The following is a 72,089-nucleotide window of genomic DNA, read 5'->3' as shown; positions in this document are numbered from 1 at the left end:
CCTTAATGTCTGCCAATCAATTTTACCAGTCAGTGCAGTTAAGGAGAGTCCATCTCCCTCTGAAAGTGACCAATCATTCTGTTCATCTTTGGAAGGCTTCCTTTCCATAGAAGTAGAATCAAAATAGTGTAAATTTTTGCTTCTGTCTTAATAGATAGAAAAGCACGACAGGTATGCATGAATTCCCAATATTTGCTCCCGTGGTGATGGGATTGCTGAAGACAAAAATGTACCTCAATATTATCACTGAGAACAGTCTCAGCAGTGACTGGATAATTTGTTTACTGATGTTTGTTGAGGGATAAATATTGGCCAGGTCACCTGGGATAACTCCCCTGCTTTTCTTCAAAATAGTGACTTGAGACCTTTTACATACACCATAAAGGGCAGACCTAGCCTAGGTTTAATGTCTTATGTAAAAGATGGCACCTCCGACAGTGCAGCACTCCCTTAGTACTACGCTGGAGTGTCAGCCTAGATTTTGTGCTCTAGATTTCCACTACCCACTATGTGAAAAAGTGCTTCCTGATTGCACTCCTAAATGGCCTAGCTCTAATTTTAATATTATGCCCCCTTGTTCTGGATTCCCCATCAAAGGAAATAGTTTCTCTGTATCTATCCTATTGAATCCCTTAATGAATTTAAATCCCTCAATTAGATCACCTCTCAATCTTCTAAACTCAAGGCAAGTTTATGCAACCCGGCCTCATAATTTAACTCTTTAAGCCCTGGTATCTGCTCTGTACTCCTTCCAAAGCCAACATATCTTTCCTGCGGTTTGGTGCCCAAAACTGAACACAGTATTCCAGATGGGGTCTGACTAAGGTTGTGTAAAACTAGAGCATCACTTCTTCACTTTTGAGTTCTAATCCCCTTGAAATAAAGGCCAACATTCCATTTGATTTTGAGTACTTTTTCTACCTGTGCAATAGCTTTTAATGATTTATATACATGGACACCTAAATTCCTTTGCTCCTCCACATCTCCTAGTCTCTCATTATTAAAAAAAATTCTGATTTGTCTTTCTCGGATCCATAGTGGATGACCTCACATTTTCCCACATATATTTCACTGGAATTAGCAACTAGGTGAAATCTACCCTAGTCTCAACTGTCTGCGTACCTTTGCAAATTTTTGGTCTCATCCAAACAACTTGATGTACCTTCTAACAGTGTTATCTGCAAACTTAGATATATAACTCTATTCCTTCATCCGTCATAAATATATATGGTGAAAAGCTGAGGCCTCAGTGCAGATCGCCGGGGAGCACCACTCGTCACATACCACCAATCAGAGTACGAACTCTTTGTCCCTAAACTCTGTCTCCTATCTCCCAACCAATTAGCAGCCTATGTCACAAGGTTCCCTCCAATTCTCATTTTAGCTAATAATCTCTTGTGCGGAACGTTGTCAAATACCTGGAAGAACTAATCCTAGCCATAGTGGGCCAGCATTCTACGTCCCCCAATGGACAGAAGCTTCCGTGTGGCACAACTGTATAAAACTCCTCTTAATACTCCATCTACCAGAGGGGCGGAGGAACTCCCAAGAAGAATGTCCATGCTATTCATGGGTGTTTCAGCCTATTTGAGGGAAACAATATTCAATGGTAGTTGAGCGGTATAGTGAATGAGTGGGAGAACCCTTTCTGAAATTCACTCCCTCTGGCTGTAACTAGCTTTTTAAACCAGTAATGACTGGTGACTGAATTAAAGAAACCTTTACAAAGCTAACACAAGACAGAACTGCTTCATTTTCATCACTGTCTCTGTCAGGGTGTAATTAATTATTTCAAGACAGAAGCACTATCTTAGATTCTTTACTGCTTCTGAATTCTTGTTTCTCCTCTTATTCAAGTGCATTAGCACAGATTTCCAATATTGGCTCCAGATCACATTCTTTGAACATGATAGGGGTTAAATTGGTTAACTCCCAAATCTGGGCACCGGCATCGCGGTGCATGATTAGCCCATGCCCGGTGGTTCTGACGCAGGCAGCACATTAGATTTGTGCTGCCTCCTTATTTACCTGATGGTAGCACTGAGGCCTAGCTGTGATATTCTCTCCAGCTTCAGCACTTCTCACCAGCAGGGGGGACCAAATCTCACGTGAATTGCTTGCACCTCTTAAAGGCAACCTGCACCTCTTAAAGGCAGCCTGCACCATATATATAAGTGCAAAATATAAGATACAGGTCCGCATGGAGTCTGAATGGATCTCAGACATTGCACATGTAAAACACAGATGCAGGTCCGGTCCCTTTGTTTACAAATTGGTGAGTTATGTTGAAACGTTGGATAAAAGTTGCGCACTACTAAATCCCACATCCTCCAATCTGCACGCCAGACCTCACCAATCTGCCGATCTGAGTTTGTACCAGGCTTGCAAGAGAGTGTGCACCAAGGTTCTCTGCTGATGCACTGGAGACCTTGATGCAAGAGGTGGATAGAAGGAGAGGCAGCCTATAGCTGAAAGGGGGCAGGAGGCCCTCCAGACACATGCTCAAGAGGCATTGGGAGGCATTAGGGGACGAAGTCAATGCCGCGCGCGTAGTACCACGAACATGGATGCAGTGTAGGAAGAAGTTCAATGCTTTGACATGAGTGGTCAAGGTGAGTGAGGTCAACTGTCAAATAGCATCTCCTACCAACTGCACCATTAGCTGCATCCACTGCTCCACACACTACACCCCCATCACCCACCTACCAACAAATTCTTTTAATCAGTACTCAACTCTTCCAATCAAATGCTTCCTCTCACCCTTACCCATTACCACTGCTTCAAGCTGCACGCCCACAACTCACAGTCACACACACTGACAGCTATTCAACCATGACAGGTACTTCACCCAAACATCCTTCAGGACACTCACCGACGCACGTCCCGCTTTCTTGCAGGAGAAGGTGGCGCATAACAGGAGGCAGCAAGTGGCAGTGGCATTTATCCCCTCGAGCCTATTCTGCCATTCAATGAGATCATGATTGATCTGTGACCTAACTCCATATACCCGCCTTAGCCCCATATCCCTTAATACCCCTGGTTAACGAAAATCTTTCAATCTCAGACTTAAACTTAACAATTGAGCTAGCACCAACTACCGTTTGCAGAAAAGCGTTCCAAACTTCTTCCACCCTTTGCATGTAGAAGCGTTTCTTAACTTCACTCCTGGCTCTAAATGTTAGGCTATGTCCCCTAGTCCTAGTATTCAAGTATAGGAGACCTCCAAAAACAGGTACAAATGCATCAGCAGCCTGAAGCAATAATCCAGCAACTAACTTTTAAATCCTGCATGATCCCTTTAAATAGCGTTGGTGAGGGGTCTACCAGGCAATCTACGACTTGTTTAGCTGTTCGTGGTTAAGACAGTGCTTTGGCTGCAGCATTAAGTGCCAAAATGGTGTCTATCCCTTTAAATCAGCATTGCACACTGATCTAATGCATATTCTCCTTACTTTACACGCACCTGGTGTCCGTTATCTGCACCTGCGCGAACCCCTTACCAAGATGGCATCCGGTGCATGTCACGCTAGAAGCATGCACGCACATTTTGGACGCTATTTTGGAACTTCATGAGGCCACTAGCACCCACAAAATGGGCACTACATGGCTGAATTTCTAGTCCGATGAGCGCTCCTGCTATCCTCAACCTGGCTATGATTTGAGATAACCTGTTCCAATGAAGAACACTTCCACAACTGGTGCTAGGTCAAGAGAGAGTGGTAAAGATGAACATACTCCGTCCATTGCTGTATCTTTTCTAGCTGCGTCTATTTTTGTGCCTGGTGCCACCGTGAAGAAACTTCTTTTTTATTGGAATTGTAAGCAGCCTGAGTGTAATGAGGTTCAAAAGGGCATGTGCCTAGAATTTGCTGGAGTAGGGCATCTCGTGACATGTGCTGTTAGACTTTTTCTTGCACGTTTAATCCCCCAAAACAATTTGCGTCGGAACTTGCTGGATGTTCGAGTTAAAAATGGGCAACGGGGGCACCTAAACGATGGGACCAATCGTCTATGCAAAAGTCTAACCACATGGCACTAGAAATAGCTGAAGACAGACCCAATCAACTTAGTTAAGGAGTGGCACTGAGAGCTGAGTGACCTGTATCTTTTGAAATTACCCAAAACTAACTTCAAAAAGTTACTAAAATGTAAAAAAAAACTTTTTAAAAAAGTAGTAGAAAGTAATTAACAATTTTTAAAAAGCAGTGGAAAATAATTAACAGCATACATTTCTTCACAGATAAACCAAAGATCTCTCAAGAAAAGTTAGATGAAAGGAAGAAGGCACACAAATTTGCAGAAAAAGACGTGTGAGCATTCCTGGATGAGGTGGAGTTGAGGCGTCAGCGGCTTCTGGGGAGTGAGTGGTCCAGGGCACCACGCAAGGTGAAAGGAGCTGGCACAGGCCCTCACCATGAATTAGACAGTCCCACGGACAGCAGAGCAGTGTGAAAAAAAATGTAATGAACTAACCAGAACTGCGAAGGTTTGTTCAGATTATTAAAGATTTTCACGTTTAGATTTTTTAAAATGCCAACAATTTCTGATTCACTCAATGTACTAGTCAGAGCTTATTTATGAGTAGTCAGGATTCAATCGAATTTCAATTGGTCGTAAAACTCAGTTGCCATGGGAGACAGCCCTTACTAAGTGGTTTTAACCATCTCTTACCTCTACTACAGAGATTTGAGGTGTAAAAAAATGAGTGAAGTAGTTATTTAAAATGCATGTCCCTGACCCTACCTACTTCTCCCAGCAACAGCCACAAACTAATTTTTAATTTTCTGTCTGTAATGGGTAAGATGGCTCAAAATGCTCATGAGTGGTGTATGACTGGTGTGGGTGTTCCCATCCTGAGGGAGATAACCCACCATCAGCTGTAGGGTTACATGAGTTTACCGTCTGATGCCAAATCAGGCACTGGATTGAGCCAAGGTGAGTGTCACATTTCTCACTTTGGCCAAGAGACAGAGACGGTTTGTAAATGGGCTGCATGTTTAAAACCTCTTTCTTGGCTGCAGGGTGGGAGAAGGAGGTTAGAGTGGAGGATGCACGTGCAGCATGTGAGTATTGGCACTGGCATATACCGCTTGGGGTGAATCATCTTTTCCTGTGTCATGCATTGAATGTGAAGATAAAACTTACATGATGTGGCAGATGAACACGCTGCACCATTGCAACATTTTGTTCTTCCTTCCCACAGGTCCACAGCAACCTGAGGTGGAGGGGGCTACTGAGAGGGGGAGGGGTGCTGTCTAGGATGCTGAGAGGGGGCTTCAAAGGACACAGAGGGGGGCTGCAGAGGGCACTGAGGGGGGTGCAGCAAAGAACACTGCGGGGAGGCTGCAGATAGCATGAAATGCGGGGAGGGGTGCTGAAGGTGGCGCTGAGGGAGGGCTGCAGAGAGCGCTGAGGGTGCCTGCGGGGGCAACTGAGGTTGCAGAGGCCATTGAGGCTACAGAGAGCATGGTGGGGGTGGGGGGTTGCTATAGAGGGCCCTGAGACAGTGACTGAAAGGGAGGAGCAGGAAGGAGAGGGTCAGCAGGAGGAAGAAGAGGCTGCGCGCCCCGGGGAGAGGGCAGATGAAGTGGTGTCGTCACCCCTGTCCCCATGCTGCACCTTGAAGGTGCTGATGTGGGGGGAACGCTTGACGAACCTCATCTGACCTCCCACCCCCACCCCGGGAGCACATCCCCCTCTCCAAGTCTTGGCCCCTCTGGCTCTGCGTGAGACACACTCGACTCCCCTCTCACAGGCAGCTGCCAGGGCCTTTGAGACAGGGCTCACAGTCTGAGTCCGATCTTTTGGGAGGGACAGTGAGTAGACATCATGTCTAGCATGAGGACAGCAGGGAGGAGAACTTCAGGAGTCCAGAAATGAGAAGGAGGTTGATTCTGGAGAATGACAAGTATCTGGAATTTCTTGGCTCCATGATACTGGAGATTAAAGTCTCCTTGGACAGAACCTTGGGCAGGATTTGGGTAACATTGGGCAGAAGCTCAACCACATTGAGCAGAATGTGGGAAATCTTTACCGAGTTATTTCAGGTGCAGTTGGACTGTACTGAAGCTGGCGCAGTTGCCTCCCTCCCATCCCCGTACGGCTCGCACCACGATCACAGTCCAGGGCCACACTTACTCGGCTGCTGAGGATGTCAGCAATTGCTCTTTGACAGGACGCACCTGCCCCTCCACAGGACGCACCGGCCCCTACACAGGACGCACCTGCCCCTCCACAGGACGCACCGGCCCCTACACAGGACGCATCGGCCCCTCCACAGGACGCAGATGTTAGTACTCGCAGGGCAACTTCTCCCCATGTTCCCTCGGAGCACCATCAGCAACCCAGCTCCAAACTCACTGATCCCGACCCACAGGCCAGACATAGTGGTCATGCCCTTGGCACAAGAGGGATTCGTTCATGGGGAGGGGTGAGGGGTGAGGGGTTGAAGGCAATAGGATGCCCCTCTCATGCAAAATCTACCTTCCCTGCTTAGTCTGACTCACAGCGACCCTCAGGCACAGCCCGTGAGGGGACAAGTCTGTTAAATTTGTTACTATTGTTCTTGTTCTATTGTTGATGTTGTGCTATTTATTGATATTTATATTTCTCTTTTAATTGTAACTATTATAATTGTTGTTGAAGCTGTTCTTAAATGATTCAGTCAGAAGTCATTTGCAACCGTCTGAACGACTGAAAAATGTTAATAATTTCACCATGTTTACAATACAATACAATAAAGGTGAAACAGCAATTCACTTGTTCTTTCAATTTACTATACTGTATTCACTGCTCACGATGCGGTCTCCTCTACATTGGGGAGACCAAACGCAGACTGGGTGATCGCTTTGCTGAACACCTCCGTTCTGTCCACAAGCGTGACCCTGACTTGCCAGTCGTTTGCCATTTTAATTCCCTGTCCCACTCCTACACTGACCTCTCTGTCCTCGGCCTCTTACACTGTTCCAATGAAGCTCAACGTAAGCTCGAGGAACAGCACCTCATTTTATGCACTTTACAACCTTTTGGACTCAACATTGATTTCAATAACTTCAAATCATAACCACTGCTCCCATTTTTTCAGACAGCAAGCGCTGGTAATGGTTCTGCTGCTGCCATTTACAGCTACTCCTGATCAATCTTTTGTTTCATAACATGCCCCATTACCACCTTCCTTGCCTTGTACCATCATCACTTTTGTCATTTAATCACTCCTGCCCTTTCTCTTTTGTTCTTTCCTCCCCTCCCTCCTCTCCCCTTTTCCCTGGCTCTGTACTTGATTAAAAACTTTAACTCTTTAACATCTTCCAGTTCTGATGAAAGGTCTTTGACCTGAAACATTGACTCTCTTTCTTTCTCCACAGATGTTGCCTCACTTGCTGAGCTTCTCCAGCATTTTGTGTTTTTATTACGATACAACTATTGTCAAAGGAGAAAATGACCAACTTCCTCGATTGTTGTTTAAAACGTTACACTAAATTCTTCGATTGTTGTTTTTACTGTTGCACTAACTACCTCGATTGCTGTTTAAACTGTTGCACTACCTCGATTGCTGTTTAAACTGTTGCACTAACTACCTCGATTGCTGTTTAAACTTTTGCACTAACTACCTCGATTGCTGTTTAAACTTTTGCACTAACTACCTCGATTGCTGTTTAAACTGTTGCACTAACTACCTCGATTGCTGTTTAAACTGTTGCACTAACTACCTCCATTACTGTTTAAACTGTTGCACTAACTACCTCGATTGTTGTTTAAACTCTTGCACTAACTACCTCGATTGTTGTTTAAACTGTTGCACTAATTACCTCCATTGTTTAAACTGTTGTAATAAAAATTCCACTGTTTGACTTTCAATCTTGCCTATCTTGTGTGCTGTCCTGTGGATGGGGTAGGGTCTGGGGGGAAGTTGCCACTTTTATTATTATCCAAATGACTGAGCTACCAGCTGCTCTCTCGCTGCCCTGCGCACTGCAGCCCTGGCTTCTTCGGGGAGGGGTTCACGACCCATGACCCCAGCGACATCTGGGTTGGCATCTTCCAGAGCGTCCATTTCCCACCGGCATCACATCTGCCGGGTTAAGGGTCAATCCTTCCCGCAGGGCAAAGTTGTGCAATGCACAGCATACCACCAAACCCTCGCCGCTCTGCTAGGCGAGTACTGTAGATTCCCCCCGATCTGTCCAGCCATCAGAAGTGTGATTTCAGAACCTCGATTGTCCTCTCCATCACTTGGCATGTGCACATGTGTGCACGGTTGTACGAATCCTGTGCTGCACTATTGGTCCTGCAGCGGGGTGTCATCAGCCATGGCTTTAGAGGGTAGGCCTTGGCACCTAAGATCCATCCAGATCCTCGCTGCGCTCTGGTGAAGGTGTCATGCAAGTTTGAGTGCCGAAGGACGAAAGCTTCATGAGCAATTCCCCGGTGATCTTCATTGACATTCATGATCTGCAGTTGTGCATCGCAAAGGATCATTACATTTCCTGTTGATGTATGTGATAGGTGCGTGACGGGGTGCCTTCAATGGCACATGGGACCACTGATGACACCCTGCACTCTGGGGAAGCCACTGATCCTGTGGAATGTGATAGACCTCTCCATTTGCTGCACTGAGGACAGGTCACAGCTGATGAAGTCAAATGCCCTGCAGAATATGGCATCCGTGGCCAGCTGAAAGAAAGCCCTCGCAATGCTCTGGGTGATGTTGCACATGCCCGCAGGCATAATATTTGAGGTCTGTAGTTACCTTCATGGCCACTGACAAGGCCCTGTGGGAGTTAGAACGTGGTTGAAGGTCCTCTTTTACTATCTCACAGAGGTGGCCAATAGCTTCTTTACTGAAGCATTGCCTTCTCACACACAACTCCTCCAAAATCATCTCGAAAGACATCCTCTCCCCGTAGGCTCTCTGGGGTGGGTAATAGTTCCTCCTGGTGAGCCTCTGACCATGGTGCCTGACTCTCCATCATTGTTCCCTGTGTTCCCCTTCCATGCCCAGGAAAAGAAGAAGCACTGGGATGCTGAGTGGATAAGGCATTTTTATCTCTCTGCTGTGCCTCACAGGTCTCTTTAAGCACTTGCAGGACTGTTGATAGCACATAAATTTGAAAAAATCTGATACCCAGGTCTAACCGATCTTTCTGCAAAGAAACCCACAGCTGAAATGCTCCCTTTGTGTGAATCCAGGCTCAAGTAACATGTGGGACCAAAAATCACACCCTTGACAGGATATTTGTGTCACTTCAGACCAGCCCTAAATATCTGCGGTAGGTTCAATTCGTATTTACAGGGCAAATTCAGCAACTTCTAACGAATGTCAAATGGTGAGGCTGAGGGCGAGCTGCTGTTTTCATGAAGCTAATGGCGGAATGGTGCAAATCGTCCAGCAACTTATGGCGATTCGCAATTCACGGGGTACCTCTTCCTTCCCACAAGTTGCTGGATAATTTACATATTAATAACGGTGTTCACATTAAACTCACCATTATTTTGGCAGCAAATTCTGGCCCAATATCCTCTTCTGGTCCCCATCTTTGTAATTGTGTAAACTCACTTCCAGCAAAACTTTTAGTCCTTCATCAATCATTCCTTCCCAGTACCACACATATAAACTACAGGTGACTCCCCGAGAGGCATTAGAGGATAGGATATTTTGTTTGTTAATTATCTTATTTATCTTATTATTAGTTAAATTCATCGCCTCTGCTATTACTTTAAATGATAAGATGCTTTCCATCTGTTCATTTATTAGTCACTTTTCTCTTTTATTTTCTTTAGTTAACAATTTATTCAACTGTGTTGTGAATTTGACCTGATCATAGTATTGATTTTCTATGTCTAATCTATTAAAGACCGCTCCTGCGGCTGCCCCTCCCGCTATCCAATCGGTTATTGATCTTGGGAGGAAGTCTGCTTATCATCATTGTCTTGATCTTCACTCAACACTTCCCATTTCCTTCCCCCGCCCCCACCCCATCCCCGTCTATTGTCTAAAGTGGTGCAATTAGTGATCTAACACCGTTTGTAGCCATGTTTCATAGTGTCCATCACATAAATCTTTTGGTAACGTTACATTGGTCATATCTGGTACAACCGTTACAATTTCATATCTCATTTTTGAATACCCCAACTGGCTAGGCGACCAAGCCATTCATTGGAGCCGTCGTTACCTCGGGACATGTATCACTCTTATCCATCCAGTGTCCTTTCCTCACTCTTATGTTTACCCCAGTGGTGTTCATGTTGCAGTGATTCAGACCTTGACACTGGTATCATCCTTCACGGCCTTGGTGTACATAGGGGAACCTCAATTACCATCTGGGGCCCTCCGGATCCCATAGAATCATAGAATCATAGAAATTTTACGGCACAGAAGGAGGCCATTCGACCCATTGTGTTCGCGCCGGCTGAGAAACGAGCCTCCCAACCTAATCCCACTTTCCCACATTTGGTCCGTGGTCCTGCAGGTCACGGCTCTTCAGGTGCACATCCAGATACTTTTTAAATGAGTTGAGGGTTTCTGCCTCTACCACCCTCTCAGGCAATGAGTTCCAGACCCCCCCCACCCTCTGGGTGAAATTTTTTTTCCTCATTTCTGCTCTAATCCTTCTACCAATCACTTTAAATCTATGCCCCCTAGCTATTGACCCCTCTGTTAAGGGAAATAGGTCTTTCCTAGCCACTCTATCTAGGCCCCTCATAATTTTGTACACCTCAATTAAATCACCCCTCAGCCTCCTCTGTTCCAAAGAAAACAACCCCAACCTATCCAATCTGTCATTATAGCTAAAATTCTCCAGTCCTGGCAACATCCTCGTAAATCTCCTCTGCACCCTCTCTAGTGCAATTACATCCTTCCTGTAATGTGGTGACCAGAACTGTATGCAGTACTCAAGCTGTGGCCCAACTAGTGCTTTATACAATTCCAGCATAACATCCCTGCTTTTATTTTCTATGCTTCAGCTAATAAAGGAAAGCATTCCATATGCCTACTTATCCACCTTATCTACCTATCCTGTCAACTTCAGGGATCTGTGGACATACACTCCAAGGTCTCTCACTTCCTCTACACCTCTCAGTATCCTTCCATTTGTTGTGTATTCCCTTGCCTTGTTTGCTCTCACCAAAAGCATTACCATGGTGGGACACGATGGGCCGAATGGCTTCCTACTGTGCCACAACTTTCTATGATTCTATGATATACTGGCCTTGGAGGGGATGCAGAGCAGATTCACCAGAATGATACTGAGGCTAAAAGGGTTACATTATGAGGGCAGGTTGCATAGACTAGGCTTGTATTCTTTTGAATGTAGAAGATTAAGGGGTGATCTAATTGAGGTGTTTAAGATGATTAAAGGAGTTGATAGGGTAGATAGAGAGATACTGGGCGCTAAATTGGGCCGTGTAGCGCCCGTTGTTTCGGCGCTACACGGCCTCTCCGGCATCCAAGATGACGCGCTCATTTCCTGCGTGACGTGCGCCAGACGTCATCTTGGTCTAGGAGTTAGCGCAGGCGCAGATAACGAACGCTGGAATCGTGTAAAGTAGGGAGAAAATGGCTTCAATCAGTGTACAACGCTGATTTAAAGTGATACACACCATTTTGGGACTTAATGCTCAACTCAACATACAGTCTTAACCCCGACCAGCTGAACGTGTCTTAGAGTGCCTGGAGGGACCCCCCACCTGCGCTATTTAAAGGGACCATGCAGGATTTACAGGTTAGTGGCTGGATTATTGCTTCTGGCTGCCGAGAGATTTGCAACTGTTTTTGGAGGTCTCCTATACTTGAATACTAGGATTAGGGGGCATAGCCTAACATTTAGAGCCAGGACGTGCAGGAGTGAAGTTAGGAAATGCTTCTACACGCAAAGGGTGGGAGAAGTTTGGAATGCTCTTCTGCAAATGGCAATTGATGCTAGCTCAATTGTGAATTCTAAATCTGAGATTGATGGATTTCTGTGAACCAAGGGTATTAAGGGATATGGGGCGAAGGTGGAAATATGGAATTAGGTCACAGGTCCACCATGATCTCATTGAATGGAGGAACAGGCTCAAGGGGCTGAATGCTACTGACACTTGCTGCCTACTGATATGCGCTACCTTCTCCTGCAAGAAAGCGGGACGTGTGTCTGGGCAATGTGCCTGTCATGTATGAATAGCTGCCAGTGTGTGTGACCTGTGAGTTGTGGGTCAGTGGCTTGCAACAGTGGTAATGTGTGAGGGTGAGAGGAAGCATCTGATTGGAAGAGTTGAGTACTGATGGAAAGAGTATGTTGGTAGGTGAGTGTTGGGGGGTTTAGTGCATGGAGGAGTGAATGCGGCTAGTGGTGCAGTTGGTAGGAGACGCCATTTGACAGTTGACCTCACTCACCTTGACCACTCATGTCAAAGCATTGAACTTTTTCCTGTACTGCATCCATGTTCATGATGCTGTGCACCTGACATTGACTTCATCTCCTACTGCCTCCCACTGCCTTTTTAGGTGTATGTCTGGAGGGCCTCTTGCTCCCCCCCACCCACACCTCCCGCAGATATAGGATGTCCCTCCTTCTATCCACCTCTTGCACCAAGGCCTCTGGTGCATCAGCAGAGAACCTTGGTGCACGGACTCTCAGATCAGCAGATTGGTGAGGTCTGGCATGCAGATTGGAGGATGTGGAATTTAGTAGTGTGTAACCTTCATTCAACGTTTTAACATAACTTATCAGTATGTAAACATAGGGATGAGACCTGCATCTGTGCTTTACATGTGCGATGTCTGATCTCTGTTCAGATTCCGTGCAGACAGCAGGCTGTTATATCCAGCAAATAAGAGGTACCAGCTACCTTTAAGAGATTTCTAACAGACAGCCTGCCTTTAAGAGATCCATCTGCTGGTGGAACATGCAAATTGCAAGGAATCCTCTTTCAATGCTGATTTCCAACGCAGATTGCAAGTGAGTCCTCAGGCTTGACAAAAATCCCATCCTGCCTGCGCAGGGACCATTGGGCGCAGAGTAATAGCAGATCGTGCTACTCCCGCCCAAGAACAGGCCCTATCCAATTTTTCCCCCACTATTTCCTCTGGTGGGAGAGTCCAGAACAAGGGGGCATAACCTTAAAATTAGAGCTCGGCCATTCAGGAGTGATGTCGGGAAATATTTCTTCACACTAAGGGTAGTGAAAATATGGAATTCTCTCACCCAAAAGGCTGTTGAGGCTAATTGGAAATTTCAAAATTGAGATTGATAAATTTTTGTTAGGCAAGAGTATTAAGGGTTACAGAACTATGGTGGGTAGATGGAGTTAAGATACAGATCAGCCATGATCTAATTAAATGGTGGAACAGGCTCCCATTCCTATGTTTTTAGAATGTAAATGCAGCATCATTACCATGTTGACAGTATACCGTTGACCAGACATTACAAGTGACATTACTTGTTTCTACTATAATGGTGTATAATACTGCCAATTCTGCGTATCGAGCTGAATGAGGTGCTAATTTAGAACCATAGAACCATCGAAAAGATACAGCACAGAAGGGGGCCAGTCGGCCCACAGTGTCCGCGCCGGCTCGGAGAACAACCAGGTGCCCATTCTAATCCCACATTCCAGCACCCGATCCGTAGCACTGCAGCTTACAGCACTTTAGGTGCAGGTCCAGGTACTTTTTAAAAGAGTTGAGGGTCCTTGCCTCTACCACAAATTCGGGCAACGATTTCCATACACCCAACACCCTCTGGGTAAAAAGGTTTTTCCTCATGTCCCCTCTAATCCTTCCGTCAATCAGCTTAAATCTATGTCCTCTAGTTCTTGAACTCTCCGCTAGGGGAAACAGGTACTTCCTGTTTACTTTATCTGGGCACCTCATAATTTTGTACACCTCAATCAAGTCTCCCCTCAGCATCCTCTGCTCCAAGGAAAACAACCCCAGCCTATCCAATCTCTCCTCGTAGCTGCAATTTTCAAGCCCTGGCAACATTCTTGTAAATCTTCTCTGCACTCTCTCCAGAGCAATTACGATCTTCCTGTAATGTGGTGACCAGAACTGCGCACAATACTCCAGCTGTGGCCTTACCAGCGTCTTATACAGTTCCATCATTACATCCCTGCTTTTGTATTCTATACCTCGGCTAATAACGAGAGCATTCCGTATGCCTTCTTCACAACTTTATCTACCTGTACTGCCACCTTCAGGGACCTGTGTACATGCACTCCAAGGTCTCTCACTTCCTCTACCCCTCTCAATATATTCCCGTTTACTGCGTATTCCCTTTTACTGTTTGGCCTCCCTAAGTGCATTACCTCACACTTCTCTGGGTTGAACTCCATTTGCCACTTTTCCACCCACTCTACCAACCCATTGATATCTTCTTGGATTCTACAGCTATCCTCTTCACTATCAACTACACGGCCAATTTTTGTGTCATCTGCAAATTTGCCAATCATGCCCCCTACATTCAAGTCCAAATCATTAATATATACCACAAACAGCAAAGGACCCAACACTGAGCCCTGTGGCACACCACTGGAAATGGATTTCCATTCGCAAAGACATCCATCGACTTTTACCCTTTGTTTCCTGTTACTGAGCCAATTTTGGATCCAATTCGCCACATTTCCCTGTATCCCATGGGCTTTTACCTTTCTGATCAGTCTGCCATGTGGGACCTTGTCAAATGCCTTACTAAAATCCATGTAGACAACATCTACTGCACTAACCTCATCAATCCTCCTTGTCACTTCCTCAAAGAATTCAATCAGATTTTTAAGGCATGGCTTCCCTGAACAAATCCATGCTGACTATCCCTGATTAAACCATGCCTTTCCAAGAGACAGTTTATCCTATCTCTCCGTATTGATTCTAATAGTTTAAAGGAGAAGACACTGTGTGGAAGGCAAACAGCGAACCCTGTATGAGGATGGCCATTAATATAATATGAGGATCCATTAATGTACACATTCATAGCTCTGGGTATTTCTTTGGACTGAACTAGTGGGGCGTTTAATTGGAGTATGCACAGTGGACAAGTGCGTGTGTCCCCTGAACACAATAGCTGGGCTGGTAACAAGGTTGTTCATTTTGGGGTGATGTCCAAATGTCTACTTTGCAACAACAAAGTCCAGTGGCTGAGTCTTGCTGATGATACCATGTATCCCCTGGTCACATTAACAAGTTCAAGGGGGTATGTAGTGAATGGAGGTCCACCTCCTGAAGCCCAGTGACAAAGGTGAAGTGCTCTATTGCCCTGAATGTGCCTAATAAGTGGTGCTTGCATGCATTGTATGTTTTCTCTATGCTTGTGAGAATCTGTGAAGCCAAAGCAATTGGTGTGATAGCTGCCAAGCTCTGTTCTGTGGCCGCAACCTCGAGGTGGAAAGGTTGTGAGGGCTCAGGGGAAACCAAGCAGTGAGCTTCCATAACCCCACACTTGAGCTGTTGCATCATCTTGGTGTGTTCTTCCTTCGATTTATCCTTCATCAGATCATCGGGGACCTATGCCTTTAAGAGATCATACAATGTTTTAGCAACTTCCGCAAACTATGGGATAAACGATCTTTGGTAGCCGACAAGCCCCAAAAGGGATCTCAAAGCAGTCTGTGATTATGGCCGAGGAAGCCTCTGGATGACGTCCACTTAATGCTGATCAGGGCTCCTTGACTCTGGTGACATTCACGCCGAGGAAAGTAACACTGGGCTGTAGGACCAGTGCTTGTTTAGAATTAACTTACGGCCCTGCTTGCTGCAGCAGCTGCAGTATTTCCAGTAACAGTTCCTTGTGCCCATCGGCCATTTCTATGGCTAACAATAAATCATCCACATATTGCAGCAAACACTCTGGTCTAGAGAGGTTCTTCACTGCCTGCACCATTCACTAATGGAATATGGTGGGTGAGTTGAGGAACCCTTGGCGTAGGCATGTCCACATATATTGTTGATCATTGAATGTGGAGGCATGTGAAAAATGTGGGATACTCCAATAACTGTTTGATATGTCCAGGGCGGAGAACCACTTAGCTTGCGGTGGAGTTTGTGACAACAGGGTAGGCACTTCATGCACAATAGGTGAGCACACTGAAGTTACCGACTTCAGCTTTCGATAGTTGATGGTTAAATGCCGTGATCCATCTGGTTTGACCACAGAAAAATTGGCGAATCTGTTGTAAATGTTCCTTTCCAGATCACTCCTTGTTGTCGCAATGCTTCGATAGTGGCGCAGACATATGGTCTGCTTTCTTCTGAGAAGGTGGTGTATATTGACTTCCAAAAGGCAATTGATAAAGTGCCACATAGTTGTCAGCAAAGTTGAAGCCCATGGAATAAAAGGGGCAGTGGCAGCATGGATACAAAATTGGCTAAGTGACAGGAAATAGAGAGTAGTGGTGAACGGTTGTTTTTCGGACTGGAGGACGATATACAGTGGCGTTCCCCAGGAGTCGGTACTAGGACCACTGCATTTCTTGATATATATTAATGACTTGGACTTGGGTGTACAGGGCACAATTTCAAAATTTGCAGATGACAAAAACTTGGAAGTGAAGTGAACAATGAGGAGGATAGTGATAGACTTCAAGAGGACATGGACAGGATGATGGAATGGGCGGACACATGGCAGATGAAATTTAACGCAGAGAAGTGCAAAGTGATACATTTTGGTAGGAAGAATGAGGAGAGGCAATATAAACTAAATGGGACAATTCTAAAGGGGGTGCAGGAACAGAGAGACCTGGGTGTGCGTGTGCACAAATTGTTGAAGGTGGCAGGGCAGGTTGAGAAAGCAGTTAAAAAAGCATATGGTATCTTGTGCTTTACAAATAGAGGCATAGAGTACAAAAGCAAGGAAATTATGATGAACCTTTATAAAACACTGGTTCGGCCACAACTGGAGATTGTGTCCAATTCTGGGCGCTACACTTTAGGAAGGATGTGAAGGCCTTAGAGAGGGTGCAGAAGAGATTTACTAGAATGGTTCCAGGGATGAAGGACTTCAGTTATGTGGATAGACTGGAGAAGCTGGGGTTGTTCTCCTTAGAGTAGAAAAAGTTGAGAGGAGATTTGATAGAGGCATTCAAAATCATGAGGGGTCTAGACAGAGTAGATAGAGAGAAGCTGTTCTCATTAGTGGAAGGGTCAAGAACCAAAGGACACAGATTTGAGGAGATTGGCAAAAGAACCAAAGGCGACATGAGGAGAAACTTTTTTATGCAGCGAGTGGTTATGATCTGGAATGCACTGGCTGAGGGTGTGGTAGAGGCAGATTCAATCGTGGCTTTCAAAAGGGAATTGGATAAGTACTTGAAGGGAAAAAATTTGCAGGGCTACGGAGATAGTGCGGGGGTGTGGGACCAGCTGGATTGCTCTTGCAGAGAGCCGGCATGGGCTCAACAGGCCGAATGACTTCCTTCTGTGTTGTAACCATTCTATGGTTCCATGAGTCCAAGTTGGTCAAACACAATTTTCCATTAACAAACCTGTGCTGACTTTCATATAATAGCCCATACTTTTCCAAGTGCCAATTAATTTTGTCCCGGATTATTGTCTCTAAAAGTTTCCCCACATTGATGTTAGGCTGACTGGCTGGTAATTGCTGGGTTTATCCCTTTTTTAAACAGGGGTGCAACATTTACAATTTACGATTGGAAGATTGTGGCCAGAGCTTCCACAATTTCTACCTTTACTTCCCTTAGTAACCTGGACCAGGTGAGTTTTCTACTTTGAGTGCTGCCAACCTTTTAATTATCTCCTCTTTATCTATTTTTATCCTATTCAATATCACTATTACCTCCTTTACTGCTACATTGGCATCATCCTCTTCTCTAGTGAAGACTGATGCAAAGTATTCATTTAGTTTTTTTTTCTGACACTCTGGGGTGCCTTATTGCCTTACAGATTGATTCCAGATTCCTTGCAGTGACATTACATCAAGCCAAAGCTCTACAAGCCAAAGCTCTACACTCTGCCCGAGGGGATTTCTCCCTGACTGCATCCCCCCGGCATACAATGGCAGGAAGGCTCCAAATGGTTGCCTTCCCCCACTTGACCACTTGATCTTAGCCAAAAGAAAGTATTCATTTAGTACCTCAGCGATACCCTCTGCCTCCACAAGAAGATCTCCTTTTTTGTCGCTAATCGGCCCCACCCTTCTGCTGACTACCCTTTTACTATTTATATGTTGATAAGACTTTTATGTTCCCTTTTATGTTAGTTGCTAATCTATTCTCATACTTACACTTTGCACCTCTTATTCCCTTTTTCAGAACTCCTCTGTACTTTCTTGTATAAGTGTGTTTAATATTGAGAAATGTTTAATGAAGTTATTAGAATTATTAGGGTCTTCCTCAGCAGGCCTACCCCTATCTACATTGTTTTACTCTGTATCTAACCCATGGCCTGGGAGTGTTTGATGGGATAGTGTAGAAGGAGCTTTACTCTGTATCTAACCCATGCTGTACCTGACCTGGGAATGTTTGATGGGATAGTGTAGAAGGAGCTTTACTCTGTATCTAACCCATGCTGTACCTAACCTGGGAATGTTTGATGGGATAGTGTAGAAGGAGCTTTACTCTGTATCTAACCCGTGCTGTACCTGACCTGGGAATGTTTGATGGGATAGTGTAGAAGGAGCTTTACTCTGTATCTAACCCGTGCTGTACCTGACCTGGGAGTGTTTGATGGGATAGTGTAGAAGGAGCTTTACTCTGTATCTAACCCGTGCTGTACCTGACCTGGGAGTGTTTGATGGGATAGTGTAGAAGGAGCTTTACTCTGTATCTAACCCATGCTGTACCTGACCTGGGAGTGTTTGATGGGAGAGTGTAGAAGGAGCTTTAACCATTATTGCCATGATGCTCCCTCCTATTATTGTCTGATAGTGCCACCTCTTGATACCCCAGATGACCTCTACACATTGCCTCTGCTCCTTCCTGTTATAGGGTACAGACTGGTTTGAGAACACAGTGGAGGTTGTAATATTCCTGCCTCAACCCAGCACTTCAAACTGTCTCTCACTACCAAAGCAAGCGGGAAAGACACTGTCTGATATATAAAGAGTGGGAGACATTGGGGCATATAAAGCAAGATGTGGACAAGGGGGCCATTGAATAGTGGGACCTCATATTATGAGGATGGGAGGGAGAATTCATTAGGGGTCATTTTGGGAGTCTGTGCTCCCTGCCTGTAGTCTCAGTACATGGGAGTGGGGTCAGAGACAGGACTGATTGTACAACCTCCATTCATGCCCAGTGAGCCTGCACACCAGGAGCAGAGCCTGGCCATGTGACCCTGTGGGAGGGGCTCAGGTTGCATTGTGACATAATTCCTGGCTGCTGGCTCCTTTGTGATGTCACCTGGAGACAGGTTTACACCCCTGGTTACACACCATCAGTGGGAGGAGTTGGAGTGGCAGCTGACACAGTGAGTGAGTTTGGTCTATTTAAATAGGGCAAAAGAAAGAAAAATACAATTTAATATTCATGTAATTCAACCAAATATCATTAACTGCAAATATATTCAAATTAAATACAATCATAGTCACAAAAATAGTCCCATTGTATTCCAGTTACGGATTACATCGGGTTACATCGAAAGTACAGCACAGAAACAGACCATTCGGCCCAACTGGTCCATGCTCCACACGAGCTTCCTCCCTCTCTACTTCATCTAACCCTAGCAGCATACCTTTCTATTCCTTTCTCCCTCATATGTTTATCTAGCTTCCCCTTGAATGCATCTATGCTATTTGCCTCAACTACTACTTGTGGTAGCACGTTCCACATTCTTACTATTCTTTGGGTAAAGAAGTTTCTCATGAATTCCCTATTGGATTTATTAGTGACTATTTTATATTTATGACCTCTAGTTTTGAACTCTCACATAAGTGGAAACATTTTCTCTGCGTTTACCCTACAAACCCTATCATTGTCTTAAAGACCTCTACCAGGTCACCACTCAGCCTTCTTTTTTTCTATAGAAAAGACCCCTAACCTGTTCAGCCTTTCCTGATAAGTATATCCTCTCAGTTCCGATATCATCCTTGTGATTCTTTTTGCACCCTCTCCAATGCCTCTGTAACCTTTCTATAATATGGAGACTAGTACTCGAAGTGTGGTCTAACCAAGGTTCTATACAAGTTTAACATGACCTCTGCTTTTCAATTCTTTCCCTCGAGAAATGAATCCCAGTGCTTAATTTACCTTTTTTATGGCCTTATTAACTTGTATTGTATCTTTTAGTGATTTGTGTATCTGTACCCTTAGATCCCTTTGCTCCTCTATCCCATTTACACTCTTATTATCCAAGTATTATGTGGCCCCTTATTCTTCCTACCAAAATGCACCATCTCACCCTTATCTATATTGAAATTAATTTGCCAGTTACACACCCATTCTGCAAGTTTATTAATGTGCTCTTCCATTTTGATGAATTCTTCCTTTGTATTAACTACACCCCCAAATTTGATGTCATCCGCAAATTTTGAAATTGTACTTTCGATTCCTGAATCCAAGTCGTTAATTTAAATTGTGAACAACAGTGGTCCCAGCACCAATCCCTGTGGAACACCATTTCCCACCTTTTGTCAGTCTGAGTAGCTACAATAAACCACTACTCTCAACCACTACTCTCTGTTTTCTGTTTTGTAGCCAACTTGCAATCCATTTTGCTACCTGTCCCTTGACTCCACATGCTCTGACCTTAGTCATAAATCTAAAATGTGGTACCTTATTGAAGGCCTTTTGAAAATCCAAATATATGCATGTATCTATGCATTACCCTTGTCTACTCTTTCTGTCACTTCTTTAAAGAACTCAATACATTTGGTCAAGCATGGCTTTCCCTTCTAATATCCGTGCTGACTATTCTTTATTATATTTTCTTTCTCTAGATGTTGAGTAAAGATTCCATTACCTTTCCTAACACGGACGGTAAGCTAACTGGTCTATAGTGCCCTGGACTTGTTCTATCTGCCTTTTTAAGTATTGGAATAATATTAGCTGTCCGACAGTCTTCTGGTACTATTCCCTTTTCTAGTGAATTTATATATATATGTAATACTGCCTCTGTTATCTCCTCCCTAACTTCTTTTAATATTCAGGGATGCAATCCATCCAGGCCAGGGGTTTTATCCTCTCTAAGTTTGATTAGTTTATCAATTATCTCCCTCTTTTCTCTCTTAAATGTTTTTGTATCTTTTTTGATCTCTTCTTCTAATTTCATGCCCATCTTGTTAGTCTCCTCGTAAATACTGAGGCAAAGTAACTATTCAATATTTCTGCCATTTCACTGTCATTACCTGTGAGTTTATCTTGTTCATCCCTCAGTGGCCCTATCCCTATCCTAGTTTCTCTTTTGTTATTTATGTGTCTATAGGATACTATGCTATTTCTTTTTATATTCCTTGATAATTTAATTTTACTTAGTTTATTTCCTTTCACGTCTTAAAACATTTTGGCAAATACTTCAGGAACTGAGGGATTTCAGTACCTTGTCTCAGCAGATGAAAATACATTGTGTCCTCCTTGCTTTCCTTTTTTTTTACTTAATTCCTATACTCTTTGCATTCCCTTTTGTCATCCTTTCCTTTATTGTTTAAGTATTTAGGGTATGTTTTTTTCTTTGGTTTAGTTTTCACCCTTCTCTCTTTATTCATCCATGGTTAGTTTATTCTTGTTTTTTAGAGGAATATATTTCTCCTGAACTCTATTGATCAATGTTTTAAATATTTCCAACTGCTATTCTATCTCTTTGTCAACATTTTTTTCCAGTTTACCTTCCATAGTTCCATTCTCATCCTCTCAAAATTAGCTTTTTTTCATCTATTACTTTGGTCTTTGTCTTACTTACGTCATTCTCAATCATTATTTTAAACCTTATTATGTAATGATCGCTATTGCCTAGATGTTCCCCTACACTTACTTCTCTTATCTGCTCTGGTTCATTTCCCAACATTAGATCTAGTGGTGATTCCTCTTTTGGGCTTCTCATATATTGGGTAAGGAAGGGGTCCTGTATACAATGTAAAAACTCCATTCCCCTTTCTGCTTTTCCTACCCCTTCTTGCCAGTTTATTCGGGGGTAGTTGAAATTTCCCATGATTATTATTCGATGATTTTTACTCATTTGATTGATTTGTCTACATATTTCATCCTCCACTTCCCTTCCACTATTAGGTGGTCTGTAGAATATACTTATTAACATGATCGATCCCTTCTTATCATTTGCCTCAATCAATAAGGATTCTGTATCTATCTTAATATTACTTATGTCCCTTTTTTCTATTGCCATTATGTTGTCTCCAATTAGTACAGCCATTCCACCGCCCCCCCTTCATCCTTCCCTATCCTTTCTAAATATGTTATATCCTGCAATATTTAACTGTTCCTTTTGTAGCCATGTTTCAGTTATCCCTACCACATCTGGTTCCTCCCTATGAATTATTGTCTCCAGTTCCCCCATTTTATTTCAGACACTGTGCACGTTGCTGTATCGGCAATTTAATTTGTTTTTAGTAATTGTTCCCCTCACATTATTTTTAACAGTCATTTTGTACTCATGTTCTATAACTGTATTTGTTCCCTGACCGTTTATATTACCCTTACTCCTTACCTTGGTCTGACCTTTACTCTCATCTCTTACTGCTTTTATCTTCACCACATCCATCCCCCCATCTTATTAGTTTAAAGTCCTATCGACAAACCTATTTATCCTTTCCGCCAGGACATTGACCGTCTTCTGGTTCAGGTGGAGCCCAACCCAATGCTACAGCTCCTTCCTGTCCCAGTACTGGTGCCAGTGCACCATGAAGTGGAAGCCCTCCATCCCACACCAGTCTTAGAACCACACATTGACCTTTCTGATCTGTTTATCCCTATGCCAATTAACTGACTCTATACAGGGCTACGGACCAAATGCTGGAATATGGGATTAGATTAGACAGGGCTTGATGGCCGGCGCGGACACGATGGGCCGAAGGGCCTCTATCCGTGCTGTATAACTCTATGACTCTATATCTCTATGACTCTAACATGTGGCTCGGGCAGTAATCCTGAGATTACCAACCATGAGATCCTGTTTTTTAATTTTGTTCCTATCTTGTGATATTCTCTTAGCAGGACCTCCTCCCTTTTCTTCCCTATGTCATTGGTCCCAACATGGACCATGACAATTGAATCGTCCCACTCCCTTTCCAAGATCCTCTCCGAGATATCCTTTACCCTTGCACCAGATAAGTAACATACCCTCCTGGACTTTCGGTCACGACTGTAGAGGACACTGTCTATCCCCCTAATTGTCGAATCCCCTATGACTATAACCTTTCTATTTTGCTCCTCCCCACCTTGGACTGCCTTCTGCTTCATTGTGCCATAGTTAGCATTCTGGCTATCCTTCCTGCAGCCTACATCCTTATCCTCACAGGTAAAAAGTGCAATGTACTTGTTGGATAGAATGAGTGTCTGTGGGACCTCGTTCTCTACCTCATTTTGGTTCCCCTTATCCTGTTGACTTATGTGTCAGAGTATCTCTAACTCACGTTCCAGCTCAAAGACTCTGAACTGGAGCATCTCAAGCCAGAGAGATTTACTGCAGATGTGGCAATCCAGGACGGTCTCGCTGTCCACAAACTCCCATATATCACAATCCTGACACATAGCCTGCACGGCCATTTCTAGTTTCTATTTATTTATTTATTTGTTAGTATTAATTCAATTCTAGATTCTAGAACCGATATTAATCAATTTTATGTTAAAAGTTTCTTGGAGTGAGTAGTATCTCAGGAAGGTGGATAGAGAAAAGTCGAATCATCACCACGCTAACTGGAACGGGAGAAAAGTCGCTGGCTTCACACAGCAGATCTGGTAAGACCGAGATCCTCAATGTCGAAGATGGGATAAACGGGAAGCTTCAACAATGATTGGAAAGGTGAAGAACTCGACTGAGAATCTCTTCGGTCCAGGATTTTGCCGAGGTGAGAATTTAACCAGCTACTGGGAGCTGTTCAGCTTCTGCCATAATGCTTGATGTTTGATATGGCAAGTTGACCGGAGCTTAACTCATATGTAAACCTTGTCAACCTCACCTGGGAGTGCTTGACACTTACATGTAGAGGGATTTTTATTCTGCTTTCATCCCATGCTACAACTGAGCTGGCGTGTTTCATTGGTTAGTGTCAAGGAAGCTGTGCACTGCATTGAACACATTCTGTACCTGAGTTGGCTGTGCTGGATGAACCAATTTAGAGAGAGTTTTACACTGTGCTGTACCTGATCTTGGGAGTGTTTGATGAGACAGCGTAGAGGGAGCTATCCCATTATTGCCCATGATGTCCCCCCAACGATTGATCCGATGGTCCCATCATTTGATAACCCTGATGATTCCTCCATTTATTACCTTTGATTCCCCTTCCTGTTACAGGAAATAGACTGGTTTCAGAACACAGAAGAGGTTGTAATATCACTGTCTCATCTCAACATCATTCGGTCAAACTGCCTTTCACTGTCAAAGCAGGTGGGAGATAACACTGCCTGCTATAAAGAGAGGGAGACTTTGGGGTGGATAAAGCAAGAGGTGGATGTAGGGGCCATCAAATCGAGGGATCTCACATTTGGAGTGAGAATTCATAAGGGGTAATTTTGGGAGGCTGTAGTCTTAGTACGTGGGAGTGGGGTCGGAGAAAGGACTGATTGTTAACCTGCGTTCATGCCCAGTGAGACTGCACACCAGGAGCAGAGCCGGGTCATGTGACCCTGTAGTACCTTGAGTGGGAGGGGCTACAGCTGCTTTGTGACATTGCTCCTGCTTGCTGGGTGATTGGCTCCTGGCACCTTTGTGATGTCACCTGGAGGCAGGTTTACGCCCCTGGTTACACACCATCAGTGGGAGTTACTGTGGGAGGAGCTGGAGTTGGCAGCTGACACAGTGAGTGAATTTAGTCCATATAAATAGGGGAAAGAAATAGGCTGGAAGTGCGAGCTGATAATATATGGCAAGGGCAACAGGGCATCTTGGACCTTGGTGAATGATAGGAGTAACAGTGTATCTCCTTAATCAATGAAATTTAAGAATTGAGAAATAAATAGAGGAAGGATTGAACAGAAAGGTGAATTAAAGTGGGTGAATTCAATGTCAAATCAGGTACAGAAAGAGCAATATAGTGAGGGAAAGAAGATTAGATTAAGAGAGAGAACAAGGGACAGAAAGGAAAAGTAAGAAAAAAAATTGAAATATTAAAATTTGGCATTTATAAAATCTCCAACAACAATTCACTACCTGAAGAAATGAGTCTCCGCACTTTTAATTGTTCCCTTTCTGAGCTAGAGAGGTTGATTGGCAATAATTAACAATTATCACATCATTAAAAGGGTACTTACGTAATTAATTACTAGACTTAACTTTCTGTGGCATGCTCAATGGACAATTAATGTGCAAATGCAGCAACTACATGAAACTCACGGGAAATTAAGAGCGAGATGCCATTTTCACGAGGCTAATGGTGGAGTGGCGCAAATCATCCAGCAACTTGTGGTGATTCGCAATTCACGGGGCATCTCTTCCTTGCCACAAGTTGCTGGCTGATTGTACATAAATAATAGCATGTGTCGTTCAGAGGCCATTATTTTTTCAGCAAATTCCAGCCCATGGTATCTATTAGACTGTTTACATTGGATGTGCAGACTAGTTCTGTGTTAAGTAGAGTCAGACAGAGCTGTGCTGTAATCAAGAAGACAACTGCTGAAAATCTGCCATGTAGCTAAGTCTTTCTGGCTTATGTGGTGCTTACAGTAGCTAAAATAATACTGCATGCAAGTTAAGTTCCCAGTAACTCCAACTCCCAAAGCATAGGGGACTTGAGGGCTGATTTGGAACAAAAGAGAGAGTGAACTGATTTGACACATCAGTTAGTCTATTGCTTGATTAAAATAATCGTATTTCTTTATTTAAGGTCAACATGTTAGTATACTTAATTCTGAAAGCATGAGCAGTTCCTTGCTACATAAACAATAAAATTTAACTTTGCAAACTATGTACTGTAATTCTGAAAATTGGGCTTTACTAATATATGATGTTAATTTAACACACGCTGAAGCTGTGTTTCTACAGCTTTGGAATTAAGTTTATTAGGTTTGTCATGATTGTGTTAATTATATTTGCATGCCTTCCATATATAGCTGTGTACATAAGTTGAAATATGATGTTACTTTTAGGGAGTAGGACAGGCTCTATTATCAACAAGCCATTGTGGAGGGTGTTATTTTACCAGTACATAAACAGATCTACGTCTCACAGCTAAGTAAGCTGTTGCTAAAATATATTCCTTATCCTACCTGAATATCAAGCAATTCATCCTTACCCAACCTCACTCTCAGAAGGAACACAATTTCATCTGACATTGCTCTTGCACAGAACCCAACCCGAGCTAATCCCGCTTTTAAGCAGAACCCAGCCTGACCTCAATGTCAACCAGAAAAGCCAGCAGATCAGCTGCAACATCAGCTGTTCCAAAATAAGTTAATCCAGTCAGAAAATGCCTGTTCGACTGAAGCACAGAAAGCCAGGATGGCTTTCATCCGAATGGATTCTCGCCTATTTGAGCAGCTGGGACTGGATCAGCTTCTTCAGAGTGTCTATTGACTCCATTGTGTCAGCCAATGAGTCGGAGGCGAGGCAGGACTTATGGCAGGACAGTGTATTTTACAGCAAACAAAATCTATTTACAAAGTATATTTAAAAAGAGTCTTTACAAACTGCAGCAAACAGAACTCATGACTGAAACTGCAGCAACTTCTCCCAATAAAAGCAGCAACTTCTCCCAATAAAAGTTGTATGATTTCTCCAGCAAAATGCAGTGAGTGGAGCATTGTTACATATTACGAATTGATTATTCCTCCAGCAAAACACAGTGAGTGAAGGAAAGTTACATAATACAAATTATGTGCGTAAAATCAATCCCAGTCACTTACAGCAGTGCAGTCTCCAGCCGTGATTGACAGGGGGATTACCCAATCATCTTCATTCTGGCCGATAATAGTGGTATCACTACATGAGCCCAGCATCTTAAACGAAATAGCTGTAACACAAAATCACAATCAACTACTAGTAAAGGGAATTGTGTGTAAACTTGGCCAGTTAGTGATGTGTAATATGTGCTTCATCCTCATTTTTACAGGTTGTAGATTTTCTTCTGGAAAATTGGAGGATTATTTTATATATGTGTACATATCATAGATTTTTTATATATATTGAGAAACCAAGCTGAAAGGCCAAGTTCCATAGTGCAGGATGCAGCAAGGTTGAAAATAATAAAAGAGAAGAGACAAATCAGGAAGTAGTGAAAATAGCGTATGAAGATTGTGAGGAATTCTACTGTTTTAAGGCCTTGAGAAAAGATGAGTTAGAGTAGGAGACTTATTTTCAATACACTGAGAATGCAAGCAGGAGAAACATATAGTTTGGACTTTTACAGCTTAGGGGGAAATTCATTGGAGCACTGAGCATACTAGTATGTTCATAACATAAAGATACACAAAAGATCATGTTGAAAAGAGAGAGGTTAGAGGGTTTGGAGAGAAAAGGGTTTAGAAGAGGTTGGCCAGAAATGGGAGCCATATTTAAGTCTTGGATGAACTTGGGTCTCATAAGGAACTATTGACGGGAAAGGAACTGTTGTTCAAAAATGAAAACATGCAACAAACACAGTTCTTGAATGAAGTGCAGATAACCGATTCATTTTTTTTACCATCATGATCAGAACTTATATAAGTTCGTCTTCATTGCCATCACAGTCTAGAATCAAATGGGTCTTTTTCTGATCCTCAATACTTTGTTTGAATTTCAACCAGTGAAGGGCTAGATTGCCCATTTTGCTCTTGAAGGCTTAACAAAACATTTTCAAGATCCTTCTGTAGTTTGAAATACTGGCAAATTATGTCCAGCAGCTTTACAAGTGTGTACGCAGCAGGTGTGTACCCATCTTTAGGAAGCTTTAGAGTGTCTGTGAAATTCCATGGATCAGTAAATAATTCTCCATGCTTTAAGGATCGAGTAGTCAGGCTTGACAAGGCAGTATCCATAATTAGCTTGAAGCATTCAATTCGATACTTGTCAACAGCATTTTGTGGAGCTTCATCATGGACAATTTCACCAGGTATTTTCTCTTGCACCGAACTTGGTTTTCTGGTAGACCATTTTCAAGTACACAGTCGACATCTCAGTCATCCAAAAATTAATTTGCTTACTTGCTCAACAAAAACATCGGCATATATGATCGTTTTCGAAAAATTCCGCTTGAGCATCTTGATGTGTTCAACAGCAGTCTGGTTGTGTGCCATGACTAAATCTGTTCTGGCCACTTGGAGCTTTTTCGATAAAGGAACGGTTACATTGAACAGTCAGAGGTAGGCCTGTACAATCAAAATTGTCTAGTATAAAAGCAAATTCATAATTCTGTGAGCGTATCACCAGGTTTTGGTTGTGAACTTTGTATCTTCAGAAATACACTTCAGTGCCAAAACTAAGTTGACGTAAAAGGAGGTGGATGCATTTCCAATTTTTTCTCAAAAGACTCTTGGCAAATCATTGTGTTTTATCCACCACCTCGTTGCTCTGATCTGAGTTTCTTTTCAAATCCGATTTTGGAGTCCATCTGCTTATCCCCTGCAGTCATTCTCAGGTAAAATTTGTGGAAGAAGTTTACACAATTGGTTAGAAAGTCGAAAAAATTCACAGAAGCAATATTCATAGCTGCCGTGTCATTTAGGACCAGGTTCAGAACATGGCCAAAGCAACAAAAGTGAATATGACCTGGGGAAGCTTTTTCAAGCCAAGCAGTAAAACCATTGTGCTACCTGCTCACATTGGATATGCCTTCTGTACTATCTGAAACACATTTCTTTACGTCAATCCTACTTTCTTCTAGGACTCTATTAAGCAATTCAAACAAGCCTTTCCTTCACCTGATTGGGAGTTTACAAAAACAAGAAGTCACTCATCCACCTTTACATTGTTTACATACCTAAGAATAACAGAGAATTGGTTAGTGGTGGTTATTGTCTTGTGTGCTAAAAAACTGAAAAGAGAAAATGGTTACTAAGAAGAAGAACGAGCATAGGGCTTAAACCACATTACCCCGCAATGAATAAATAATAAACTAGACTTTGAAACAACAGCAACCTTACTTTAAGAAATACTTCATAGCAGGCTAGACCAGCATCCCTGTCAGGGTGCCCATTTTATATGGATGACATGCATGCAGTGGACACTACCTCAGACAAAGTCAAGTAATTCAGGGTGCTTAAATATGCAATTTAATGAGGTTGTTCATGGCCTGTAATAACGACACGAAAAAATTGGGGCTTATTACTATTAGACATTGAGGCCAAAGTACTTTCCAGAGTTTGGTTGGTCTCCAGGTGAATAGGATAAATTCAGTTTTATCCATGTATTAGAAAGGTACTGCTGGGAGTTTTCTGCTGCAAGTATAAAAAAGGAGTAGTTTGCAGTTATACATTTATGAAATTGAGTTCAAGAGGAATAAATGAATAATATGATCTATTATCCTTGAATTGCACCATGGGATAATAGTGGAGAAACACAATGAATTTGCCTGAAATCCCTTTCCCCACTATTTTAGCAGAGACATGGGACATAATTTTTATTCCGAGCTGGGTCTCCCACACATCCACAGATATTTGCATGGGGAACTGGGAAGCGAATTGAGTGCGCGCATTGTGCGATTGCGACTCAATTGAAGGTGAGTGTTTGAGCTTCCGGGTTTCTCACGTGGCAGGCAGCCAGATTGACAGGCTGGCTGCCTGTTGGCAGTGAAAGGAGCTACAAATCAGAGAGGGAGGGCGGGAGGGAGAGAGAGATCATTGTGCTTGGAAAAAATCGGAGGGGGCGGGGGGAGGTAGGAAACATGGCCGATATCGGGGGGGGTCAGCCAGTATCGGACATCGGGGGGGGCGGGGGGTAAGCCAGCAACGGAGATCGGGGGGCGGGGGGCCAACATCAGTGGGGGGGGAGTGCGGGTGTTCACCGATCGCAGGGTTCCTGTTGGCCAGGTGAGTTTGTTGAGCCTGGAAGAAGCATGCCGGGCCCACAAGCAGTGCAATAGTGGCACTCGCCTCACGGATCCGGCCTTTCCCGCCTGTTTTTACCTGACCTGAATCAGAAGCGATGGGAAACCCGAACAGTTAAGGTTAAATTCATTTTAAGTGTCCAAAACACAAAATATTAAGTACCTCAACTATCTCAATGAGGTACATTGCCCTTTTGAGTATCAGCTCGCCGGCTTTAAGTGGGGTTGGGACTTCCTAGTGTCTGTTTTACACACATACAAATCTGCCTGGGTTAAACCCAGAAGTGGGTGAGTTGGAGCCGGGATGTGGTCCCGCTCCAATAAGCTGTTATTTTAGCGTCCCTCCCACCCACTCACCCCCAACCCACCTGTTCTTGGGGGCTAAATTTACTCCATGGACTCACTCATTTCATAGAATAGAATCATAGAATCATAGAAGTTTACAACATGGAAACAGGCCCTTCGGCCCAACATGTCCATGTCGCCCAGTTTATACCACTAAGCTAGTCCCAATTGCCTGCACTTGGCCCATATCCCTCTATACCCATCTTACCCATGTAACTGTCTAAATGCTTTTTAAAAGACACAATTGTACCCGCCTCTACTACTGTCTCTGGCAGCTCGTTCCAGACACTCACCACCCTTTGAGTGAAAAAATTGCCCCTCTGGACCCTTTTGTATCTCTCCCCTCTCACCTTAAATCTATGCCCCCTCGTTAAAGACTCCCCTACCTTTGGGAAAAGATTTTGACTATCTACCTTATCTATGCACCTCATTATTTTATAGACTTCTATAAGATCACCCCTTAACCTCCTACTCTCCAGGGAAAAAGTCTCAGTCTATCCAACCTCTCCCTATAAGTCAAACCATCAAGTCCCGGTAGCATCCTAGTAAATCTTTTCTGCACTCTTTCTAGTTTAATAATATCCTTTCTATAATAGGGTGACCAGAACTGTACACAGTATTCCAAGTGTGCCCTTACTAATGTCTTGTACAACTTCAACAAGACATCCCAACTCCTGTATTCAATGTTCTGACCAATGAAACCAAGCATTCTGAATGCCTTCTTCACCACCCTATCCACCTGTGACTCCACTTTCAAGGAGCTATGAACCTGTACTCCTAGATCTCCTTGTTCTATAACTCTCCCCAACGCCCCACCATTAACGGAGTAGGTCCTGGCCCGATTCGATCTCCCAAAATGCATCACCTCACATTTATCTAAATTAAACTCCATCTGCCATTCATCGGCCGACTGGCCCAATTTATCAAGATCCCGTTGCAATCCTAGATAACCTTCTTCATTGTCCACAATGCCACCAATCTTGGTGTCATCTGCAAACTTACTAACCATGCCTCCTAAATTCTCATCCAAATCATTAATATAAATAACAAATAACAGCGGACCCAGCACCGATCCCTGAGGCACACCGCTGGTCACAGGCCTCCAGTTTGAAAAACAACCCTCTACAACCACCCTCTGTCTTCTGTCGTCAATCCAATTTAGTATCCAATTGGCGACCTCACCTTGGATCCCGTGAGATTTAACCTTATGTAACAACCTATCATGCGGTACCTTGTCAAATGCTTTGCTAAAGTCCATGTAGACCACGTCTACTGCACAGCCCTCATCTATCTTCTTGGTTACCCCTTCAAAAAACTCAATCAAATTCGTGAGACATGATTTTCCTCTCACAAAACCATGCTGACCGTTCCTAATCAGTCCCTGCCTCTCCAAATGCCTGTAGATCCTGTCTCTCAGAATACCCTCTAACAACTTACCCACTACAGATGTCAGGCTCACCGGTCTGTAATTCCCAGGCTTTTCCCTGCCGCCCTTCTTAAACAAAGGCACAACATTTGCTACCCTCCAATCTTCAGGCACCTCACCTGCAGCTGTCGATGATTCAAATATGTCTTCTAGGGGACCCGCAATTTCCTCCCTAACCTCCCATAACGTCCTGGGATACATTTCATCAGGTCCCGGAGAATTATCTACCTTGATGCGCGTTAAGACTTCCAGCACCTCCCTCTCTGTAATATGTACACTCCTCAAGACATCACTATTTATTTCCCCAAGTTCCCTAACATCCATGCCTTTCTCAACCGTAAATACCGATGTGAAATATTCATTTAGGATCTCACCCATCTCTTGTGGTTCGGCACATAGATGACCTTGTTGATCCTTAAGAGGCCCTACTCTCTCCCTAGTTACTCTTTTGCCCTTTATGTATTTGTAGAAGCTCTTTGGATTCTCCTTTGCCTTATCTGCCAAAGCAATCTCATGTCCCCTTTTTGCCCTCCTGATTTCTCTCTTAACTCTACTCCGGCAATTTCAAAAGAGAAATTGAAGAGTAAGCATTCATATGCTACTATCCAACAGTGTAATTGCAATATCTTTGAGCTTGGTCACAAACTAACTTTTTATCATCAAATTGACAAGTCAGTTTCATAATTCAGCCTCATCACTGTACAAAATGACATCAGTACTATGAAAGGCACTATAGAATAGCTGGCCATTCTAAAATATACAATAATCATTCTATGGAACAAAGGGTTTACCCTTGAGCTTTGCAAAGCTGAAACTCAGACAAAGTACTACAGAGCCCAGTGTTACCGATAGAGATTGAGCCAGAGTCTGCTCAACTTAGTTCAGTTGAGATCTCTCAATCTGATGGAACAGAGTAAAGTGCTATGGGTCTTGCAACAAGAAGTCTTACAAACGTGAAGGAGCTCTTTGGGTCACAGCCTTACTGTTCTGAGCACTAGCAAAGGAGCACTAGCAAAGATGTATTATGTGTTGCAACAGAAAGATTAATTGACAGTGAACGATGACTCCTGGGATGGAACTCCGCTCAAATTTGACTTTGCGCTCTTAACGTAAACTGTTTTAGCCTACAGTGCCCAATCCATACCTGTTGCCATTATTTGCTGAACTTCAGGACTGCACTTCAATGCACTGCTGGCTTCTCAGCTTTACTCTGCTGCTGAGTCCTGGCAGAAATTCATTCTGTTCTGGGTTGAAGTCCATTCCTCCACTAGCTTCTGGAGTTTATGGTGACCTCCACCATCGCTGCCACTTTCTACAGAAACTGGATTGCCTCTATTCTAATACTTTGATTGCTCTTGCATTCTCAGTTTTCTGCTCCTCTGCGGAGAATTTTTCATTCTGATCTGTTGGTGCTGGTTCCCATCTTGCTCTCGATTCTGCTCCACCGCTGCCGATTGACCTTTACTTTGCTGCTATTCGCTTGGTTCCTGTGGCGACTACTTATTGTTCAGAACTTATCCGTCACCTTTCGCTGGACTGGGTTGGATCATCTTCTCAAGCTTGTACTGCTGCTCCTCGTCTAACCTTCCTACAACTGTTCCTCAGATGAGCTCCCTCACCTGTACTGGTCCTGTATGTAGGATAGTGTGAAATATAACAGGTTAACAACTTGATATGGGTAAAAGAGCTTTATGGGTTAACTAGTATAGAGAGTACGTCATGTGTTGGATAGAGAGAGAGAAAAAGAACAGCATGTGTCAAGAACATTTCTTTGCAGAACAGGCAGCTTGAGTTGAGCAAGATAAGACAGCTGGTGTTGAAGTAATTAACTGTATTCCTGTAGACAATAGGCTCTTGGATGAAAATTGTATCACATGATTTTAGGAGTACATAAGTTTAGAATAGTTAAGCGTGGTTACCATGGATACAGAAGTATAGTAGGAAAATGCTGAACAGAGCAACCTTGAAGAGATAAGAGATGAGGCCTAATGACACTGAAGGTCAAGCTCAAGGCGTCCAAGGTTTTATCCAGTGGGCTGTCTAAATATAGGTATGTGGACACGTATCATTTGCGTGTTTACTATGATTGATGTATCAATATAAGATATGATAAAGGACAGAAAGTCTGCTAATCTTGTATTTCTTAATAAAGTATTAAAGTTGCTGACACTAGACTCTCAGACCTATTAATTGATAAGATAAGGCCGAAGCCAAAGCCTTACACTGTGGATTTGCTTTCATCGTTCCTTGGCTTCCTAGACTCGGAGTGGAGCTACAGGCGGGAGCGGACCTAGGAGAGAGCGCGGGACTCGGAGACTACTAAAGGCCCAGGCTCGAGGGCCTACCTGCACTCGGAGCGGAGCTACAGGTGGGAGCGGACCTAGGAGAGAGCGCGGGACTCGGAGATTACTAAAGGCCCAGGCTCGAGGGCCTACCCGCACTCGGAGCGGAGCTACAGGCGGGAGCGGAACTAGGAGAGACCTATGTGAGTCTTTTTCCCCAGCGGGGAGGGAGCTTCGCGGCTTTTTCAAAGGCAGGGGGCGGGGCCAATTCATTGGTACCCGTATATAGGTGGAGCGGTTGTGTAGTGGGGGACTGCTGTTCAGCAAGGGCCCTTGAGTATACCTTTTAATTGAAGTGAAATTGGTGGGATTCATTTAATTTGAATTAATTAGTTAAAGGGTAAGTCATGTCAGGACAGCCCAGCCTCGTGTTATGCTCTTCCTGCTCTATGTGGGAAATCAGGGACCCTTCCGGTGTCCGGGAAATGTATCCAGCTGCAGCTACTGACAAACCGCATTGCGGCACTGGAGCTGCGGATGGATTCATTATGGAGCATTCGCGATGCTGAAAACGTCGTGGACAGCACGTTTAGTGAGATGGTCACACCGCAGGTAAAGGTTGTACAGGCAGGAAGTAAGTGGGTGACCTCCAGGCAGAGTAAGAGGAGCAGGCAGGCAGTGCAGGGGTCCTCTGTGGCCGTCCCCCTCTCAAACAAATATACCGCTTTGGATATTGTTGAGGGGGATGACTTATCAGGGGAAGGCAGCAGCAGCCAACTTCCTGGCACCAGGGGTAGCTCTGCTGCACAGGCTGGGAGGAAAAAGAGTGGAAGAGCTATAGTGATAGGGGATTCTATCGTAAGGGGAACAGACAGGCGTTTCTGTGGCCGTAAACGTGACTCCAGGATGGTTTGTTGCCTCCCTGGTGCCAGGGTCATGGATGTCACTGAGCGGCTTCAGGGCATTCTCAAGGGGGAGGGTGAGCAGGCAGAGGTCGTGGTCCACATTGGGACCAACGACATAGGTAGGAAGGGAGATGAGGTCCTGCATCAAGAATTTAGGGAGCTAGGTAGCAGATTAAAGAGCAGGACCTCAAAGGTTGTAATCTCTGGATTACTCCCAGTGCCACGGGCTAGTGAGTATAGAAATAGGAGGATAGAACAGATGAATGCGTGGCTACAGAGTTGGTGCAGGAGGGAGGGTTTCAGTTTCCTGGATCACTGGGCCTGCTTCTGGGGAAGGTGGGACTTGTACAAGTCGGACGGGTTGCATCTGAACCAGAGCGGGACAAATATCCTTGCGGGGAGGTTTGCTAGCACTGTTGCGGGGGTTTAAACTAACTTGGCAGGGGGATGGGATACAGAGTGGAGCTACAATAGGGGGTGATGTGCAGCCAAATATTGAGAAAAAAACAAGTCAGCTTGGAAGACAGGGCAAATATGTAAGAGCAAGGCTGGATGGCATCTATTTTAATGCAAGGAGTCTTGCAAATAAGGTGGATGAACTGAAGGTGTTGATAAGCACATGGGAGTATGACATTGTTGCTGTCACAGAGACATGGTTGAGGGAGGGGCAAGACTGGCAGCTCAATATTCCGGGGTACAGAATCATCAGGCGAGACAGAGGGGGAGGTATAAAAGGAGGGGGGGGGGTCGCAATATTAATTAAAGAATCAATTACTGCCATAAGGAGGGATGATATATTAGCAGGTTCCTCTAATGAGGCCATATGGGTGGAGCTTAAAAACAAAAAAGGGGGCAAGCACTTTGATGGGAGTGTACTATAGACCCCCAAACAGTCAGGGGGAGATAGAGGAACAGATATGTAGGCAAATCTCAGAAAATTGTGCAAATAATAGGGTAATAATAGTGGGGGATTTCAACTTCCCCAATATTAACTGGGATACTCAGAGTGTAAAAGGCTTAGAGGGTACAAAATTCTTAACGTGCATCCAGGAGAGCTTTTTGAGCCAGCATGTAGAAAGTCCTACAAGAGAGGGGGCGGTACTGGACCTAATTCTAGGGAATGAGTCCGGCCAAGTGGAAGAAGTGCTAGTAGGTGAGCACTTTGGTGACAGTGACCATAATTCAGTGAGATTTAAGGTGGTCATGGAAAAGGACAGGGAGGGGCCGGAAATAAAGGTTCTAAATTGGGGGAAGGCCGATTTTAATAGGATAAGGCAGGATCTGGCCAAAATGGACTGGGATCAGCTGCTTGTCGGAAAATCCGCATCGGAGCAATGGGAGTCTTTCAGAAGGGAGATTGAGACCATACAATGGCAACATGTTCCCGTAAAGGTCAAGGGTGGTTCCAAGAACTCCAGGGAACCTTGGATGTCAGGGGATATACGAGAATGGATTAGGAAAAAAAGGAGGGCTTTTGGCAGATACAAAAGGCTAAGGACGGAGGAAACCCTAGAGGAGTACAAAAAGTGCAGGGGGATAATTAAAAAGGAAATTAGATCAAGGAGGGGCCATGAAAAAAACTGGCGAGCAAAATAAAGGGAAAATCCTAAGATGTTTTATAAGTATATTAAGGGTAAGAGGATAACTAGGGAAAAAATAGGGCCCATTAGGGACAAAAATGGCAATCTGTGTGTGGAGCCGGAAGATGTAGGAGGGGTTCTAAATGAATTTTTTGCATCTGTTTTCAATATGGAGAAGGACGATGTAGACAGAGAAATACGACAGGGGGACTGTGATATACTCGAACATATTAACATCGAGCGGGAGGAGGTATTGGCGGTTTGAGCAGGCCTAAAAATGGATAAATCCCCAGGCCCGGACGAAATGTATCCCAGGCTACTGTGTGAGGCAAAGGAGGAGATTGCGGGGGCTCTAACACATATATTCAGAACCTCTCTGGCCACAGGGGATGTGCCAGAGGACTGGAGAACCGCTAATGTAGTACCATTATTCAAGAAGGGGAGTAGGGAAAAACCGGGGAACTACAGGCCAGTGAGCCTAACATCAGTGGTAGGAAAATTATTGGAAAAAATTCTGAAGGACAAAATTAGTCTCCACTTGGAGAAGCAAGGATTAATCAGGGATAGTCAACATGGCTTTGTCAAGGGAAGATCATGTCTGACTAATTTGATTGAATTTTTTGAGGGGGTGACTAGGCGTGTGGATGAGCGTAACGCAATGGATGTGGTATACATGGATTTCAGTAAGGCCTTCGATAAAGTCCCCCACAGGAGACTGGTCAAGAAGGTACGAGCCCATGGAGTCCAGGGTGCCTTGGCACTTTGGATACAAAACTGGCTTAGTGGCAGAAGGCAGAGGGTGATGGTCGAAGGTTGTTTTTGTGACTGGAAGCCTGTGGCCAGTGGGGTACCACAGGGATCTGTGCTGGGACCCTTGCTGTTTGTGGTCTACATTAACGACTTGGATATGAATGTAAAAGGTATGATCAGTAAGTTCGCTGATGATACAAAAATTGGTAGGGTGGTAAATAGCGAAGAGGATAGCCTCAGTCTGCAGGACGATATAGATGGGTTGGTCAGATGGGCGGAACAGTGGCAAATGGAATTTAACCCGGAAAAGTGCGAGGTGATGCACTTTGGAGGGACTAACAAGGCAAGGGACTACACAATGAATGGGAGGACCCTAGGCAAGACAGAGGGTCAGAGGGATCTTGGTGTGCAAGTTCACAAATCCCTGAAGGCGGCGGAACAGGTAGATAAGGTGGTAAAGAAGGCATATGGGATACTTGCCTTTATTAGCCGAGGCATAGAATATAAGAGCAAGGAGGTTATGATGGAGCTGTATAAAACACTGGTTAGGCCACAGCTGGAGTACTGTGTGCAGTTCTGGTCGCCGCGCTACAGGAAGGATGTGATCGCTTTGGAGAGGGTGCAGAGGAGATTCACCAGGATGTTACCAGGGCGGGAGCGCTTCAGCTATGAAGAGAGACTGGGAAGATTGGGTTTGTTTTCCTTGGAGCAGAGGAGGCTGAGGGGGGACATGATTGAGGTGTACAAAATTATGAGGGGCATAGATAGGATGGATACTCAGGAGCTTTTTCCCTTCGTTGAGAGTTCTATAACAAGGGGGCATAGATTCAAGGTAAAAGGCGGGAGGTTTAGAGGGGATTTGAGAAAGAACTTTTTCACCCAGAGGGTGGTTGGAGTCTGGAACTCACTGACTGAGAGGGTTGTGGAGGCAGGAACCCTCACAACATTCAAGAAGCATTTGGATGAGCACTTGAAATGCCATAGCATACAAGGCGATGGACCAAATGCTGGAATATGGGATTAGATTAGACTGGGCTTGATGGCCGGCGCGGACACGATGGGCCGAAGGGCCTCTATCCGTGCTGTATAACTCTATGACTCTCTATGACTCTATGACTTCACTGCTCTTGATCCTTGGGTCTCACTTCCACTGCTCTTTGCTCCTTTGCTGGTATACTGGATTTGCTGGTGTGCATTATTAACATTACTTCTGTCTGCTGGACCCCTGGATCGACCTCAATTGGCTCATGGTCGATTCTACATGCCTCCTCGGCACTTTATTTTAGACTGGACAATCCTTAGCAGTACTCACTGATACCCTACCCCTTGTACAGCTCCTGGACTGACTCACCCTCCACAACTGTCTCCAAACCTTGTTCGTTGAATCTCTAAGCTGACTCCAAGTCAACTTCAACCCACCATAGGACCTCAGACTTTAACTTTTGACTCTCATATTGTCTCCACCCTATTCTCTGTTTACACCCAGGACATGTCTCTCCTAATCTTTACCATGCCAATGTAACCTGAATTCTTTCTGTGTCAATTTGAATGTGCATTTTGGCTACTGCTCCGGATCCAAAACCATTACTTCTATCTCCCTTTTTTTCTCTTCCCTTGACCCTCATGTATCTTTCTCTCCTGACTTCTCCCTTTCCTGTTACCCAGTCATGCCACCATTCATTGCTCCCTACTCAGGTACTTTCGTCCCCCCCGCCAATGCCAACCCCGTTGCGGCACCCATTGCTGATTCCTTATGAGTAGCCACCCCAACTGACCTATTAACTTCTTTCGCCGACCATCCAGTCCAGCACAACTGCTGTGGTTGAATCTTGCCAACCTCCTTCCTGTCCCACATCAAGCATTATAGTGCCTAGTTCTCCTCGGCCAAAATCATTCATTACTCAAGGGTCTTCCTGTGAGAGCTAAGATAGCCCCCAGCATCTTTTCTTCACAATCAACCATCTCCTTAGACCCCTCTTCCCTGCAACTTTGCCGTCACCTCCAACAAATGCGAGGAGCTCATGGATATCTTTGTCACTAAGATGGAGACCATCCATTCACCTGCTTCTGCTGCATCCCCCATTCCTAAAATTAGAATTTTAAATTAGAGGCATTGGAGACTGGGAGTCAATGTTGGACCACTAGCACAGGGGTAATGTGTGAGTGGGACTTTGTGTGGGTTAGAAATATAGAAATATAGAAAATAGGAGCAAGAGTAGGCCATTCGGCCCTTCGGGCCTGCTCTGCCATTCAGAATGATCATGGCTGATCGTCTAACTCAGTACCCTGTTCCTGCTTTTTCCCCATATCCCTTGATCCCTTTAGCATTAAGAAATATATCTATCTACTTCTTGAATACATCTAATAACTTGGCCTCCACTGCCTTCTGTGGTAGAGAATTCCACAGGTTCACCACCCCTCTGAGTGAAGAAATTTCTCCTCATCTCATATCCTGAGATTTGACCCCTGGTTCTGGACTCCCCACCCATCAGGAACATCCTCCCTGCATCTAATCTGTCTAGTCCTGGTCTAGTTAGGATACAGGGAGCAGAGTTTTAATGGAGCTGAAGTTTATGGAGGGTGGAGGATGGGAGGCTGGCCAGGAGAACAATAGCATAGTCAACCTGAAGGTGGCAAAGGCATAGATGAGAGTTTCAGCAGCAGATGGGTTGAGGCGGAGCAGAGATGGGTGATGTTATAAAGGTGGAAACAGGCAGTATTTGTGATGGGAGGATATGGGGTTGGAAATTCAGCTTGGGATCCAAAAGGTTGCAAACAGTCAACCTGAGATGGTGGCCGGGGAGGTGGATGGAATCAGTGGTGAGCTTACGGAGTTTGTGGTAGGGACCAAAGATGATGGCTTTGGTTTTACTAATGTTTATTGGAGATGCTATTTAAATAAAGTAGTGTTAATTCATGTATCTCTATTTGACTTTATCTGTGATACATGTCAAATTGGAATATTATGCAGTGTTGTACTGCATTCCTGTTGTGATTAGTTTGGGTTTGTGTAATTGTTAATGCAGCTTGGACTGGGTAATGGTTTAATGACTAACAAGATTCACATCTTATAAACCTTAGACATGAATGGTGAGTCCAACCCAATTCTCGACATTGAAAATGTAGAAAAAGGAAAAGATTTGATTGATATGTATTCTATATTTTATGCATTTATCATTCATTAATCTTATAGCACGCAACTATTTAATATTGACCATCTACACTAACAGCTGAGATAATTCCTCTTAATATTGTGAATTCATAACAAAGTAATAAGTCAGAGTTGTATTTGCGACAACTACTGCATCCATAAACATCAAAGTTTCAATTAATACTTTTAATATATTGGTTGAAATAATGATGTGTGATATTAGCAAATGAATGCTTAACACATTCCTATAACATTCTTTTGCCTGTTAAATTTTAAATGATTAACCCATCTGATAAAATTGTAGACCAAGGAATTCCATCTGAACACATTAAAAGGGTAATTTTCCAAGTCTGTGCTGACAGCAGGAAACTCGACCGTTGCAAATATCAGTAAATTAACCCCCAAGCCTTTGGATGATAATACCTTCAGTGTCTGTTATTTAGAACACTTTGCATTTTTTTACAAAGTTTCAATCCATTTTAACTCTGTAATTTGCACCAACAGCTGCTGAGTGTGGTTATCAATTACCATTGTATTCCATGTCTTTGTTTTGTGATGTCATTCAGACATAAAAATTAATGATTGCAATGTCATAACCACTGGTTTCATGGGAAATTTTAGTTTATATTGCAGTACCTCTTGAAGAGCATGAAATCTACCCCTGGAGCACACTAACTGGCAGGGTTTATACAGTAGCAATTGTGGTAAAATGCAGTCCATGCCAGCTTTACTGGGCAATAAACCTGCCACCATAAGTGGGCTAACACTGTCTATAACTGCATTACTTGAAGGAATCTTGTTTGGAATGAGTCAGCGCCTCCAATTAAAAGGGCTGGAAGTCATCATATTTCTTTCTTGTTCTCTGACTAAATAAATTGGAATCACTAAACCAAAGGGTACACAGGGCATTATGATCAATTTGATGTTTTGTCAGCTTTCTTGCTTGCCTAGGAGAAATTTGAGTGAACAAGTCAATATCTGTGTATGTTAAGATGAAGTGATTTATTTTTTCTTCAAACAGCAATGTAATTGTGGAAATGTTTTCTCATTACCCCAAGAAAATATCACAACATTGTTGAATATTGACAATTGTGGTTTGTAGCAGAATTATTTTCTTGTACAGGTACAATAAAGTTTCACTTTTATTGACAGAATAGAAAAGGTACATTTTTTTTGCCATATGGTTTAATCAACTTTTAAACCATATATAAAGAAATGGCTTCATCCCTTGCATCTTTGGGTCATTGAAGGGGTCTGCTGAAACTGTCCAATATTTTAAATGTTGTATTTGCATTTTCAGCTACTATCATTATGTTTTGTGATGGTACAGAATCAGAAATATTGGCACAAATATGCTCAGTGAAATATTAACACCAATATGCTCAGGGATGAGAGAGAGAAGTTGTAATAAATTGTGATAGTACCACAATGGCTGAAAGTATCTCTCCCCTCAAAAATGCAGTACACCTTTTCAGAAAATTAGGGAAGGTAAAGTAGGCAGATGAGTTGCAAACCGCACTTGTTCTATATTGTTCTGGGTGCTGTGAAATACAAACTGATCAGTTTCCTTGACACCCAGAGATGATATAATTGAATCACTTCCTAAAGCAGTTCTGCAATATAAACAGTCCATGAATGTTTCGCAGTGCTCTCTAATGAGGTGATCAATAGTGAAAATCCCTGATGATGAATTCTGCCTCCAGTAGGATTACTTCAATGGAGAGTGTATGAAGCTAAAAACAGTCAAATAGGGGTAAATTTTAACCTAGCAGCAGTATCTCAGCAGGAGGGAGGTCAATAAGTGGGTGGGAAACCAGGAAAAAATTTTTGTGTGTTTTCTTGAGCAATCGTGACTAAATTGAAGGCCCTTAATGTTACTTCCGGGATTTGCATCTCTAAGCTGCGCAGCGGGTGTGCTGCATTCCCGAATGACGTGCTGGGATCTGGATTATTTAAAGGGTCATTGCAACAATGGGTTTTGAGGGGGAAAGGACGAATGTTCAGAGATGCTGTATAAGGCAGCACCCCGCTTTAATGACTCATCTCTGAAGTTGTTACCGGCTGGTGTCAGGAGCAGCAGGGAGATACTATACCAGCTGACCGGAGGAAGCGCCCCCAAGAAGACATGGCTGGAGGTGGCAGAGGAGCTGAGCAGCAGGAGCATTGTGGCAAGGTCATGGGTACAATGTAGGAAGCAATTTAATTTTTTTTTATTCGTTCATGGGATGTGGGCGTCGTTGACGAGGCCAGCATTTATTGCCCATCCCTAATTGCCCTTGAAATGACCTAACCAGGGCAGGAAAAATGAGTACTGATTCACTTACATCCTGGAGTGTACATTAACCCCCTCTCACTCTGTTTTGCCAAGCCTACTCCATCACATCACCCCTCACATCCACTCAAGTTTTATCATGAGCTTACCTTCACTATCTGTGCACTTCCTCACCTCCCCATTTGTGAACCCACCACTCCCACTCACCCCAATCCTGCTGCAATGTGATGAATCTGTCTGATCATCACCCTCTGATACATCTACTTCATTGTCATCCTCACCCAAAGCAATGCATCCATTGGGTGAACACGTCACCTTCACTCACTCACACATCTGTTCTTTCTCCCCTTGTAGGAGAAGTGGGGGGAAAATGCACGGGAGAGGAATAGGACTGGAGGGGGCCCACCACAAATAGTGACCCAGGCTGTGGCGGAGGAATAGATATTAGATCTCAGCCACATGGTTGAATGCCTGGCCGTCGGACATGCCAAAACTGGCACCCCGCAAAAACAGTTGGTGACAGAACTTTAACATCCCTCACACACAACATGGATTGATATTATCAATGATTGACCTGTTGCACGCCTCAGGATGCTCATCGTAACAACACTTCTGCGATGATTCTTAATATTGCGGTATGTTTTCTTCCAGGACCTTCAAGGAGAGCTGAACAGGCACATGACATGGACGAGGGCGATTCCTCAGAGGAGCTCCATGCCTCTAAGGGCACACTGTCATATCATAGTGAGCCATGCACCAGCACAGATATTCACACCTCGGTGGATCCTATTGGACAGTTAGTTGGGTTGTCACCTGGTGATTCACCATACACAAGTGAGCACGAGCAGGCACTGGTGGCAGGGGCAGCTGTGGAGAGTCCGCGTCAGTGGACACACTCCTCTGCAGGTTTTGCTCAGCTGGACACGGATGCTGAACCCTGGGGGCCATCCTTGAAAAGGAGAATGATCGAGGTACAGATGCACCTTTGCGTCATACTGGAAGACGTGCCATGCACACTCTCCACAATAGTGGAGAGGATGGAGGAGTCCTCCTCCAGCATTAGTGGAATGGCAGCTCAGGTAAGTGCGGGAATGTCTGCAATGGAAAGAATGGCAGCCTCCATTGAGCTTCAAGAACAGCTTACAAATGAGTCCATTCAGGCCCTGATAACAGCTGGGCAGAGTCAGGATGATCAACATTCTGCCGCCTTAAACAGGCAGACAGATACAATACAAGTGACCTTCCAAGGCATCACAGATGTTCTCCAAGCTGTTGTCCAGCAGTGGTAGGAGCAATGAGGTTCTGACCCAGAAGGGGGATAATGACGTAAGGGGACATGGAAGTGGGGACTCCATTCAGAGTGCTCCCACGTCTCACCTGCTGCCCTTCCCCCCCCCCCCAAACTAGTACCCGCAATGCTGCCTCCTCTCCAGATGGCCGAGTCTGCCCCTGCACATGTGCAGGTGGAGCAGTCTTTAGCGAGGCCCTCACGGGCTCCAAAACCCAGAGGCTTAGGCCTAGAGCATCTCAACAATCAAGGTAAGGACCTGAGCAACCTGCCACTACCTCTGCTGAAACCACAAGGGATGCACCACATAGAAGTAGTAGGAATAGGAAGGCAAAGGTTTTTTGATCACAAGGGTGTCTGGCTAAAACTGATGTTTTTCATTTCTCGTTTTTTTTAAATATTCACAATAATATACTTATCACCACCATTGCCATGTCTTGTCCATTCTTGAGTCCCTTTCGTGAAAGTGCCCTTATATGTCCTTCGTCATGAACGGCAAGACTTGATGCCATCCATTGGGCGTGTTTACAATGGGTCTATGTGCAGTTGAAGAACTGTTTTGTGCAAACGGGGGCAGGGGGGCGGGGGTGGGGTGCAACTGGTGTTGGTGGTCAATCCAGGTGGTCTGAGTACTTCACTATCTTCACTTTCCAGATCTCCTTTGAGAATCTATCAAATATGCGTGACTCTTTGACATCATGAGCAACCAGGTGTACTGCTGCCCATCGTCGTCCTCCTCCTCATCATCTTCCTCCTCCTCCTCCTCGTCTTCTTCAGTGTAGATGGTAGGTGTGGATACTTCATGAGCGCACCTGTAACCCACTCTGTTGAGCGACGTTGTGCAGGATACAACACACAACTATTATTGTACACACCCTTGCCGGTGAGTACTGAAGATCGATCCAGGTACCTGCAGTGCACCTTGAGCATTCCTATGGCTTGTTCAATGACAGACTTGGTGGTGATTTTATTGTCGGTGTACCACTGCTGTGCCTTGATGGTGGAGTTTCTCAGGGTCATCATGAGCCACGTCTGCAGGGGGTATCCCTTGACTCCAAAGAGCCAGTCCTTAAGTCTGTCTTGTGCGTGGAAGAGGGCCGGATTGTTGGATTCACGCAAAATGAAGTAATGGTAGCTACCAGGGAATTTTGCACACATTTGTAGAAACCTCGCAAACCAGCTGCGCATTGATGGATTGATATCCCCTTCAGTTGCTGGCTCATGTGCAGGTCCCCGGATTGCTACTTGTGTGCAATCAATTGTGCCCTGTACCTGTGGGAAGCCAGCCAGAGAGTGGACCCCACTGCCCTCTCAGTCTGGCTGATGTTTTTGCAGGGGAAGTTGACGTAGTCGGATGCCCTGGCAAACAAGCCATCTGTGACCTGTTGCATACACTTATGCGGAGATCCTGGTGATGTCACTGATGGTGTCCTGAAAGGAGTCAGAGGCAAAAAAATTGAGGGCAGTGGTGACCTTAACTGTGACGGGCAATGCATGCCCACCAGGCCCAGCCGGGAGAGCTCTTCCTGAAGGAGGCTGCAGATGTCTGCGACCACCTGGCGACTCAATCTGAGCCTTCGTAGGCTCTTCTCCTCAGAGAGGTCCAGGAATCTCAGCCTCCGCCTGTATACCCTTTCACATGGGTAGTGCTTCCTGCTTCCTTGGCCCCTCCGTTGGCCCCCTCTCTGCTCTTCTGCAGGTTCTTGTGGCGCACATCTGTCTTTTGGAGCTGCAACTCCCAAAACTGCACCCCGTGCCTGGTGCCGATGGTGATGTGCCTCCTCCTCAGATGTAGTGCTGAATACATCCATTGCACCCCCGAATCCTGATGTTGTCAGTTTGAGAGGGTCCAAAATGTAGGTAAATATGTGTGAGCACAAGAATTCTGAGTGTGAACCAACAAATCTCAGACTCAACACAAAGGTTTGTCCAGGAGAACTGGCTGCCCTCCTGCAAAAACTCATCTTTTCTTCATGTGTGTCAATCACTGGTTTAAAGGTCCAAATGGGTGCCAACTACAACTCGCCTCCATTTCCATGACGTGTTTCAGAGGCCACGGGAGACACATTCAGAAGCAGTTAAAATGTCTTGTGTAGTTCAAACCGCAAAAATTTAACATCTTGAACTAGTTTAAGTACCTCAAATGGCCCTTTAAATATCGTACCGCTGGCTTTAAGCCAGGGTCTGGATCAAACCCGGAAGTTGACGGGTTCGAGCCGGGATGTGGTCCCGCTCCCAAAACCGACAATTTTCACTGCCCACCCGTCCCCAACCCACCCATTCTTCGGGGTTAAAATTTACCCCATATCTGTTATGCAATGAATAAATAAAACAAGGATATTGTAAACCTGCAGAGATTTTCTAAATGTAAAGTACAAGACTCAATATGCTCTCAGTGATAATGAGCTTTCCTCTATATAAGGCATGCTCTTTATACGTTTTATTGGCACCTTCTATTATGTAGTGATGGAGGCTGTGAATAATGTATATGGAGGCTACTTTTGAAATAAGTTTGCTAAAAGATTTATTTAAAAATTAATTAGCTAGAGTAAGAACTTATTTGAAAGATAAGGGATGATTTTCCAAAAGTATGGAAAATTGTGGGGAGCATTTCCACAATTTCCTGTTTTACGCTCCCAGCAGGCAAAGCTCCAGCTGGGAGTACATCAAAGTCATACAGGCAAGTCAGACTACAAAGGTCGCTTTAATAAAAAGTGTTTTAGCTTCACATTGATGAAACTGTACAGAGCAATTCAGCTGTGGCATCGCCAAATTCAAATATACAACAGCAACTTGCAATTATATAGCATTTTTAATGTAGAAAAATGTCCCAAGGAGCTTCACAAAAGTAAATCAGAAAAGAATGGATGTGGAACCAAAAAAGGAAATATTAACAGGAGTGCTCAAAAGATTTGTCAAAGAAGTAGAAAGATGGGCACAAAGCTGGGAGGTGATAACATGTTCAAGAACTTTGGAGAGGAAATGGAGATTAGAGATGGGGCAGCAGTTTACAAAGACAGAGGGGTCGAGGGTGGATTTCTTTGAGGAGGTGGTGATGATGGCTGGAAATCAAACCCACTAAAATTGTATCCTGAGACAACTCAGGAGGGGCAGTCAGTATGCTGGATCTCCACGTAGTGGCCCCTTGGCAATTACCACATCATCTGCTACCTCTTCATCACTGATGCCCTGTGTTTCATCCTGTGCTTTATCAGGCGCAATATTATTTAAATGTTGCAAGGTTTTTAGTATCACACATACCAACCCACAAAACTCAGAAAAGTTCACTATATCCCCATTCTAAAGGTGGGGTCATCCAGGGCATGATAATGACCTGAGCGCAAAAATACTGATGCGTACGTGTCCATTTATACGTACATACGTACATAGGTATTAAAAGCAGAAGTAGGCCATTCAGCCCCTCGAGCCTGGTCTGCCATTTGATAAGATCATGGCTGATCTGATTGTGACCTCAACCCTACTTTCTCGTCAACCTACTATAACCTTTCCTATAATGTGGTAAAATGTGAACTTGTCCACTTTGGCAGGAGGAATAGAAAAACAGTATATTATTTAAATGGAGAGAGATTGCAGATCTCTGAGGTACAGAGGGATCTGGGTGTACTAGTACATGAATCTCAAAAAGTTAGTATGCAGGTACAGCAAGTGATTAGGAAGGCAAATGGAATGTTGTCATTTATTGCAAGGGGAATGGAATAGAAAAGTAGAGATGTTTTACTACAGTTGTACAGGGCATTGGTGAGACCACATCTAGAATACTGTGTGCAGTTTTGGTCTCCTTATTTAAGAGAGGTTATAATTGCTTTAGAGGTGGTTCAGAGAAGGTTCATTCGACTGATTCCTGGGATGAGGGGGTTATCTTATGAGGAAAGGTTGGACAAGTTGGGCCTGTATACATTGGAGTTTAGAAGAATGAGAGGTGATCTTATTGAAACATATAAGATCCTGAGAGGACTTGAAGGAGTAGATGCTGAGAGGATGTTTCCCCTTGTGGGAGAGTCTAGAACTAGGGCACGCAATTTAAAAATAAGGGGTCTCCCATTTAAGACTGAGATGGGGAGAATTTTTTTCTCTCAGAGGGTCGTGAGTCTGTGGAACTCCCTTCCCCAGAGAACAGTGGAGGCAGAATCATTGAATATTTTTAAGGCTGAGTTAGATAGATTCCTGATTAACAAGGCTTGTGAAGAGGACATAAGGAGTCTGCAAAGGGATATAGGTAGGTTAAGTGAGTGGGCAAAAATTTGGCAGATGGAATATAATGTGGGTTTCCTACATCTGTACTTTTATTTTCCATTCCCCTTGCAATAAATGACAACATTCCATTTGCCTTCCTAATCACTTGTACTTACATACTAACTTTTTGTGATTCATGTACTAGGACACACAGATCCCTCTGTACCTCAGAGTTCTGCAATCTCTCTCCATTTAAATAATATACTGCTTTTCTATTCCTCCTGCCAAAGTGGACAAGTTCACATTTTCCCACATTATACTCCATCTGCCAAATTTTTGCCCACTCACTTAACCTACTTATATCCCTTTGCAGACTCCTTGGGCCCGATTTTAGCACCCGGTTCCGGGTGCGTTCTCGGCGGGGGGGCCTCTAAAATCCCGGTTTCGAGGAGCGGGACCGGATCGCGCCTCGATCCCGCCCACTTCCTGGTTGCGCGATGACGTGCGGGGGTGCGTGCGTTGGCCCCGCTGGTGGGAATCCCGCAGGCAATTAAAGCCAGCGGGGTTCCACTTGAGTGTATTTATCTTGGTATTTCAGGTCATTAAATGACCTGATTGAGCTGTTTATTTAACAGGTGTCGGATTTTACAGTGAAATGAGACTGTTTCCCATACTGGGGGAACCACTCACACTCTCAACGGACGTGTTGCAGCCAGCAGCCTGTGGCAGCTGCCAAGGTGCATTCCACAGGTGGGGGGGGGGAGAGCCTTCACCAACGCAGGAGGATACTCCGTAACATTGGGCAACGCCTGCCCTCCACCACCCTCCTCCAAGCAAGAAGATTCACCGGCGTGGAAGTCCAACCCCTGTGCGAGGACACACTTTTCTAGCGTGCACAACCCCGCAAACCTAAACCTGCCAGATGGGTGCTGCGTTGACATCCTCGGAGGACGAACAGGATGACCAGCCTCAGCAGCCTCGCAGTCCACGCCGTCCGCCTCAGAGACATGCATCCCCACAACACGGTGCTGCGGCACATCCACCTGCACAGCAGGATGGAGGGCATCCGCAGAGAGAGATGCGTCGCAGGAGGCACTACCCTCCGCACAGGGTCTACAGACCGAGGCTCAGCTTCATGGACCTCTCTGAGCAGCAGTGCATACGGAGGCTCAGAGTCACTCGCCAGGTAGTCGCCGACATCTGCAGCCTCCTCAATGACGAGCTGCTCCCGGATGGACCAAGCAGCATCTTCTTACCCGTCGCCGTCAAAGTCACCACTGCCCTCAACTTCTTCGCCTCCGGATCCTTCCAGGGTGCCACGGGGGACATCACCGGGGTCTGTCAGTCGTCTGCACACAAGTGCATAAGGCAGGTCACCGATGGGTTGTTCCGCAGGGCCTCGACCTACATCAACTTCGCCATGGATGAGCGCAGCCAGACGGAGAGGGCGGTTGGATTCCATGCTGTGGCTGGCTTCCCACGGGTGCAGGGTGTAATCGATTGCACCCACATAGCAATACGGGCACCTCCACATGAGCCAGGGCTGTTTATCAACAGGAAAGGGTATCACTCCATGAACGCCCAGCTCATTTGTGACCACCGCCAGAGATTCCTACACGTGTGCGCCAGATACCCTGGCAGCTGCCACGATGCCTTCGTCCTCAGGGAGTCCACCGTCCCGCCCCTCTTCCACGCACCCAACGCCGGCAACGGCTGGCTCCTCGGCGACAAGGGATATCCCCTGCACACGTGGCTTATGACACCTCTGAGGAACCCCATTACCGAGCCACAGCGTCGGTATAATGACAGCCACATTGCTACCAGGTCTACAATTGAGCAGGCTATAGGGCTGCTCAAGATGCGCTTCAGGTGCCTTGATCGTTCCGGGGGAGCGCTCCAATACACGCCATTCAGAGTGGGACGAATTATAGTTGTCTGCTGTGCCCTGCATAACATGGCACTACAGAGAGGGGTGCCGCTGGAGGAGGCCCCATGCACACCCGCCACCCACATTGAGGACGACAATGAGGAGGAGGTGGAGGAGGAAGAGGAGGAGGAGGAAGAGGGAGAGGAGGAGGAACGACCCATGCGCCGAACACCGGCTCACCTGCGTGCTCGTCAGGCCAGGGAGGCACTCATATGCCAACGGTTCTCCTAACATCACACTGTGTGAGGCGTTCACATGTCATAACGTGCACAGACGAGGGTCCATACAGGCTCCCTCCACAGAAGAGTGGTGCCTGTACACCTGCACCCACTGGATTATGCTCAATGGGTGGGACGGGGTGGTCGTCGTCATGATGAGGCGCAGGGAAGGGACATATTGCACAAGCCGCAGAATTATGGACAAGAGGTGGCAGCATTGGTGAGAAAAAGTGAGTTTATTTTGTGGTGACATTCAAAGAGTAGAAAATTAAAAAAAAACGACAAACACCCTGTCGCAATCCCTGTGTGCTCACGGAACTTTAGGCGTTCGTTTTCGGGACCCCCTACGTGGTGCTACCCCTGTGGCTCCAGCAGAGGTGGTGGCAGGTTGCTCCTGTTCGTGCCCTGACCGGGTAGATGCTTTGGGCCGACGCCCCCTGGGTTTCGGTGCCCGTGAGGGCACCTCCACAGACTGCTCCTCCTGCACCTGTGCAGGGGCAGACTCGGCCACCTGGAGAGGATGGACTATTGCGGGCACTGGTTGAGAGGGGGGCAACGGGTGAGACTTGGGGGCGCCTTGAGTAGCGTCCACACTTCCATTTCCCCGTTCACCATCTTCCCTCTCATGGCCAAGGCCCACATCACCCCTTCCACCCTGCTGGACGGCAGTTTGGATGACGTGGGTGAGACCTTGCAAGGCCACCTCCAATGTATCTGTCAACCTGTTGATGGCGGCAGAATGTTGTTCACCCTGAATCCGAACAGCCGTTGTGAGGGCCTGGATGGACTCATTGGTGAGCTGTGCGTGACGCTCGAGGGAGGCTAGCCTGTCCTCCACCGCAGACGTTCCCACACCTACCCGCGACACTATCTCAGAGATGCCTTCACGTCCCTGCGACACTATCTCGGCGATACCCTCCTGCACCTGTGCCACCATTCCCCTCATGCAGGAGTTGGACTCCTCCATCCTCCGTGCGATTGTGGAGAGTGCGCGTGGCACCTCTCCCAGTACCTCAGCAATGTTCTGGTGCCCCTCGACGACTCTCCTTTTGACAGGTGGCCCCCTGGGTTCAGCATCTGGGTCCGGCTGAGCAAAGCCTGGAGAAGAGTGCTCCCACCGACGCGGACCCTCCGTGGCTGACCCTGCCACCAGGGTCTGCTCATGCTCATGTGTGCGCGGTGACTCACCATGTGCAATCCCAACTAGCTGAGGGGGGGGACCCACCGAGGTGTGTGTATCTGCGCTGGTGGATGCAAGGCTCATGTGTGACGATGCACCCTCAGAGACGGGCATGTCCTCTGAGGAATCGCCCTCAACCGAGACGTCGATCGCAGACGGTCCTGGAAGAGAACAGAGGGAAATATCAGGCATGTGACCAAATGTGGCGGTGCGGCATATGCCATGTGATGCTACGATCATTCACGATCATGAGTGATGAGTGCCAGCTTTCCCTTACCGGCCGTTTCGCCAGAACCAGACTCGCCATCCGCCATCGACAGGCAATGCAGCGTGCGGCTGATCTCCAGTGCCTCGACCTCGGCGTCTGTCAGGGCCATCTTGTGTGGCGGGCCCCCTCCGGTGCATGCCCTATCGCGTGCGTTCCTGGCCCTCTTCTCCTGTGAGGGCAAAACACAAAAACGTTATTGAGTGATGATTACAATGTGAGACGCTTCAAGCATTGGTGTGATTGGGTTGAACGTGTGCCAGATGGATGGGAGGATGCGTGTGCCACATGGCCATCCCATTGTATGGGCATTGGGGTGTGTGGTAGTGGTCGAGTGGGGACAGGGACGGTGGGTACGTGCAGGCACTGTGAGGATGATAGTTGGGTGGCTGTGAGGATTGGTGCGGGAGCGCAGTACTGTCAGTGGAGATGGGGTTGTGAGGTGTTTGAGGTGATGTGGAAGACGGAGTGATGCAGAATGCGTTAGTGTACTCACTTTTCCGGACCTGGTGAGGTCATTGAATCTCTTGCGGCACTGAATCCAAGTGCGGGTGGTGTTTCCCCTGCTTGTGACCTCCGCGGCCACCTCCTCCCATGCCCTCTTGGTGGCGCTGGCAGGGCACCTCCTTCCATCCGTGGGGAACAGCGTCTCCCTCCTCATGCGGACCCCGTCCAGCAGCACCTGGAGGGCGTGGTCCGTGAAACGGGGAGCAGCCTTATCCCTGTGCTCCTCCATCCTTGATGGAGTGTAGTTTGTGGCTGGAGGGGCTTTGGTGGACTGCCCCTTTAAATAGAGCGCAACCATTGCTCAGACGTCAATGCGCATGCGCAGGCCGCCGGCACGCAGCTGAGAAGCGCGGAACCCGTAACTGCCGGCTAATCACATCAATCATCCCGCGATCGCGTGCGCAACGCACTCAATTTGGCCGGCGCGTTTTCCTCGAGCCCGCCCGACAACCCGCTGCCAACCCGCACCCCTGGTAAAATCGGGCCCCTTATGTCCTCTTCACAACTTACTTTCCTACCTACCTTTGTGACATCAGCAAACTTAGCAACCATACATTCAGTCCCTTCATTGAAATAGATTGTAAATAGTTGAGGCCCAGGCACTGATCCCTGTGGCACTCCACTCGTTACATCTTGCCAACCTGAAAATGACCCATTTATGCCTACTCTCTGTTTCCTGTTAACTAACCAATCCTTTATCCATGCTATTAAGTTACTCCCTACACCATGAGCTCTAATTTTGCGTAGTAGCCTTTCATGTGGCACCTTGTCAAAAGCCTTCTGGAAATCCAAGTACACCACATCCACAGGATCCCCTTTATCCATGTTGCTTGTTGCTTGCCCCATGTAGTGGGCAGTTACACAGTACACCACCCAAATTGCTCTTGAGTGAGAGAACAATGAAAGATCAGCCCCAATGTGTGTGAAATGCAATAGTTTAAATTTGAATCATGTATACTAAAATAATTAGTTGATATTCTGGAATTTTGAAATGATTATCTTTGGAGGGTTATTGAATAAGTTCAGTTATTCCTCCAGGAATTGCTATTTGTGAGTTGTATTTGCTTCCCCCAGGAGTCTAAAGCTCCATAGCTGCAAGACACCACTTTGGCATGGAGTCTTGCTGGACCAGAGCAAAACTGTGTCAAGAGAGTCCATGACTGTGTGAATGGTGCATGGTTCATTGAAAGGAGAAGGTTTATGGAGTCAAAAAGCTTATTCTTTTTTTATATTTTTCTAAGTAGGCTCAATGAAGATAGGACCAGTTTCTGTTGATTCAAAATATTTGAAATCATTACAATATTAGTAACTGTCATGTTTTGGGGCTTTTACATCAGATATTTATTATTATGATCTGGAACGTGTACTGCTTGAAAAGGTGGTGGAATTAGATTCAATACTAACTTTCAAAAGGGAATTGGATACATACTTGAAAAGGAAATAATTGCAGGGCAAAGAGCAGGCAAGTGGGTCTAATTGGTTAGCTCTTTCAAAGAGCCGGCAAAGGCACAATGGGCCGAATTACCTCCTTCTGTGCAGTAAGATTCTATGATTTTCTTGGGTTGTATATCACCAGATACTCCTATAAGCAAACATCACACCCCCTACAATCTGGAGCATGACTTAACCTGCCCTATATCTATGTAAACAATAGAGAGACCCAGAGATCGTAACAGAGAATATGTACTATGTACACTGACTACCGGAAAGTATCATGTATGACCATATGATTCCCCTTTCCTCAAAAAGCAGACTGAATATACACTCTTACCAGAGACTAAGACTAAAGCTCTGAGCCAAGAAATTGTTTTATTTAAATAAGACCAATGAATGGCAGAATACTGAATATAACAGTAAGTCATGCACTTCTCTAACATTCTCAATACGTGAGACAACAAAGACACCACTCACTTTCCAAGCACAGACTTTAAACAGAAGTGTACTTGCTGCAGCTTCATCCAGGCCTCAATTCCTTGCTGGGCCAGCACAAAACTTAAAACAGCTCCCAGATTGCTGGCTACAGAACTGACTGTCATGATAGACTCCAGTTCTCAGGAAGGCTTACCTGGAGAATTCTTTTTCATTTCAAAATATACTTTATTTCATAAAATTTAAGGATACACACAGTTCATTGTAAATATCACAATTACAGTTCAAAACAATACAATACAGATCGTACACACTATGATCCCATTATCACAAGTCGAAACACTGTACAGATCTTTTAATACATGGTATACAATACAAGGGTGGGATGGCCTTACACAGTGGCCTTTCCCCCGGAGAAATATGATCTAAACCTCATTGAGGTCATACAGAAACAGAAGGCAATAGATGACTGCATCTGTCACAATTAAATTAGAGCAACACGCATCCATCAATATTAAATGAGTAGCCAATCTTTGAAAATGACAAACAAGTCTAAGATTAAACGTGATGGCTCCAGCCATATAAACAATTAACAGAAAATACTGGAGAAGCTCAGAACGCCTTGAATTTTCCCTATTGTGCTTTCCCCTAAGATTTTACACCTCGTGAAGCCCTTTCATGTCAGCCTTTCTGGACTTTAAGCTAATAGCTTTTCTGTTGAGAAACTCTCTACGTGACCTTGGGTGTTAACCCTTTACATCCTGCTGCTAGCAATACAAAATACCAGTTAAAAATCCAACAAAGACAAAAATCTATTTTTATCATCGTAGCTATCAAAGGAAAAAATATCAATTTTAGAGTAGAATTTGTGATAAAATTCTGCAAGTTCTTTTCTGTATTTCTTGTGAAAAGTAATTGTTATTAAATTCCACCATTTTACACTGGTAGTTTATAATAATATCTGCATTATTAAACTTAATTCTAATTGTTTTTGATATGAAGTTGCAGAGTTGCATATTTTTGACAAAAGTGTTTACAATCCTAATTGTGGTGATATTATAATGTTTTACATCACAACTCAAAGCCACACTTGTAAAGCACAAGAGTAACTGTTTGATTCAAACCAGACCACATCTATGTATAAATAAAAATTGTGACCTATTTAAACAATAATTTTCTCCATGTGCCATTGTCTCATGGTTGTGTCTTAATTTGAACCAATGGTAATGTTTAAATGCACATTATGGATGGAAAATTGGGGGAGCTGCCCCTAATTTCTTAATATACGCTCCCAATGGGCAAGGCTCTATGCTGGGAGCGCACACTCATAAAATCATCCTTATGTACCATGAGCAGAGCTTCACCCTACATTTCAGTTATCTGTAGATTAGAATGGACTCCACGCATGCATTTAAGCACCTTACAGTATCGATAGGAATTGATAAACCTCCTAACATTATCAACCACTTATTATACTTCATTTTGTTGTTTTTGGTAATTATGATATGGTTTGTTGATGTATGTATCTGCATAATTTATTTGTATAATGGTAAATACACTAACATGCAAGTACTTTTATTTGCCTTTGCCATTCTGAGCCCTTTAGCTCATACTAGGTAAAATGGTTGTGATATATTTAAATTACTGAACAAAATAATGGTCTTTTCTCTATTTTACCTGACACTGGAATATGCTGAAATCTTCATCCACCATAGATAGCTGAATTGCTTAAAAATAATAGGATGGTAGCGATGGCTCACAACAATCTGAGACATTGTGAATAATGGACCTGTGTGCCTCATTAGTTGTTAGTAACACCTTTTGTTTATTGTAGCTCATTGCTGCAAAACATTTGCTTTAATCCATAAACTGATTTGGATTTGGGTATAGAGAGCACAATCTCAAAATTTGTTGCTGATACAAAAAAGTAGAAGGCTTTTCAAACAGAGATGAGTACTGTAAAAGACTCCAGGAAGACAAAGACAGGTTAGGGGAATGAGCAGAAGGTGCCAGTTGCAATTTAATGTGAATAAGTGTGAAGTAATACATTTTGGGAGAAAAAAAAACAAGGACTAGGAGAATGCACTCAATGGAAAGACACTGAAGTATGTGGATGAACAGAGAGACCTAGGGGTTTAAATAAGTAATTCCCTGAAAGTGTGAGTACAAGGTAAATAAAGCCACTAAAAAGCCCAATAGAATTTTCAGTTTTATAAAAAGAGGCATAGAATACAAGAGTAAAGAAGTAATGATAAATTTATATAAAACATTAGTAAAGCCACAGAGTATTGTGTGCAGTTTTAGGTGCCCCATTATAGAAAGTATATCAATACCATAGTGAGGATACAGCGTAGATTCAACAGGATGATGCCAGGGATGGGAGCTATAGTTATCAGGAGAGACTTGAGATACTGCAACTATTTCCACTGGAGCAGAGAAGACTAAAAGGAGATTTAAAAGAGGTTTTTAAAATATTTAAGAGTTTCGATAGTGTGAATAGGGAAAGATCATTTCCTCTGTAGAGTTGGTCGTCAATTTAAAATTATCACTAGGAGAGTAAGAAGAGAGGTTAAGAAAAAATTCTTTACACAAAGGGTTGTTGGAGCATGGAATGCTTTGCCACAAGCTTGATGCAGAGACTATTGCATCTTTTAAGGGAAAATTGGATCAATATTTGAAGCAGAGGAAAATAATAGAGGTTAAATTGTTTAATTCCCAAAAGTGGGCGCAGGGATCACGGTTAACCCGCACCCGATCGTTGAGATGCAGGCAGCATGTAACATTCATGCTGCCTGATGATCTACATGATTGCTGCGTGCAGCCAGCACTACCTGCGCTGTGAGTGGCTGCACGCACCAGCAGGGGGCCCCAATATCGGGAGTGGCTAGCACTACTTAAAGGCAGCCTGCACCTCTTAAAGGGGAGGAGCACTGTGGCTGCAGGAAGTGGTGTGAAAAGTGATTCCTGGGCTGGAAGATATTGAAGAATGGCTGTGCCTGCAAGAGCGCATACATCAAGGATCTCAGATGGTGCATTGGAGGCCTTGGTGGAAGAGGTGGACAGATAGAGGGCCATCCGAGATCAACAGTGGGGGGCAGGCGGCTCTCCAAACATATATTCAAGACGCAAGTGGTCAAGGTGAGTGCATTCAACTGTCATGTGGCATATCCGACCAACTGCATCACTCGCCACATCCACTGCTCCACGCATGACACACCCCGTCACCCACCTACCAACCAGTTCTTTCAATCAGTACAGAATCCTGTGAATCAGATGCTTCATCTCACCCTCACAAATTACTACTGTTGCAAGCCGCACAGTCATAACGCACAGGTCACACACACTGCCAGCTATTCAACCATAACAGCCACATCACTCAGACATCTTGCAGGACACTCACTGACTCATTTCCCTCTTTCTTGTAGGACAAGGTGGCGCATAACAGGAGGCAGCAAGAAAGACCTGGGGGAGGATAGGGCAGCCTATGTGTCTTCACCCCCATGGAGGAGATAGTGCTGACGATCATTGGGCGGTCCATCGCTGCGGCTATGGCCACTGGCGGTGCTGGAGGTATCGATGATGAGGGTCTCTGCATACCTAATCCTCCTTCTCACTTCCCACTTCTCCCTCATCCCACAATATTTTCTGAACCACGTGCTGCAGATGGTGTCAGCTCGCACATCTTACTTACTCCTCTCCCCTCACCACAGCTCAACCTGTGTCCCTTTGTCATTTCAGATACCCACGACCTGGAACTGGCACGTCAGAGGGGACTGACACACCGTCACTCAATTTTACACTCGCAGCCATCAGCTCAGATACTGACATTGAGCGTAGTTTAGAGGCTAGGATAGAGGAAGGATCTGCACGTGATGAGATATCGGGCACAAGTGCGCAGGAGCTGGGGGAGCAGATACCACAGGGCAAGGTCGCACACTGGTTCTGCTGCAGAGGAGTCAGATGATGACTTTGATGGGCCAGGCTACAGAAGAAGCTGATGGGCATACAGCACCAAATGCTTGGGCACACTGGAAAGCCTGCACACAATGTAAAGGGGCATGGAGAAGTCCAGCTCCAAATCTGCATAGGGCTTTACACAAAGCTTGGACCCATCCTTTCCCACATGGAACAGGTGGTCATCTCGATCAGCACCACCATGATGCAGCGTCTGATGACCGATGTCTCAGCTTCCATTGCAGCACAAACAGTTGCCATTCAAGGTCTGCATGCTGCCTTAGGAGCTCAGACTGCTACTTTGGAAGCTCAGACTGCTGAGTTACAGGCTCAGACTGTTGCTATCGTGGCTCTGGGTACCACTATGAAACAAAGGTTCCAGGGCACCACAATACTCCTGCAGTCTGTTCTCCAGCAGATCACCAGGAGTGATGAAGCGCTGTCCTGCGAGAGTTTTTTTTAATCGTTCATGGGATGTTGGCATCATTGGCGAGGCCAGCATTTATTGCACATCCCTAATTGCCCTTGAGAAGGTGGTGGTGAGCCGCCTTCTTGAACCGCTGCAGTGCGTGTGGTGAAGGTTCTCCCACAGTGCTGTTAGGTAGGGAGTTCCAGGATTTTGACTCAGCGACAATGAAGGAACGGCGATATATTTCCAAGTCGGGATGGTGTGTGACTTGGAGGGGAACGTGCAGGTGGTGTTGTTCCCATCTGCCTGCTGCCCTTATCCTTCTAGGTGGTAGAGGTCGCGGGTTTGGGAGGTGCTGTCGAAGAAGCCTTGGCGAGTTGCTGCAGTGCATCCTGTGGATGGTACACACTGCAGCCATAGTGTGCCAGTGGTGAACGGAGTGAATGTTTAGGGTGGTGGATGGGGTAATCAAGCGGGCTGCTTTGTCCTGGATGGTGTCAAGCTTCTTGAGTGTTGTTGGAGCTGCACTCATCCAGGCAAGTGGAGAATATTCCATCACACTCCTGACTTGTGCCTTGTAGATGGTGGAACGGCTTTGGGGAATCAGGATGTGAATCACTCGCCGCAGAATACCCAGCCTCTGAACTGCTCTTGTAGCCACGGTATTTATATGGCTGGTCCAGTTAAGTTTCTGGTCAATGGTGACCTCCAGGATGTTGATGGTGGGGATTCGGTGGTGGTAATGCCGTTGAATGTCAAGGGGAGGTGGTTAGACTTTCTCTTGTTGGAGATGCCTGACACTTGTCTGGCGCAAATGTTACTTGCCACTTATGAGCCCAAGTCTGGACGTTGTCCAGTTCTTGCTGCAAACAGGCACGGACTGCTTCATTATCTGAGGGGTTGCGAATGGAACTGAACACTGTGCAATCATCAGCGAACATCCCCATTTCTGACCTTATGATGGAGGGAAGTTCATTGATAAAGTAGCTGAAGATGGTTTGGCCGAGGACACTGCCCTGAGGAACTCCTGCAGCAATGTCCTGGGACTGAGATGATTGGCCTCCAACAACAACTACCATCTTCCTTTGTGCTAGGTATGACTCCAGCCACTGGAGAGTTTTCCCCCTGATTCCAATTGACTTCATTTACTAGGGCTCCTTGGTGCCACACTCGGTCAAATGCTGTCTTGATGTCAAGGGCAGTCACTCTCACCTCACCTCTGGAATTTAGCTCTTTTGTCCATGTTTGGACCAAGAATGTAAGGATGTCTGGAGCTGAATGGTCCTGGCGGAACCCAAACTGAGCATCGGTGAGCAGGTTATTGGTGAGTAAGTGCCATTTGACAGTACTGTTGACGACACCTCCCATCACTTTGTTGATGATTGAGAGTAGACTGATGGGGTGGCAATTGGCCTGATTGGATTTGTCCTGCTTCTTGGTGGACAGGACATACTTGGGCAATTTTCCACATTGTCGGGTAGATGCAAGTGTTGTAGCTGTACTGGAACAGTTTGGCTAGAGGTGCGGCTAATTCTGGAGCACAAGTCTTCAGCACTACAGTCGGGATGTTGTCGGGGCCCATAGCCTTTGCTGTATCCAGTGCACTCAGCCGTTTCTTGATATCACGTGGAGTGAATCAAATTGGCTGAAGACTGGCATCTGCGATGGTGGGGATATTGGGAGGAGGCCGAGATGGATCATCCACTCGGCACTTCTGGTTGAAGATGGTTGCAAACGCTTCTGCCTTGACTTTTGCACTCACGTGCTGGACTCCGCCATCATTGAGAATGGCGATGTTTACAGAGCCTCCTCCTTCTGTTAGTTGTTTAATTGTCCACCACCATTCACGACTGGATGTGGCAGGACTGCAGAGCTTTGATCTGATCCGTTGGTTGTGGAACCGCTTAGCTCTGTCTATAGCAAGTTGCTTCCGCTGTTTAGCATGCATGTAGTCCTGAGTTGTAACTTCACCAGGTAGGCACCTCATTTTTAGGTACACCTGGTGCTGCTCCTAGCATGCTCTTCTACACTCCTCATTGAACCAGGGTTGATCCCCTGGCTTGTTGGTAATGATAGAGTGAGGAATATGCCGGGCCATGAGGTTACAGATTGTGCTGGAATACAATTCTGCTGCTGCTGATGGCCCACAGCAGCTCATGGATGCCCAGTTTTGAGCTGCTAGATCTGTTCTGAATCTATCCCATTTAGCAAGGTGACAGTGCCACATAACACGTTGGATGGTGTCCTCAGTGCGAAGACGGGACTTCATCTCCACGAGGACTGTGCGGTGGTCATTCCTACCAATACTGTCATGGACAGTTGCATTTCTGACAGGTAGATTTGTGAGGACGAGGTCAAGTATGTTTTTCCCTCGTGTTGGTCCGCTCACCACCTGCCGCAGGCCCAGTCTGGCAGCTATGTCCTCCAGGACTCAGCCAGCTCGGTCAGTAGTGGTGCTACCGAGCCACTCTTTGTGATGGACATTGAAGTACCCCATCCAGAGTACATTCTGTGCCCTTGCTACCCTCTGTGCTTCCTCTGTGCAGTCCTCCTCCATGTGTTTAACATGGAGGAGGACTGGTTCATTAGCTGAGGGAGGACGGTAGGTGGTAATGAACAGGAGGTTTCCTTGCCCATGTTTGACTTGATGCCATGAGATTTCATGGGGTCGGGAGTCAATGTTGAGGACTCCCAGGACCGCTCCCTCCTGACTGTATATCACTATACCGCCACCTCTGGTCAGTCTTTCCTGCCGGTGGGACTGGACTTACCCTGGGATGGTGATGTAAGAATCTGGGACGTTGGCTGAAAGGTTTGATTCTGTGAGTATGGCTATGTCAGGCTGTTGCTAGAGAACGGCAGTGGCGCCATGGAAGACGAACTTACTGTCCTCTCTCAGGTTAGCAGCATTCCTACTCCCACCTCTGCCACTCCACCAGTGCCCTTGCCATTGCCTGCCAGCCAGCCAGGCCAGACTGCTGCAGCCCAGGCTGAGATGGTGCAGTCTGTAGCCGTGCCCTCCCAGCGCAGAGCTGATCGAGGTCATCCTCCAAAGTCGTCTGCACTCACCTCAATTGAAGGTCAGCAACCTTCCACCTGCCATGCTCCAGCCACTGAGGATGCACCTCGTAGGAGCTCTAGGATAGGTAAAGACACACGAACTACAGGCACTAAGGCAATGCACAAGGGTGAATAGTCTCATTTTGTTTGCTTTATTACATATGTTAATTGATAAATTTAGATTTGGATTTGCATTTGGTGTTGGCTTTCATTTCTGTGATGAGCTGAGGAAGGAAGCAATGTGTAATCATAAGGAGGATGATTTGATGGTCATGTGGGAGCGGAAAAGTAAGGAGTGTGGGATTGTTGGTGAATGGGGAGGTGTTGTTGAGGTTATTGGTATCTTTCGTTAATAATCTGATCATGCAGAGTCCTGGCAGACAGGGCCTGTCTAGTTTGTAGCCTCCCTGCATCCTCCTCCACATCCTGATGCACTTCCTCCTCCTCCTCCACTTCCTCCTCCATCTCTTCCTCTTCTTCCTCTTCCTCTGCCTGTTGCTCAGGTTCTCGCCGGATAGGCGGTGGCAAGGGCTGTTCCCGCATAATGGCGAGGTGGTGCAGCATGCAGCATACAACGACAAATCTTGATACACACTCAGCTGAGTATTGAAGGGCTCCCCCAGAGCAGTCCAGGCAGCGGAAGCGTTGTTTGAGGGTGCCAATGGTGTGCTCCATGATGTTCCATGTGGCAACATGGCTCTCGTTGTACACCTACTGTGCACGTGTGCGCACGTTACAGACCGGAGTCGTGAGCTACTTCATGAGGGGATAACCCTTGTCACCCAATAGCCAGCCTTTGACTTGCCATGCTAGTTGAAATATAGGTGACACGTTGGACAGCCGCAGAGTGAAGGAGTCATGACTCCTGCCAGGATAGCGGGCATTGACCTGCATTATGCGCTGCATGTGGTTGCACACCAGCTGCACATTGAGGGAGTGGATTCCCTTTCCATTCATGAATATGGCCGAGCTCAGGTGTGGAGCAGGCATAGCAATATGCGTGCAGTCAATGGCACTCTGCACCATGGGGAAGCCTGCAATGTGAGCAATGCCTCGTGCTTGCTCATGCTGCTTCTCTCCGTCAATAGGGAACATGATGAATCTGTTTCGGAGTGCAGAAAGAGCCTCCGTGACCTCCCTTATCCAGCAGTGCACTGCAAACTGTGAGATGTTGCTTATATCACCAGCAGCAGCCTGAAAGGAGCCAGAGCTGTAAAAATTAAGCACCATGGTTACCTTGACAGCCACAGGCAATGCTGTCCTTGACCTGCTCTGAGGCTGCAGTTGTGCCTACAGCAGTTGACAGATCTCAGTCACAACCTCCTAAGTGAACCACAGTCGTCGGGTGCACCAGTCGTTGCTGAAGTTGTGGTGAGAAAATTGTTCCCTGAAGGCCCTCGATGGATATAGCCTCCTGGTGAGTGCCTTGTGTCTCCTCCTCCTCCCTCTTCTGGCAGTTTGTCCTGCTCTGCATGGCCTCTCTGCATGCTGCCAGTCATGTTTAATTCCCAGAGGAAGCCCGAGCAGGCTACCCATGTCTGGAAGCAACCATGTTCAGCACACTATTTTAAATCCTTTGATTGCTTTGATTATATCTCTGCCGAGGTGAGGTAACGGGCAGTTGGAAAGATTATCTGTAATCACCAGGTGTTGTTCTCTGACTATATATGCTGTATCTTTATGGAATCCTCCTACACTCACCTGACGAAGGAGGAAAGTTCCGAAAGCTTGTGATTTCAAATAAAGCAGTTGGACTATAACCTGGTGTTGTAAGACTCCTTATATTTTAAATGCCAAAAACAGTACTGCAAGACCAGCCAGACCACTCGCTACATAATATTGCAACTTTCAAAACATGTACAATTGTACCAACAGCCAGAATAACGAATTCAGCAATTAAACTGTAACTCCTTCATTCTCCCTTTAAATAGCGCTGGTCGGGGTTCCTTCATGCCCTTTAACTCCTGTTCAGCTGTGTGCGGTTGGGACATTGTGTTGGCTGGAGCGGGGAGTTCGAAAATGCCATTGGCTGCTTCAAATCAGCATTGCACGTTGATTTACGACGTAATCTCCCTATTCTACATGATTCCAGCATTCACTAGGTGCAACCACCTTTACCAAGACGGCGTCCTGCGCACATCACGCTGGAAATGTGCATGCATATCTCAGACGCCATTTTCAGTGCTTAGGAGTCCACGTAGGGACTACATAATGGGCGCTATGCAGCCCAATTTAGCTGCCAATAGGCTTTGGGGAAATAACAGGGCAGTAGGATTGGTTTGAAATGCTCTAGCAAAGAGCAGGCACAAACATAATCTCACTTTCCAGCACTTGGTCCGTAGCCCTGTAGGTTACGGCACTTCAAGTGCTCATCCAATTACTTTTAAAATGAGTTGAGGGTTTCTGCCTCTACCATCCTTTCAGGCAGTAAATACCAGACCCCCACCATTCTCCTCAGCTCCCCTCTAATCCTTCTACCAATTACTTTAATTCTATGCCCCCTGGTCACTGACCCCTCTGCTAAAGGAAATAGGTCCAACCTATCCACTCTATCTAGTCCCGTCATAATTTTATATACCTCAATAAAATCTCCCCTCAGCCTCCTTTGTTCCAAAGAAAACAACCCCAGTCTATCCAATCTGTTCTCATAGCTAAAATTCGCCAGCCCTGGCAACATGCTTGTAAATCTCCTCTGTACCCTCTCTAGTGCAAACACATCTTTTCTGTAATGTGGTGACCAGAACTGTACACAGTACTCAAACTGTGGCCTAACCAATGATTTATACAGTTCGAGCATAACCTCCCTGCTCTTATATTCTATGCCTCGGCTAATAAAGGAAAGTATCCCGTATGCCTTCTTAATCACCTTATCTACCTGTCCTGCTACCTTCAGGGATCTGTGGACATGCACTCCAAGATCCCTTTGTTCCTCTCACCTCTCAGTATCCTCCCATTTATTGTGTACTCTCTTGCCTTGTTTGCCCTCCCCAAATGCATTACCTCACACTTCTGCGGATTGAATTCCCTTTGCCACTTTTCTGCCCATCTGACCAGTCCATTGATATCTTCCTGCAGTCTACAGCTTTCCTCCTCACTATCAACCACACAGCCAATTTTTGTATCATCTGCAAACTTCTTGATCATGCCCCCCACATTCAAGTCCAAATCATTAATATATACCACAAAAAGCAAGGGACCTAATACTGAGCCTTGCGGGACCCCACTGGAAACAGCCTTCCAGTCGCAAAAACACCCGTCAACCATTACACTTTGCATCCTGCCACTGAGCCAATTTATGGATCCAATTAGCCACTTTTCCTTGGATCCCATGGGCTTTTACTTTTTTGACCAATCTGCCATATGCGACCTTGTCAAAATCCGAATGATGGGCCGAATGTGCTCCTTCTGAAATGTAAACTTCTATGGATTCTGTGCTGTGTTCATGAGGATGGTAGCAATAAACTCATACATTTTATGGTCAGTTGTGCTGCTTATCCTGTTGCTCAGGAGGAGCTCCTGTTACCTGTTATCCACATAGTGAGTGGTGAAATTCATGTATGTTAGTTGTCCTACATTGGCTTCTGGTCCGGGAACATCTCAATTTTAAAATTCTCATCCTTGTTTTCAAATCCATCCATGGCGTTGCCCCACCCTATCTCCGTAACCTCCTCCAGCCCTAGAACCCTCCAAGATCTCTGCACTCCTCCAATTCTTGCCTTTTGTACTTCCCCGATTTTAATCCCTCCACCATTGGCTGCCGTGCCTTCAGCTGCTTAGGCCCTAATCTCTGGAATTCCCTCCCTAAACCTCTCCTTCTTTAAGATGCTCCTTAAAACCTACCTCTTTGACCAAGCTTTTAGTCACCTGTCCTAATATTTACTTATGTGGGCCGGTGTCAAATTTTGTTTGAAAACATTCCTGTGAAGCGCTTTGGGATGTTTTACCACGTTAAAGTCGATATATAAATGAAAGTTGTTGTTGCTGTTGTTGTCCAATGATCAGCTAATCACAATCCTTCATTGGAAGGATGTAAATTTGTATATGTAAAGATACTTTGGAGAGGGGAAGTAATGAGTCAAAAAAAAATACTTCAGCAGTGCACCCTATGATTTTCTTGATTCATTACTCCCCTTCTCCAAAGTATCTTTACATATAAAAATTGAACAAGTACAAGTTTTATTGTTCTTGTAATTGATAAAATGTGAAGATATTATGAAATTCTGTGGGGCTCGCTCGTTTCCATGCCTGAATTCCCAATTTATGAAAGTTTGCGTCAAGAAACACGAATTCATAGAAACTGCTCCGTAAGGTCTCAGATCTTCGGTCTCAAGTACTTTAAGCACATGTGATTATCATTATTTAAAACTATAAAGCAACAATTACATAAGGGACAAATCATCTGACAAATTGTATATTCTTCACTCTACTGAAAATTTACAGAAAAATGCGCATATGGTTTTGAAATGAAGTCAGGCTCGAGATATTCACAAGAGAAATTGCAAAGGTTCCATGATTTGGGGTAAAGGTCAAGGAAATAATTACAAAAATGTGTAAAAAATATCTGTTTTATAACCTCACTTTCATATAAAAACTATATATTAGTATATATTTTAACTATGCTCTACATTTATATCTCTACTATAATGCCTTTATGTACTGAAGTGTGACACCTAAAGAAGATGAATTCTCCTTACATTTGAAGTTTTACTTTCTGACCCACTGAGCATGTATATAAACCTCATTGATATCATATCATCCTACTCACAGCAACTTTGAACAGAAAAGATGTTTCTGTCCCTGAGAGTCATCCCTTCTATTTTTCACTGATGACACAAATGATAGCAATCATTATGTTAGGCTTCTAACAATTTTCCAGTATAACATTTTTATTTGCATGCAGAAGATGAGATGCTGCCTTTCATGGTAATGTCATATTTTTCCATCACAAGGTTTAGCCTAAACAATAAAAAGGAGATTCAGGTAGTTCTTCATTTGTGACATCTCATTTACTTTTTCTATGTGGTAACAGGTGTGCACTTCCATATGTAAGATCCTAGTTGATTCTTCATTAGATGTCTATGAAGAAAGACTTTTGCTATGGTAATATTTCCCGTGATAGCTGCGCTAGGGGATTGCTTCAAAGGTTCTCACTACAAACTCAAACATTGAGGAGAGGGGTTATTATGCAGGTTATAGAGAAAGGACACTTTGATTTGAGGAAATATCCACCAATTATTCATTGCTGAATCATCCATCATGATGACTTAAAATGTTCTGTTGGTGGATATTTTTCTGCAAGCAGAGAACTAGAAATCTAATTGTATAATTATCACAGTTAAACATCACAACAAGCTGGAAATTACACCTTTGAATTCTTTAAAGAGACATGAGGAGATTGTTTGCCAACATGAAGGTGATGGGTGAGGAACAGAGTAAGGGAAATAAAAGGACCGAGAACTCAGAAAAGGGGGATAAATTGAAAATGGCAGTGACAGGTGGAGTTTCTGGTGGTTCATTCAACAAAGTTCTAGTTTCTGGCAAAAAAGGGTTCAGTAGATTTTGTCCTCTCACACCACTTTCAATATTGGTGTATTGTAATACAATGTCATGTAACATCTACACAGAGCAGGAAACAGAGTTATTTGATCATGAAACAAAATTCTGAAAGACCTCCTGAATTGTTTGAAGCTCCAACTTTTAACCTCTTAATTAATTTGAAGTTGATAATTTCAGATGACCTTTACAACATCACATTCACTCAGACAATTGATAATGCTATATTCAAATATAGGTACATTATACAAATGTGGAGCTAGATAGAATTCACTCTATATACCGAAGGAAAATACATATCTATTTGCGGGACCCAAAATACTTAAATCCCCATCCATCAAATAAATCATTTTGATCTTTGGAAACCTTTGTAATGCTTCATACAATTATGTTAATGCTTCCATAAGATGCTATTTCACCAAAATGTATTTCTGGCCAGTTTGAGAACTTTCAAAGCAACACATAAGAAGGAAAGCCAGCCAGTTAAAAAATCATGTATTAATATACATTAATAGATGTATTGATATCAATCTCACATTAATACTCAATCCTTATAATAACCTGTACATGTATCTTTTACAAAGGATAGAGATTTCAAATTTAGCATTGGGATTCTGTCATTAGACGCTAGGGGTACATTATCAGTTAACAGATCCGCAAATCCTCTTTCATTTGGTGTTAAAGGTTCCGAAATTCAAGTCCTGCAATCTGCTATCATAAGTGAGGTGGCTCAGGACTTCTGCCAACTCAATCAGCCCAACGCCAACCCCATCAGAAATGCCAAGTTCATCAAACTTAAATATTGCTGGACAAGACAAAGGCACATATCCCACCAGAAATTGCCTACTTATGTTGGGAGCCTGATATCATATGTGGGAGTGGTGAGGAGAGGAAGCCCTTGTAAAAGCGGAAGTGATGAACTTAAAGCTGGGCTGCTTTTAAAATATTAACCGTATGCAGTAATTTGAAACCATGGATGAAAACGGAACCAGGAAGAAGAGAACCTGAAACTTCTCAGAGACAGTGTGTAATATGATTCTGAAATTAGGCACAGAGGAGGAAAGGATTTCTTTCTTTCTGTCTTTTTTCTCATTCTTTTTCTTTCTTTCAGATAGTCTAGATGAGGAATTGAGAAAGGATGATTCACAACTCACGAGGAAGCCAGAGGATGAGGTATTGGAAGTGAAGCATGATGTACCTGAGTGGAGGCTTTGGAGATATCATAAGAACTTAAGAAATAGAAGCAGAAGTAGGCCATACGGCCCCTCGAGCCTGCTCCATCATTCAATAAGATCATGGCTGATCTTCCACCTCAACTCCACTTTCCTGCCCTATCCCAATATCCCTTGATTCCCTTAGATTCCAAAAATCTATCGATCTCAGCTTTGAATATACACAATGACTGAGCATCTGCAGCCCTCTGGGGTAGAGAATTCCAAAGATTCACAACTCTCTGGGTGAAGAAATTTTTCCTCATCTCAGTCTTAAATGGTCGATCCCTTATTCTGTGACTATGCCCCCAAATTCTAGACTCTCCAGCCAGAGAAAATAGCCTCACAACATCTAACCTATCAAGCCCTCTCAGAATCTTATATGTTTCAATGAGATCACCTCACATTCTTCTAAACTCCAGAGAGTATAGGCCCACTCTATTCAATGTCTCCTCATAGGACAACCCTCTCATCCCAGGAATCAATCTAGTTAATCTTCATTGCACTGCCTCTAAGGCAAGTATATCCTTCCTTAGATAAGGAGAACAAAACTGTACACGGTACTCCAGGTGTGGTCTCACTAAGACCTTATACAATTGCAGAAAGACTTCCTTACTCTTGTACTCCAACCCCCTTGCAATAAAGGCCAACATACCATTTGCCGTCCTAATTGCTTGCTGTACCTGCACATTAACATTCTGTGTTTCATGTACACTCAAATATCTCTGAACACCAACATTTAATAGTTTCTCACCATTTAAAAAATATTCTGTTTTTCTATTCTTCCTACCAAAGTGAATAACCTTACATTTCCCCACATTATACTCCATCTGCCACATTCTTGCCCACTCACTTAACCTGTCTGTATCCCTTTGCTGACTCGTTGTGCCTTCCTTACGGCTTACTTTCCCAACTAGCTTTGTAGCTTTGAAGGCTGGTGTTACTTTGTCTGCAGATGAATCTCTTCAGTACTTTGGTGGTTCAATCAGAATTTTTACTGCTCAGAAGGCTGTGGTCCCTTCCAAGGGTATTAGGTAAATATATCAACTGATGGCTGAAGACCTGCAGCTTACTTCCACCAGGACAACATTCAAGGACATAGTAGTCCTGAATTTCTTCGTACCTTGATTCTTTCAAGCAGCAGAAAGTGATCCTTACTATATTAGTCTGGCAGCTGCTCATTATTGCATTAAGAAGATCACTGATGTTCTATTCACAAGGGCTGCATTATTCATATACTTCCATTGAAGGGGGACAAATAAAAAGAGAGACTCATCTAGTTCTACAGAATGGCAGGGCTCAAACAGTATGACAACCCCCTCAATTTTATGAATAGTAAAGGCTTTCACTCTACTAATGTCTAGCTAGTGTTCAATATCAGTTACCTTATCCTACATGTCAATGTCAGATACACAGGAAGCTGCCATAATACTTTCATTAGGTGGCAATACACCCTCATGACTCAGGGCCATGTGTCCAGATGGTTGATTGGTCCTCAAGATTATCCACAGCTGTCATGGCTTATGACTCCAGTAAAGCTTCCGTAGATGAAGGGGAACAATAGATACAATGAGGCCCATACCATTAAAAGAAATGGGCAAACCATTGGTGCTACAGTGTCAGTAAAGACCGAATAGTACCCACCAAGTCTTGGAAGCCCTGTGCAAGTGTGGCATATGGGCTGATCCTCAATACATCTACTGAAGCAACGGTAGCTGCCACTCTTGAAGCCACCAATATCTTTAGAAGCTGCTTTTGGTGTTGATACTGTAGAGGTTTCCTAGGCTGTCATTATCTCCAGGGTATTCTGCAGGTTGTGGGAAACCTGTAGAACGCTTCCTGAAATGTATATTTCTTGTCTGCATGCTGCCCCTCAGTGAAATCACCTGAAGAGACATCAGGCTTCATACGTACACTGATGATACCTAGCTCTACCTCATCACCACCTCCCTCAACCCCTCCACTGCTTCTGTGTTGTCACGCCACTTGTCCGACATCCAGTCTTGGATGGGCCGAAATTTCCTCCAATTAATCATTGGAAAGACCGAAGCCATTGTCTTGGGCCCCCAGCACAAACTCCGTTCTCTAACCACCAATTCCATTCCTCTGGCCACTGTCTCAGGCTGACCCAGACTGTTCACAATCCTAGTGTTCTATTTGACCCTGAGCTGAACTTCTGACCCCATATCCTCTCCATCACAATCATCGCCTACTTCCACCTACGTAATATCATCCATCTCCACCCCTGCCTCAGCCCATGTGTTGCTGAAACTCCCATCCATGCTTTTGTTACCTCCAGACTCGACTATTTCAATGCCCTCCTGGCCGGCCTCCGATCTTCCACCCTCCGTAAACTGTTGTTGTTGTTAGGATTGTTGTTGCAGTTGCAAGTAGTGGATTCCTTCCATTTCTATCATCTCATTCATGTGTGGAAACCGTCTCCACTGCCTGCACATGAGATTGATGCTCTTTAATTGTTCCTTTGAAGACTGGGCCAGTGAGATCTGGGTCCCTGGGCTGCTCAGCTGAGGGCAGTCATTTCTCCAACCTTTGTGGAGGAATGGCACTTTCCCTCTCTTCCACTCCCAGGTATTCAATCTCACTAGTACTCAATGCATCACCCAGTGACGCCCCTTCTGACTCATTAGCTACTTTCTCCCGAATGGGTGTCTCTGGGTGGTGTTAGCACAAGAAAAATGCCACGATGAACTTGGTGAAGAAGTGGCAGCAATTGAGTGAGAAAGTGGCAGCAATTGAGTGAGAAAGTGGCAGCAGTTGAGCCTATGGCAGCTAATTTCATACTGGATGGTCGGCATCAGGGCTGGCCTCTTCCTGCAAGGCACTTACTATGATGTGAAACGCAGAAACCATAAGCGTGAAATTCCTCGGAGCTGGCATTGCTCTGCTGGCGTTACTTCGCCAGATGTGTGGTGAAACGGGGTTTCTGCCGCACTTTCGATGAAGTAACGCTGGTGGAGCAAGACCAGCTCCGAGGAATTTCCTGGCCATTATTTAGCTGCATGCATTTGAAAAATTAATTGCTGAGAGTATGGATACTGCAATACTTTAAGAAAGCACATAATGCTCTCTATGATTAGTATTTAAAAGCTTTTACCAACCTTCTGTTGCCACCACACCTCCAAACTTGTCCATTCCCTCCAGTGTTAGCCGCCCCTGCAGCAGCTACTCTTGAAGTGCGCTCACAGTTTTCAGTGTTGCTGCTTTTCCCACCACCCCCCACCCCCGTTGAATTTCTTTGGCACTGGTCATTGGCCTTGGAGGGGGTGCAGTGCAGATTCACCAGAATGACACTAGCTGAAAGGGTTAATTTTTGAGGACAGTTTGCATAGACTATGCTTGCATTCCCTTGAGCAGAGAAGATTAAGAGGTGATCTAATTGAGGTGTTTAAGATGATTAAAGGATTTGATAGAGTAGATAGAAAGAACTATTTCCTCTAATGGTGGAATCCAGAACATGGGGGCATAACCTTAAAATTAGAGTTACGCCATTGAGGGGTGATGTCAGGAAGCACTTCTTCACACAAAGGGTAATGGAAATCTAGAACTCTTTCCCCCAAAAAGCTCTAGAGGCTGGGGTCAATTGAAAACTTCAAAACTGAGATTGATAGATTTTTTGTTAGACAAGGGTATTAAGCATTATGGAACCACGGTGGGTAAATGGAGCTA

Source organism: Heptranchias perlo, chromosome 6 (assembly GCF_035084215.1).
Source record: "Heptranchias perlo isolate sHepPer1 chromosome 6, sHepPer1.hap1, whole genome shotgun sequence".
NCBI lineage: Eukaryota > Metazoa > Chordata > Chondrichthyes > Hexanchiformes > Hexanchidae > Heptranchias > Heptranchias perlo.
Note: the sequence above shows the minus strand (reverse complement) of the source record.